Source organism: Rhamphochromis longiceps, linkage group LG3 (genome assembly GCF_057381845.1).
Source record: "Rhamphochromis longiceps isolate RC_006_pf linkage group LG3, R_longiceps_female_GT1.1, whole genome shotgun sequence".
Classification (NCBI taxonomy): domain Eukaryota; kingdom Metazoa; phylum Chordata; class Actinopteri; order Cichliformes; family Cichlidae; genus Rhamphochromis; species Rhamphochromis longiceps.
In genome coordinates, this window is record NC_140559.1 from 13,905,155 (window position 1) to 13,977,243 (window position 72,089).

A 72,089-nucleotide genomic window follows, 5' to 3' on the forward strand; every position below is an offset into this window, starting at 1 on the left:
CTAAATGACGACCTCGGAAAAAAGAGGAAATATGAGAACCATCTGGACTGAATCTACACATGTTCGCTCTTTTTATTCAAATCGCTTAGAAACACGCTATTTAACTTCATTAAAGTCCTGGTTAAGGTCAGGAATAAGGTTATGGTCAGGGCTAGGGATAAGGTTAGGTTTAGGGCTGGAATACAGGGCTGGAACGTCTACTCCCGCGGGAGCGTCATTGCACTGGATTCCAGCCATAACCCGCCGCGTACCATAAGAACGCCGAAGGTCTCCTTTCGCGTTCCTCAGGAACGCCGCGGGACGTGACAAAACGTCGACATGTTACGCCTCGGGAGTGAGAACGCTCTGGTCTTACAATATATCAGTCTGGACAGTCACTCCGAACAAAGCGTCTGACCTTCAAAAGACTGAGTGCCAACTCGAATGAGCACATTTGCAATGTGTGTATCAAAATAATTATAACTGCTTATTTTAGTAAGAGAAATCAAACATTTTCAATCCCAACACTCCCTCCTTTCACACGTTTTAACGTGTGTTTCGTTCAGCCTGCTGTCCCACAAGTTCCCCTCCAGTGTGACACTCAGCCTTTCAGCTTTTCCCTCTTAACTGGGGTGGGGTCTTTTAGTCGAGTCAGTGCTAAATCAGCTGTCGTCCCCATTCAGTTGGTCAGATACTGGGTCTTCCAGACCATCAGCCTGCCTCCTCATGGAAACGCACTGATTCATCACCAAGCCCAACCGACACTGGCATCTGATAGGGTGGCACTGCATGTTCTTCCCTTAGTGTCGCTGTTTTCAGTCTGTTAATTAGAGTTCTCAAACTTGGGATAGACAATATCCACACGAGTCAATACAGCTGTGAACATGGCCAATTATCAGTCAAGTACCAATTAATCATAAAATGATAACTTTTATTTTCTGAATGTTTCAGTCACCCAGAGGATCTTCAATCCCAGAAAATTCCTTCTCCTCATTTGATAATGTCTGTCGTCTTTCCATGCCCTGGTAACTGGCCCATCTGGAGCTGTATCACTTGAAATATACGTACAACAGCCAAACCACACCTTGGTCACACCAACCCCTTTTCCACCCTGAGGATGTCCAATGCTATCCTACTCTGGACTGTTAAAAGTGACTTTAACACCGACTGATCTGTCAGTAATGTTTATTGCATTCCCTGGTCAGGTTAGCCAATCTCTGCACATTGTAATGAACATAATCAACTTGGTCAACATTTTATTGGATGTTATTTCAAACACAACAACAATTAATGAATAACAGAAACTGATGGAGCTGAACATTTATTTATCTGAAATTAAGTCAATCTTGTGTACGGGTTGAATTAAAGTGTGACTCAAAATCTTGGGGTGTGATAAAAAGTGCCTTGAGGCGACTTTTGATGTGATTTGGCACTATATAAATAAAATTGAAGTGAATTGTTAATGACAATCAAGACGAACATCTTTTACTTGCTAGCAAGGGATGCCCGCTTGGTGTCTCAGGAAAGCACTCTGAATCCAACCACAGACGACCTCAACTCTGGCCTCCGCTTGCCGCCTTTCATTGAAAATAGTTACAACACACTTAAGCACCTCCCATTGTAAAACCCCCTATGGCTACAAAAGACAAGGCAATATGTGTGTATGTGTGTGCAGGTGTATGTATGTGCGACAATGTGTGTGTGTGGGTGTGTGCATGTATGAGTTTGAGTGTATGTTTGTTTTTGTGGGTGTGTTCCTGCCCACAAAAGGATCATAAAAGCAGGAAGTTTACTAAGCAACAAACAGAACCCTCACATAGATATCCCTAATAAAACACTGCAGCCTCCCCCACCAACAAACTGGCTGGAGAGGTGGTCAGAGACAAAGGAATGCCTTTGATCAGGCTGCTTGAACTAAGACTTACAAATTTAAGTAACACAATAACAACATTTAACAATTTGACTCCAACAGGAAACATATTCAAGAAACTTAGAGAAGTCCAGATGCTCTTCTTTCCAGGCTCCTTAGATGGAAGAAGAGTTTAAGAAAAATGAAATTGATTAATAAATCTTCTTAATAGAGTCTGTTTATTCTTTAGGCTGGAAGTGAGCGGCTGTGAAATTAGACAATCTAGCCTTCGTTATATCCTCGCCCTTACTTCTGCGTTTTTCTGGTCGCTAGCACCAGAGCATGATCCGCAATGAATCCTGGCATATGGTAGGCCACGAAGCATACACCCGACCCATCCTTCAAATCTAGGGAAAAGGAGGACGCATTTGTTGCCGCATTTGGAGGACTCTTCGATTATCTCAGGACAAATTTTGGATCACTCGTGTTTGAAGACAAATCCACATCATTATAGATTATTGATTGGCTGGAATCAAACAGACTGATGAACATTAATTTATGTGGCAGTTCCAACTGCTGCTCACAAATTTGATAACAAGGAGAAGTCAGTTCCACACTGACAGGCGAAGACGAGGAAGACACTCATCTTTGCACGTTGGCCTCGTCAGTTATGTGACCACATTTCTGTTTGGACTCAAACTGATACGAGCAGGGCAGGTGTCACACAGCATTATTGTTCAGGTGTGAGTCAGACTCTTTGTACTTGTGCAGTCCTATTTAATAATATGTTATTAGTGTTGATGATTCACAAAGAATAGGAACTCTGCTGCATGCAGTAACTGGTTTTTCTAGTTTGGTGGTTCCATGGATGATCATTAAAACCTCATTAAAAACACCTCTGATTTGCATGAACATTATGTGAAACAGAGCAGAGAGCTGATGCTGACTCTCTGCATAAAAGCACAAATATTCCTTCATGTCTGTGGGATTCATTTTATTCTGTAGTGTGAGAAACTTTGTGATGTCTGAATTATGCTCTGTCATTAAAGTCTAGACTATTCATTTTTAGAGGTAGGACTCACAAGACACCCCATAATACAGTAGCATCACTATTCCTCATTTATTGGATTTTTTTTTAACATTTTGCAGTTGAGTATTACAGTAATATGTTTTCATGTTTTTACAGTGCCATGATCTCTTCAATAAAATTGAAGTGAATTGATTTGAATTGGTAGTCTTTATGCAGCTCTGTTAAATAACATGTCGTTACTGTTGATGCTTCACAAAGAAGGAATGCTGCAAACTGAAACTGTGCTGCATGCAGTTACTAGTTGTTCGAGTTTGGTGATTGAAACGTCCATGGAAGATGTTTAACTGGCTGAAAACACCCAACATAATTAAAAACAGCTCTGATTCTCACACAGTAAACCAGAATATGTTGCCAAACCATAAAAAGAATTAAGGCTACCGATTGCTTCAAGTTTTTTTTAAACTGATGAACTTAAAAGTTGGAGCTCTTTAGAGGTCAGACACTTTGATTGCATTTGACATGTGGCTGAAATAAAAGTTAAAGGTTTAATAAATAAATTAAAAATGTTTAGCAACTAGCACATAGCCTCTGGGATCGCTGCGACACACAAACCCTTCCACCATGATATGGTAAGGATTTGCGCAGGAGACAAAACTTGACTTTTATTATTATTATTATTAATAATAATAATAATAATAATAATAATAATAATAACAATAAACAAATACAGTCAGTAAAGTGACAAGGATCAGGATCCATTAAAAATGTCATACTGATGTGATTTTGCTTCATGAATAATTTTTCTTTTTTATCTTTGATAAAATTGCTGTCATTGCATAGTCTGATTATGAAGTAATAAATATATTAATTAGATGATATTTTTAAGCAGCAGGTTGTAAATAAGTTAAAATGACAGCTGTTTGTCCATTCATTATGTGTGCATGACAAACTGTGGTCTGTAGTGAACATGGAAGTGTCAAGTCTGTAGTCATGAGGCAGAATGCAGTCGCATCTGAAAACAGAGGCACACATGGAGACATTAAATGCAAATTTAAAGCAATGAACCACGAAGAAAGGAGACAAATGTTCTAGTGTTCATTCAAATCACAGGTGCCGAACTCCAGGCCTTGAGGCCCGGTGTCCTGCAGGTGTCCTTAATCGAACACAGCTCATTTAAATGGCTAAATTACCTCCTTGACGTGTCTTTAAGTTCTCCAGAAGCCTGGTAATGAACTAATCATTTGATTCAGGTGTGTTGACCCAGGGTGATATTTAAAACCTGCAGGACACCGGGCCTCGAGCCTCTAGTTTGACACCCCTGAGTTAAATGAACTCGATTGTTCATGTCAAGCCCCTCCCACTCTGTAAAGCACTTTGTGATTTTATCTTGAAAGGTGCTATATGAATAAAATTTTACTTTTTACTTTACTTTACTCAGCGTCACCCTGAGCCAGTCCGAGCAGTCAGACAACATATTTTGAGCCCAGCACATGAAGGTGTGGCTCTCTCACACTTTTCAGGTAGAGTCCCGCCTCGTTCCAGGAAGCAGCTCACCTGTGCATCTATGTTTAGTATTCAGGTGTAGAGTGTAGCTTGTTGTTCGTGTCTGTGGTTGAAGAAAATGTAAGTTTGTTTTGTTTCATCCTTTAACAGTTTCTCTTTAGGAACTTTACTGTTTGTTCAGCTCATGTTTGATTTCTTCACATAACAAACTGTGTGTTATTATTTCCGGTCTCTCCATTAAACTCATTCTGTAATGTTTTCCTGGCTAACATCAGCTTTGTGCAGCTTAGTTCAGCATTAGTTCTTCACCTGTGATGCAGAAGTAGAGTAAGTTGATGGTCAGCAGCTGAACTCAGAGTCGTTGTTACTGTGGATCCACTTATTGATGACTGAAGGCAGCTTTTCCTGCCTCCATCAGTCTGTGGAGGAGGCTGAGAGGAGAGACTCAGAGCTCCGGGTCTTTATATTCATTTTTGTAGATTATACTTTGTCACAAACTGTTGGCTCTCCTCCAAGGATGTCATGATGTGACAGTGGAGAATCTTGTTACTCAGACTGTGCTGTTGCACAGCAGATCCAGTTTGACCAGTTTCAAAAGCTGAGAGTCTCACTTCATGTCTCTGTGTATAAAACAAATATAACTTGAATTTTTTTGGTGTTCAACTAAAATTACAAAACCTGCTTCTGGGTCTGATCAGAAATCAATAGCCTTTGCTGTAATAAAATCCTATAAAAGTTGATTTCAAATTTTTTCATGTAAGACTAATTAACAGGCACTTGATAGATTTTAAAAGAAAGAATCTGAAAACAAAACGTTTTAAAAGAGTATTGTGGGGTGTAGGTGGTCATTAAAATAGAAAAAACAACTGAACTATTTTCAATAACAAACCCTAGCATGCACTAATTTTACACATCTCACAACAACAATACATCTTTCAAAGATTTGATCAGTGTTTTGGTTGTTGTTGAGAATTTACATGTTGCTTTTAAAACCACATGAAGTGTGATTGGCTACTGTCCACTGAGACCAAGCATTCAAAGGAGCTTGCAAAGAAAAGCGTCTGGACTTCTTTAAGTTACTTGAAGACGTTTCACCTCTCATCCAAGAAGCTTCTTCAGTTCTAAGGTCAAATGGTGGAGAGTCCCAGATATAAACCTAGTGGGAGTAACCCCCCACAGAGGGACAAAAGGACCCCCTGATGATCCTCTAATCGCCTGAGACAAGGTGTGAAACTGGGTGTGGGCTCCAATCAGCCAGAGTTTCGGGTGGGTTCATTGTGAAACCTGGCCCCACCTTATCATGCGAATTCCTGAGATCAGATGGCCCAGGATGTGAGTGGGCGTTAAGGCGTCTGGGAAGGGATCTCAAAACTGGATTATAGATGGCAGAGAGTTGGTGTCGTAAACCCCCGCCTCTGTTCAAAGATGGTCGCTCACAGTGGACATAGATGGCTTCTTTCACTCCTCTTTCAAACCATCTGTCCTCTCTGTCCAAAATGTGAACATTGGCATCCTCGAAAGAGTGTCCTTTATCCTTAAGATGCAGATGGACTGCTGAGTCTTGTCCTGTGGAGGATGCTCTTCTGTGTTGTGCCATGCGCTTATGAAGTGGCTGTTTGGTCTCTCCGATGTAGAGGTCTGGGCATTCCTCGCTGCACTGTACAGCATACACCACATTGTTAAGTCTGTGTTTTGGCGTTTTGTCTTTCGGGTGAACCAGTTTCTGTCTGAGCGTGTTGCTGGGTCTGAAATGCACCGGGATGTCATGCTTGGAGAAAACTCTCCTGAGTTTTTCTGATACACCGGCTACATAGGGGATGACAATGTTGTTGCGTCTGTCCTTCTTATCCTCCCTCGCTGGTGTCTGGTCTTCTTTTCTGTGCATCTTTGCTGACTTTAAGAACGCCCATTTAGGATAGCCGCACGTTTTGAGTGCTTCCTTTACATGTGTGTGTTCCTTCTTTTTTCCTTCAGGTTGAGAGGGAACATGTTCTGCCCGGTGGTGTAGGGTCCTAATTACTCCAAGTTTGTGTTCCAGAGGGTGATGGGAGTCAAAGAGGAGGTACTGGTCCGTGTGTGTGGGCTTCCGGTAAACTTCGATGTTGAGTTTGCCGTTCTCTTCAATGTGCACAGCGCAGTCCAGGAAAGGCAAACAGTTGTCCTTTGTGTCTTCCCTGGTGAACTTGATGTTTTTATCCACAGCGTTAATGTGCGCAGTGAAGGATTCCACTTCTTGTGTCTTGATTTTGACCCAGGTGTCGTCCACATATCTGTACCAGTGGCTGGGTACTCTTCCTTTGAAAGAGCCAAGAGCCTTTCTTTCCACTTCCTCCATGTAAAGGTTGGCTACAATAGGTGACACGGGGGAGCCCATGGCACAGCCATGTTTTTGTCTGTAAAAGCCTTCGTTGTATTTGAAATATGTAGTGGTGAGGCAGAGGTCTAACAGGGTGCAAATCTGATCGGGTGTGAAGTTGGTCCTGTCCTCCAAGGAGCTGTCTTCTTGTAGTTGTTTTACACAGACGAGACCAAGCATTCTTCTTCTTGCCATCAAAATGGAAACAGCAGGAAGAGCACAAGTTACTTTGATCTTGTCACGATCTGGCTGGCAGACCGTGGGGATGTGGGGAAAGGAGGACCCAAAACGCAGACTCTGCGATGCAAACAGTGCTCTTTATTTACAGTGAAAAGCTGTAAAGACAATAACTCCCCGTTGCTCCCTTGAAACCCGTGTGCGTGCTTCCCTCCGACGTCTGTGCTCGTGCTCCCCGCTGTTGTGTTTCCGCACACCCCATGCGTGCTGCCTTTCTGGACCACTCTTCCTCCTGCAGGGAAACCATAGAAGTAGCCGTCAACACTAACCCTCGGGGGGCATATACAAACAGCACTGACATATACTGACACACACTAACTTGGTACGATAACTCAATGATCCCGCGCCGGTGGGAGCTCCAACACTCTCCTAAGTAGCTCCCCCGACGAGCCCTGATCACCAACAGGTGTGGCAGGAACTTCACGTGTGGCCAGTCCTCCCACAGGGCCACACCCATCAGGCCTGCAGCTGGCTGTGCTCGATCCTCCAGCCACACCCGCAGACATACACGAACATACCCACACCCTGCCTATACATACGAGTGGGACAAAGACTAACACAGCATTGTGCAGAAAAATATAAATAGAATGTGCATAGGTTCATTAACATATGATATCTTACCTAGGCGTTATTAAAACCTCAACTTTATTATTATTCCTCAACTTCAGGGTTTAAGTGTGTTAAATTCACGCTTTTTTTTTTTTTTTTTTTTTGTGTCCCGTTTGGATCTATAGCCATCAGAATTATTGTCTTGAGGCCAAGAAAGATGCCAACCGGATTTATTTTACCAAGTGGATCATCATGGCCTTGCCATATTGGTCCATTTGGTTGACCTTTATTATAATTATGAATTTATTTTATTTTCAGTTGCAAACGGGACAGACATAACTGTGGGATAGGACAGGGGGAAAGAATGAAAGAAAGAGAGGGAGAGAAAGAAAGAAAACCAAAGGGGAGAAGAGACGGTGAGAAGGGGGGGAAGAGAGAGAAAAAAAAAATTCACGCTATTTTAACACTGATGAAAAATAGCAAGCTGATTTTCATTGCGTGTGTGTGTGTGTTATTAGTAGGGATGGGTATCGTTTAGGTTTTATCCGATACCGGTGCCAAACCGGTACTTTTGAAACGGTGCCGGTGCTCAAACCGGTGCTTAAAGAATGGACAACACAAAATTGGTCCAAAAACCTCCCATGTTCAGCTGTTGTTTTTTTTTGTAAAAAGATAACAATGTTAGCCTTTTCTGCAGCTATGGGGCATATATGGTATCACTCTTGGCTGGAAGCAGTGCTTAAACAATGGAAAAAACACAAACTTTGTCCAAAAACCTCTCATGTTCAGCTGTTTTCCACTTTTTCTTTGGTCATTTTAGCCTTTTTGGCCAGGGTGAAGGGAGCATCTGCCATCAAACAAGAAGACAGCTGCATGTAGCTATGATGATGTTTGCTAGTTCACCTTACATGCATTAATGTAATAACGTGGTGAGCCTACTCAACGAAAATTACACACAGACAACATTAAGCTACTCACGCAGAGAAGAACGGCTGCTGCTGCCGTCATCATCCGTCATCATTTCTGCTACACTGGCAGGGCTATGGGCCAGGACTCCATTCTTCGGGTTTTGGGGGGATATTGCTCCGGGTCCGATAACGGGCAACCCACCCGCAGTAGATGTGCACGGTGTGAGGTCTCGCAGCAAGCTATCAAATACGGCGCATTTCTCGGCTTTAAAAAAACCCAAAAAAAAACCCCCGCTATGCGTCGCTAGGTGTTTCATCGGATTTGAGATGTTACCTCCTTTGACAGTATCACAGTATCAGCTTAAAGCACTTGTTGCAGGCTGCTGAGTTTGCATCTTTTGGACCTGGACCTGCCTACTATCCTCGGAAACGTAAAATGATTGGCTAGAATCTAAAGTGTATCACAGCTCAGGGAAAAAAAAAGCACCGAAATAAAGCACCGAAATGTGCACTGCTTTTCGGTCTGCTTACTACCGTTTATGTCAGAACCGGTACCATCATGGCACCGGACACCGGTACCCATCCCTAGTTATTAGTCAGGTTTAATCGATGTCTGTGCAGTGGAGCTGCAGATCCACCACGGCATGTTCTCAAAGCTGCCTTTCATGCACATTTCTCTGCTATAATTGGATCCTTTTTTTAACTACTTTGCTATGAGTCCACTGGTCTTTGTATCACTTTTCATCACAATAAGCAACTTGGACAAGATGATAAACAGACTCACATGCTCAAGATGTTGTCTAATCTTCATGAGCTCCCTTGTATTTATAAGTGTTAGTAAGGTTAATACAGTTTCTGTTTGTGTGTGTGGTTTTGCATATGTTTCTTTATTCAGTGTTTCAGACTCTTTCACAATTTTCACCCTTAAGCAGTCAGTTTTCTTTTTCCCAGGTTTGCTAACCCAAATTTAGATTTCCCACATTAAACAACAGCATTCCTCTGTGTTCTCACCTGCTCCTCTCACTCCGTTGACCTCTCCCACTTCAACAGTCCAATACCAGGCAGTTCTCTTTCCGCTTTGTCCTGCATTCTCTGTCTCTCTTTAACTGCCATGTTATTGCTTTTTGGAACTGCACTCTCTGTCTTCAGCCAGGAGTGAGAGCTCGTTTGTCAGGTTTAGTGACACATGGCGCTGTAAACAATTCAACCAGAAACTTGGCCTGAACGTTTCCAGTGATGTTAACCTATAACTTTCTTCCGACTGCTGCATGTGGAAAATTGATCCAGGTCTGCTTTGCGCCTAAAAATAACAAAACTAAGACATTTTCATTATTATCATCACCGCTTAAAACACACTTATCTCTCTCTGGCCAGAAGCACCAATTTATGTCATATATTCACATTCATAAGTGTAAGTGTTATGTCCCCTGGCTAGTCTAGGGGGTTGAAGGGACGAACATAAATGTGGATAGAGAAGGAGGAGCCAAGATGGTAATTTTAAAAGGTTTATTTAATACTGGTGATGGGATGTGGGTTCAGACCGAGGTGTAACGTCAGGGAGAGCCAAGGCCAACATAACAAACAAAACATCCCTGACGTAGAAATAAAAGAAACTTACCTAATTCCAAAGAAACAAAATATACAACCTATAACCATAACCTACCTAACAACACGTCTGTGAAGGTTCTCAGTCATCCAGGTCATCGTAGTCAAAGGAGCTTGCAAAGAAAAGCGTCTGGACTTCTTTAAGTTGCTTGAAAAGCAACTTAAAGAAGTCCAGACGCTTTTCAGACGGTTTAGAAAGGTCTGGAGCAACAAGAACAGGTGAACTCGACAGAAGACCTTTTGCACATTCAAAACCATATTGACACTCGGGACTCCAAATGAATGGTACCTTCGGGCTGCACAGGTTGGTCAGTGGTGTTACGACTTCAGAAAAATTCCTACAGAAACAGCTGTAGTAACCAACCATCCCCAGAAATCTGCACAGCTCACGGCGTGTTGTTGGCACAGGAAAGTTAAGAATGGCATTAACCTTTGCACTGATAGGGCGAACCTTGCCCTGCCCAACTTCCTTTCCAAGGTAGGTCACTGTAGCCTTACCAAACTCGCATTTAGCCAAGTTGAGGGTCAAGGAAGCATCAGCTAAACGCTTGAACAGAGTGGTTAAGGTGTCAACATGCTCTGACCAGCTGGAAGAATAGATGACCACATCATCAAGGTAAACATTACAGTTTGCCACACCAGATAATACAGTTGACATTAACCTCTGAAAGGTAGCAGGAGCATTTCTCATTCCAAATGCCATGACTGTATATTGTAAAAAGTGATCAGGTGTTACGAAAGCTGAGATTTCTGATGCTCTTTCTGTCAAAGGAACTTGCCAATAACCTTTAAGAAGGTCCAGCTTACTCACATAAGCAGCAGATCCGACGCTGTCAATACAGTCCTCAATACGGGGCAGTGGGAAGGAATCAGGTACTGTTACTGCATTTACCTTGCGGAAATCTGTGCAAAAGAGAGGTGTTCCATCTGATTTTGGCGTAACCAGGCACGGAGAACTCCATGGACTATAGCTTGGGATAGCCAATCCATGCTATAGAAGGTAGTCTACTTCTGTGTTCATCATTTCCCTTTTTGCCATAGTCACACGGTAAGCATGCTGCTTAATAGGCACGGCATTCCCAACATCAATGTCGTGCTCTATTACAGTAGTACGGGAAAGCATGTCCCCAAAGAGTGTTAAATGAATGGTGACGAGCCTTTCAATGTCCAACTGTTGCTCACGGGTCAAGTGAGACAGATATATAGACAACTGGGACAGTACCTCAGAATTAAGCATTCTGGCATTCTGGTAGCTGGCATCACAAAGTTTGAGCCTGTCTTCATCTAAGCTCGACCTCAATCCTGAGGGAGAGTTCAACAAGAGAGTTTCTGGAGATGAGATTGGCTCTGACGGAGATGCCACAGGCTTATCTGCGGTGCCACAGAAAGAGGCAGCTCTAGAATGAAAAGATTTGAGCATATTGAGATGGCACAAGCGTGTTTTACGCTTCCTATCTGGTGTTTTAATCACATAGTCAGTGTCATTTACTTTCTTATCCACCTGGTATGGTCCACAGAAGCGGGCAGACAATGCAGAGCTAGCAGTTGGTAGAAGAACCAAAACCTTGTCACCTGGATTGAAAGATCGAGGAACGGCTTTTTTATCATACCAACTCTTCATCTTCACCTGAGCAGAGGAGAGGGCTTCTGCAGCTGGCAACCTGGCCTTATGGAGGCGCTCTCTGAACTGTGAAACATAATCCAGAACATTAGTTTTCACAACATGGTCTGTTGACAAGAACTGTTCTTGCAACAACTTCAAAGGTCCCCGAACAGAATGACCAAACACTAGTTCATTTGGGCTAAACCCAAGGGACTCTGCATGACCTGCTTGAAAAGTTTAGACAGAAAGTTAGTTCCTTGGTCTGTCTGTGAAGAACTTTGTCAAAACTTTAATCACCAAAGGTGCAGTTATTCTTCTGAGTGGGACAGGTTCTGGAAAACGAGTCGAAGTACACATTGCAGTCAGTAAAAACTGATTACCATTCATTGTCTTGGGCAATGGACCAACACAGTCCACAATGACACATTCAAAAGGTTCACCAAGTACTGGTATAGGATGAAGAGGAGCTATAGGAACTGTCTGGTTTGGCTTTCCTGCAATCTGACATGTTTTACAAGTGCGGCAAAACTCAACTACATCAGCCTTCAATCCTGGCCAAAAGAAATGGTTGAGTATCTTGTTGTACGTTTTTGTAACTCCCAAATGACCAGACAGAGGGTGCTCATGTGCATGGGAGACTACGTAGTGACGATACTCAAGAGGCACAACAATCTGATAAGTAGTGCTCCAGTCACAGTCATCAGAACAGGTTCCCTTTACGTCCGCTGTTAGACTTGGGTGGGCAGTCCACTTGCGCATCAAGACCCCATCTTCCAAGAAATAAGAAGCCTTTTTATTTCCTGTTTCAGAAAGAGAAGTAAAGCATTTAGTCAATGAGGGATCAGACTTCTGAGCAGCAACAAGGCTTTCATGTGTGACTGGCAAGTCTAACTGTGGGAGATGTAGATCCTTCCACTTCTCAGCAGTATCCTTTGAGCCACTTTTAAGATCAACCAGGGTTTGCAAATCATCTGTAGCCAGAGCCTGAGCCAACGAAGAGTCTGACAAATCAATTTCTGCAGCTTTACGTCTTGCTTGAGCCCTGGTGAGAACACAAGCAGGAAAAACAGATGGGGAAACATGTTGCTAGGTCGTTGCTCTTCAAGTTTGATTCTGGATCAAACTGGTAAATCAGATAAAATCACAGATCGTGACCCTCCCGTATCTCTGAGTATTCAAATGGGTTTTTCATCCTCAGGCTTCCCAGTCAATGACACAATGCCATCTAAGAGGAAGGGTTTGAAGCAGGGATCAACTCCTTCACTTTGGTCCCTTCTCTCAGCACGGATGGTTTTAATGAAACCTACTCCTTTTGGTGACTGGTTCTTGCGCTTCAAAGCGGGACATTCAACAACAACATGACCAAGTTTATGACAATAGAAACATTCCCTTTCAGTCCTTGGAGCAAAAGTCTGTCGTGGGCTTCAAGGATCCTTTTGTGGGGGAGGTTCTCTGGTGGTAACTTCACGTTTCTGCACAAAAACAGTTTTATGAGTCAGCACAAATTCATCAGCTATCACAGCTGCTTCTTTCAAAGTGGAAACCTTCTGTTCATTAAGGTGTACAACAATGCATTCTGGCAGGCCATTTTTGAACTCTTCCAGCAGTATCAGTTCATGTAAGGAGTTGTAGTCAAGAACTTTACTTGCTGTTATCCATTTATCAAAAAGAGTAGCTTTTTCACGAGCAAACTCTACAAAAGTCTGATTTGCTGTTCTTTTGTGATTGCGAAAGCGTTGCCTATACGCTTCGGGAACAAGTTCATAATCAGCAAGGATAGCAGACTTCACTACATCATATTTCAAACTTTCTTCCAAAGACAAAGCAGAACAGACTTCTTGTGCTTTGCCTACCAATTTGCACTGAAGAAGCAATGGCCAAACTTCTCTCGGCCAGTGCAATGAGGCAGCAACACGTTCAAACACATTGAAATATGTATCAACTTCTGATTCACGAAATGGAGGTACCAACACAATGTTTTTACTCACATTGAAACCACATGGGTTTACATGGGAGGAGGTTGTTTCACCAACAGATGAATTTGCAGAACTAGGTTGAGTAGTAGTACTTCTTGAAGTCTGTGCCTGTAACTCCAACTGACGCAGTCTGACCTCCCTTTCAATCTGCAACTCCAGCTCCAACTTTTTCAGCTTTAACACCTTTTCTGTCTCTGCTTCCAACTCCAACCTGCGAAGTTCCAACTCTGCCTGACGAGCTTGGGCTTTATCCTGAGCCTCAAATTGTAATTTAGCCAAACGTACCTTGAGTAATACTTCTTGTCTTGAACGAGGAGAAGATGGAGCAGCAAAAGAAGGTGAGCCATTAGTGCTTAAATTTTCCACCGTTTGTTGCTCCACAGCAGCAGGGTTTTGCCCTTCTTCCTTTAACACAGCAGGCTTCACTCCTTCATTAGGGGTCCTGTCAAGAGGAACTGGCAAACGAGGTGATTTAGAAACAGGAAGCAGGCCTTCTTCCACAAGTTTGTTTGAAACAGCAGTTTTCAAGTCCTCTTTCACCATTTGCCTTGATACATTTAACTCAAAGTGGGTAAAGGCAGCCGGTGTGGTGTTAGCTTTAGCTTAGCCCGTAGCCCTCCGCGCCTACCTCACCTTTGTTTACGATCTCGGCGCCGTCTGCGTGCACTTCCGCCCGGCCGGGGAGAGTGGGCAGCCTCCGGTGTTCTGGAGATCTCTGGGATGAGTCGGAGATCGGCGATAAAACTGTTGGAGTTATGAGTCCAGATGTCCAGAAGCTCTTGTCTGCTGTAGGTCAGCAACGCACAGCAATTCTGGACGAATAATCCGGTTAAAAGTAGATAAAAAAACCGCTAAATAGCAGATTCTGGAGAGACACTGAGCCTAGCGTTGTTCACGCGCCGCCATCTTGGAATTACATAGATGTTCACTCCCGGCCATTTAGAGCCTCGCCTGTACTTGTATATGGTGAACCATTAAAGTTGAGCCATATACAGGGTGAGGGGAGATGACCCTTTGTGATCAGCAGGAAGACAGACACACACACACACACACACACACACACACACACACACACAGTTCCTTAGCTTTTTTGTCACACTATATGGGTTTTACATTATGTAACCAGTTTAAACCAGTTCGACTGTGTTTGTGTAAACCACGGTGGTCAATAAAAGAGCCTGCAATCAGAGTCAGTTTGAAGTTGGCTGGAAACAGGTGAATATGCTTTCAGCTCCAAGAGCCTGGTTCCAACCAGGCTTCCCTTGCGCTGCAAGTTAAAACCGGTTGTGTCAGGGCTCTGTGTGCGGGCAGGTGGAGATGTGGATCCAAGTGCAGGACTCTGAGACGGAAATATAACTGAAAACCACAGCTTTATTGCTGGCACCAACAAAACAGAAACCAAACATGAAAATACTAACTGGAACACACAGGCAGGATCTGAGGGTACGACGCAACACCGAGCACGGGCAAACACAGGGCTTATATACACAGGGTAATAATGAGGGAATGGACAACAGGAGGGAGACACAGCTGGGAGAGATCAGGGCTGACGAGACAGAGGGAACAAAGCTGCACACACTAACATAAGACAAAGACTTTCACAATAAAACAGGAAACATGAATCACTACTCAAAACCCAAGCAAATCATAATTCAGAGAAAAACCAAACATAAGAACTAATCTCTTAACAAGAATAACTGAAACATAGATTATAATAAGAATCAACAAAGCACCAGAGAAACATAAAGAACATCATTCATCAACAACATCCATCATTCAAAAAATAAACCAAAACATAATAAACTCAAAATGCTGGGTCGAATCGCCCCAGAACTGTGACAGGTTGAGCTGTTTGTTTTGCTTTCTTCATGGGAATAAGTCTTTGATCCAGCTGGGCCTGCAAGCGCAGACCCAACAGCTGCCTTTGCTGAATTGTAAAGAGTTTTAACCTATGATATGAATCGGGGCCAAAGCCAAATTTGCTCGAAGTATAGAAGAGGTAGTCCCACTCCATCTGGTCGAAGGCCTTCTCAGCATCAAGTGACAGTAGGGCTTCATGTGTATCGGTTGAGGGAGAGTCATGAATTATACTCAAGACATGTCTAACATTAAAGAAAGAGTATCTGCCTTTGATAAAGCCAGTTTGGCCCGTGGAAATGATTGTTGGTTACACAACCTCTAAGCACTGTGATGAAATTTTTGCAAGAATCTTCGCCTCATTGTTTAGCAGTGAAATCGGCTGGTGTGAGCTACATTGGGGAGGGTCTTTATTCTTTTTCAGAATGAGTGAAATAACCTCTTCCCACATAGTTGGAAGGAGAGTGCCAGATGAATAGGACTCTGAAAAGACTTGCAAATTCGTTAGAGAGCATTTTTAAAAATTCAAAAGAGGAAACCATGTAGTCCAGGGGACTTGCTGCTTTGCATTCCACCAATCGTCATCAAGACCTCCTGGATGGAGAGGTCACTTTCGAGTTCAGTGACCAGTTTAGGGTCAACTGTGGTTATATTGAGGTGACTAAAGAAGGTGTCCATAGCAGACTCATCTTGGCTTGACTCTGGGGTGTATAAAATCAAAGTAAAATTGTTGGAAACAGGAATTGATTTCTGCGTGGTCGGTAGGCCCTGTTCATCAGCTATTTCAGAGATGAACTGTTTGGATGACTTTTGATGTATTTGATTTGCTAAGACTGTGCCAATGTTTCTCCCTCCTCATTGAAAGTACATCTAGACTCTAGGATGAGTCACTCCACTTTCTGTGTAGAAATAAGATCAAATTGCCTTTTGAGGGCCTGACGTTCCTTAAGGATGCTTTCCAATGGTGGGTGACTGTAGTTCATATCTAGCTGCAAAATATCATCTAATACCTGTTTCCAGTGCTCAGTATCAGCTTTTTTTCTTGCTGCTGAGAAAAAGATCATTTGGCCCCGAGGACAGGCTTTCAGTGGCTCCCATATGACTGAAAAAGACATCCCAGGGGTTTGGTTTTGTTCAAGAAAGTCTCTAATCTCAGATTTAGTCAAATTCATTAATGTTTCATGCGAGAGAGTAAAAGAGGATTAATCCTCCTTTGGCCATATATGCGACTGGCACCAAAGATGCGCATTCTCATCACTAGGGTAGCGTGGTCCAAAATAACAATAGATTGATGATTGCAAGTTTAGTTTCTATCCAAGAGAACCTTTTGCGGACAGGAGATTAGTAGGCATGTGCCCTTGAAGAAGGATTATGAAAATGCAAAATGTCAACAACGGCGTAGGATTGGAGAAAGCATTCAACATTTTTTTTTTGCTGAGTTTGATATACAGGGAGTGCAGAATTATTAGGCAAGTTGTATTTTTGAGGAATAATTTTATTATTGAACAATAACCATGTTCTCAATGAACCCAAAAAACTCATTAATATCAAAGCTGAATGTTTTTGGAAGTAGTTTTTAGTTTGTTTTTAGTTTTAGCTATTTTAGGGGGATATCTGTGTGTGCAGGTGACTATTACTGTGCAGAATTATTAGGCAACTTAACAAAAAACAAATATATACCCATTTCAATTATTGATTTTTACCAGTGAAACCAATATAACATCTCCACATTCACAAATATACATTTCTGACTTTCAAAAACAAAACAGAAACAAACCAGTGACCAATATAGCCACCTTTCTTTGCAAGGACACTCAAAAGCCTGGCATCCATGGATTCTGTCAGTGTTTTGATCTGTTCACCATCAACATTGCATGCAGCAGCAACCACAGCCTCCCAGACACTGTTTTTTAGAAAGAAAGTGTACTTTATTGATCCCCGTGGGGAAAATCCCTCTCTGCATTTAACCCATTCACTCAGTGAAGCAGTGGGCAGCCACTGGGCGCCCGGGGAGCAGTGTGTAGGGACGATACCTTGCTCAGGGGTACCTCAGGGTAGCTGTTCAGGGGAATCGAACCCCCGACCTTCCGATCATGGGGCCACCACTCTACCTACTGAGCTATCCCTGCCCTGTTCAGAGAGGTGTACTGTTTTCCCTCCTTGTAAATCTCACATTTGATGATGGACCACAGGTTCTCAATGGGGTTCAGATCAGGTGAACAAGGTGGCCATGTCATTAGTTTTTCTTCTTTTATACCCTTTCTTGCCAGCCACGCTGTGGAGTACTTGGACGCGTGTGATGGAGCATTGTCCTGCATGAAAATCATGTTTTTCTTGAAGGATGCAGACTTCTTCCTGTACCACTGCTTGAAGAAGGTGTCTTCCAGAAACTGGCAGTAGGACTGGGAGTTGAGCTTGACTCCATCCTCAACCCGAAAAGGCCCCACAAGCTCATCTTTGGTGATACCAGCCCAAACCAGTACTCCACCTCCACCTTGCTGGCGTCTGAGTGGGACTGGAGCTCTCTGCCCTTTACCAATCCAGCCACGGGCCCATCCATCTGGCCCATCAAGACTCACTCTCGTTTCATCAGTCCATAAAACCTTAGAAAAACCAGTCTTGAGATATTTCTTGGCCCAGTCTTGACGTTTCAGTTTGTGTGTCTTGTTCAGTGGTGGTCGTCTTTCAGCCTTTCTTACCTTGGCCATGTCTCTGAGTATTGCACACCTTGTGCTTTTGGGCACTCCAGTGATGTTGCAGCTCTGAAATATGGCCAAACTGGTGGCAAGTGGCATCTTGGCAGCTGCACGCTTGACTTTTCTCAGTTCATGGGCAGTTATTTTGCACCTTGGTTTTTCCACACGCTTCTTGCGACCCTGTTGACTATTTTGAATGAAACGCTTGATTGTTCGATGATCACGCTTCAGAAGCTTTGCAGTTTTGAGACTGCTGCATCCCTCTGCAAGATATCTCACTATTTTTGACTTTTCTGAGCCTGTCAAGTCCTAATTTTGCCCCATTTTGTCACGGCGGGGTGCACCGTTGTGTTTTTTGAAACAGGACCCAAAAGTAGATGTGGACGAGGTGTTGCAAGTTTAAATAGAAAGCGATCCTTTATTTGGATGATTGCAGGGGGTTAACCAAGGAACCCTAAGCAAACTAAAAAAACACTAAGAAACAAATACTACGAAGTTCTATGACTAAGACTATAACTATAACTATGACTATGGTGGGGATAACAGACGACCCGACAATGACTTTCAGAAAACAGAGGACTTAAATACACACATGAGGTGATCAGGGGAAGTGGAGACACATGAGGAAACAGCTGACTAGGATAAACATAATTATGCACAGGCAAGAGTAAAACTAACCGCATGAACACAGAACACAAGACCCTTTTCAAAATAAAACAGGAAACATGCAGACTTAGACACGACAACACAACTTAACAGGCCTAACACGCATGACAGACTAGAAAAGGAACCAAACATAACCACACAGACATGACACATGAATCAGGGAAACTTAGTACAGGGGAGATGACATAACATGACATAAGATGACATAAGAAACAGGACTACACAGTAATCTAGAAATTAACTAGGTGCACTAATCTAAGGCACAAAATAAATACAAAAGATACATAAACTCAAACACTGGGTCTCTTGACCCAGGACCATGACACATTTTGCCAAAGGAAAGGAAGTTGCCTAATAATTATGCACACCTGATATAGGGTGTTGATGTCATTAGACCACGCCCCTTCTCATTACAGAGATGCACATCACCTAATATGCTTAATTGGTAGTAGGCTTTCAAGCCTATACAGCTTGGAGTAAGACAACATGCATGAAGAGGATGATGTGGACAAAATACTCATTTGCCTAATAATTCTGAGCTCCCTGTAGGAGTATCCTTATTACTACAATAGTTAGATACTAACCCCATGTTTGCTTACTGGTGGTGGTCAGAGGGCCTGGAGGCGCCAGTGTCCGGCAGCCTCGCCTCTGTCAGTGCGCCCCAGGGCAGCTGTGGCTACAATGTAGCTGCCATCACCTGTGTGTGAATGTGTGTGTGAATGGGTGAATGACTGAATGTAGTGTAAAGCGCTTTGGGGTCCTTAGGGACTGAGTAAAGCGCTATACAAATGCAGGCCATTTACCATTTATTAGAGCTTCTGTCTAGGTTAGAGAACACACAGTTTGTGTCTACATCTAAGATGAGATTATGTGTGGCCATATCTGGAATTTGTGAGAATAAATTGACAAAGAAGTTTTCATCATCGCAGTTGGGAGCATAAATGCTAGCTAAAATTAGTCTGAGTTGATAAAGATGGCAAACCACAATAATATAACGGCCCATAGGATCAGATAAAATGCTTGATACAGCAAAAGGGATGTGAAACATCCCTCGTCTTAGAGTTAAAGTTGAAGTGGAATAGTTGGCCTGCCCAACCAGTCCTCAATTTATGTTGGTCTGCTAACTGGTTATGTTAAGCACAAAAAGGTCCTTACACACCTGAAAGATCTCAAGGCTGATATCTCTGTTCTGCAGGAGACTCACCTTTGTATAGCTTCGACAGCAGCCATAGAGTTATCTAATCAAAAACCAACATTATGAATGTATTTGCACACCCAGACTCCAAGAAGGAGAAAAAAAAAGTAAATAAATTCTGGCAGTATCCCAAGCCAAGTCACCATGTAAAACCCGGTGACCCTGAAACCCCATCTGAACAAGACCACACATAGAAATGCTGGCATTGGGAAACACTAGGACCAAGAGAAAACAAAAAGCAAAACTGGCAGCCGCCTGGCTATAGCTCTGCGAGCGCACATCTCAGTTCTGACCTGATAATCGTGGAGATATTGTTTTTCAGAGAAGAAAGGATGTCCGATTTCAAACCTTCATACTTCATCACGGTGTCCGACTGCAAGCAACACGATGAACTCCCACTTACTTTCTTAGCATGTGCTGAGGATGTGCCTGGCCACTTCCCTGAGGAGCCAGTATATTTATATTTACGGAGTTTAGATGCCATTTCAGTTGTAACTACTGCTCCGTTTTTTTTCCCATTGGTTATTGTAAGACTCCTTGTGCTTGCCTCAAAAGGTTGTGCGTTAAAACTTTTCTTTTTGAATTTGAACATTTAGGTGCAATGGCCTCTCAAATAGCAAAGGTATTGTTGTCATTGGATGCTGAAGCAGTTGGCTCACTCAAAGAAGGAGTGAATTTCAAGAAAAGCACAGAGGATGGCAAGTGTTACATCATATTTAAGAGCAACAATGACTTTAAAGCATGCAAGAACCAGTGCAAGCATCAAGGGGGGCTGTTCATCAAAGACATTGAAGATCTGGATGGCATGTGAGAGCAGGAGCAGATATCAGTGATTATACATTGTCAATTTTTGATTATAGCTGACAGAATTGTCTGTTCCCTCAGGACTGTTAAATGTACCAAACACAACTGGAAATTAAATGTGTCAACAATGAAATATGTGAACCCACCTGACAGCTTCTTGCAGGATGAGCTTGGTAAGTTCTGTCTATAAAATGCCATTTACTGTATATTGATATTCCACTTCCTGCAATATGAGTGTTGGATGCTAAATCTGGAATATAAATATGTAAACTGTAAAGGTGCATTACGGGATGTGTGGGGACCTTATAGTTATAGCTCTTGCCACAGTAGGCTCTAACAATCAGAATAGCAATTACCTTCATTACTTTATTAAATTAAATGCTAAACTGGTAGAGGGCCTTTTCTAAAGAATAACATGACAATTTATGTCAATAATTGTAATCAAGAAATGTCAAACATATTCTTTCCAACAGACATTTTCCATGCTGCAAATGACTGGGATGTAAACTGTTTAATGCAATGTAATTCTCTCCTTGGTAATTTACATTTTTTCACTCATCCACGTGACGTCTTCAGTCTCAGCTGACTGCAGGTTTCTCCAACCTTATGAACAGTACATTTGCACAATGACTGAAACCAGCCCACTGAATGAACAATGGGCTGTGAGGTCAGTTCTTTGGTCATTAATATGGAAATGGTGCCAGTGCTGCTAGTTTCAGTCATTGTGCAAATGTACTACCTCCTAAGAACAATAATTAAACATTTGTGAAGAGCTCTGACCAGGAAAGCAAACCAAAACAAGAAACCAATGTCAAACATATCCTTCCAACTGACAATTTCCATGACTGGAACTGTTTAATGTAATTTATTCCTCTGAAAGTAATAACAATTATACATTTGTGCCAAAAAGCCCACTACAGTATAAATACATGTGAGTCAGTATGAATGACCATATTTAATGCATGGATAATAATATAATGAGAATAATATAAATACCATTTAAATACTACACCTGAGCTTCTTGTCGCACTTGCAGAGGTATCAATGTTGGATGATGGGGGGCTTCAGTTGGTGGAACTGAGCCCTGTTGATCCCTGGATGGCTGATCCTCGAGAACCTCTGGAGCTCCAGAAGGGAGAAGTGAAAGTACGTGTTGCTGTTACACTTTAAATAACAAATGTTTTACAGAGTTTTTCAGACACCGCTGTGCATTGTTTTACCCTTATTAGACTGTTATGCAAAATTATCTGTGTAATAAATTATATAAGTAATAATAAAAATCTTAATTATGTCAAAGTATCTCAATAATGAATGAAGAGGAAGGTCTGTGTATTCAGACTCACCTCTGGTGCAGGTGCCCACCTCTCAATTTTTAAATGCATGTAGACATTGTGTGTAAGCCGTGAGACCAGTTTTCCCGTGATTCACTCGCGTACGTCAGTTTGAAGAGGAAAAAGAACTCCACGGGACTCCGATGTGAAAAGATGTAACAAAAAATTTATTCCACGGTTTTGCATCTTACAGGAGTGGTCAGGTTTAACTTGTCCTCAACAAAATAACATACTACGGTAGGAAAACCGTGTGGCTCTGTTCTACCCTGCTGCCCCGTATATCTTATGCCGTGTTAACTCTTTTTCTCTCTCTCCCCCCTCCCGCACCGCATGCACTAATTGGCATACATCCGTGATGCCCGGATTTTACTATAAACACCAGTCTTTAAGGCACATGTATACATGGTACTACATAACCTAGTTCCACCATAAACATGCATCTATTTCCTAAAATTATTAATTACACAACAAGCTTAACAACAGCAAAATATAAATACTAAACATATGAACTATCTTAACTTGGCTCCTACATACCGGCCCCTAATTGTGACTCTATTACACAATTACCAATTTACACTTGTGGAGCCAAAGTACACAAACTTCAGTCTCTGCAGTTGACTACTTCAGTCCGATTCCTGCAGAAGGCAAATCTTCGTAATGGGCCTGTCCAGTACACTCGTCTTGGTTTTGATCCTAACCTGCCGCACCATTCCAGCCTTGTCTGAGATAGTATGGATTACTTTCCCTGTAATCCAAGAGTTGCGTGGGGCTGTATCGTCAACAATAAGCACAATGTCTCCAACCAAAAAGTTGCGAGATGGACGGGTCCACCTTTGCCTCTCTTGAAGTTGCGGCAAATATTCCCTTGCCCATCGTTTCCAGAATATTTCCGACATGTATTGCACTTGCTTCCATCTTCTTCTTGCGTAGAGATCTTGCCTGTCGAACAGTCCGGGAGGAAGAGATGGTTTGTTCCTGAGCAGCAACAGGTGATTGGGAGTGAGTACTTCCAGATCATTTAGATCACTGGACGCTTTGGTTATTGGCCGACTGTTAATAATGGCCTCCGCCTCACACAGAAGTGTATGCAGGCTCTCTTCATCCAGTGTCTGCAGCCTCAAGGTAACGTTTAGGATTTTCTTCACTGACTTGATCAATCTCTCCCAGACCCCTCCATGATGGGGTCCTGAGGGAGGGTTGAACGTCCACTGAATGCCTTGTTGTTTTAGGTGGTCTTCAATTTTGGACACATTCCATTCAGCAATGGCTCTTTTAAGTTCACGCTCTGCACCAATGAAGTTAGTTCCATTGTCAGAACGAAGGGTCTTTATCTGGCCTCGTCTGGCTATGAAGCGACGGAGAGCATGAATGAAGGAATCTGTGTCCAGCGAGGCTGCCATCTCCAAGTGTATTGCACGAGTAGTTAGGCAGGTGAAAATGACTCCATACCTCTTCACCGTACTTCGACCACGTTTGATCTCAAACGGACCAAAGTAGTCCACTCCGCAGTTTGTAAATGGAGGGTCATCTGGCAGAACTCTGTCTCGGGGTAGGTCGGCCATTTGCTGCTGTCCTGCAACTCCATGCTCACGCCGACAGGCAATACACCTAGCGAGTATTTTTCGTACTGCAGAGTTGGCACCGGGTACCCAAAACTTTGTTCTCAACTTGGAGATAACATGATTGCGACCACTATGAGCCAAGTTCTCATGTATTTCTCTGAGGATAAGCTTCGTGACGTGAAGATCCTTGCTCAGGATTGCTGGCCGCTTAGCCTCCTCGGGTAGTGCTGCTCTGCTGAGTCGCCCTCCGACCCTAAGGATGCCTTGTTCAAGTACTGGACTCAGTTTGAAAAGACTACTAGTCCTCTTCACCCCCTGACCTTTAGAAAGTGCGCTGATCTCCTTAGGAAATGTCTTCCTCTGACAGTAGCGAATGATTGCTTCTTCAGCCTTCGCAAGGTTCTCTACCGTTAGCTTGTTGGTGTCCCCTTGAAACAGGCTGTCCTTGAAACCTTCCATATCCCTCTCGACTTCAGGTTGTGTTTTAACAGCACACAACTCCTTCCCTTTGCGACACAATTGCAGCAGAATGCTCTTGACTTTAAGCATCCATGCCACTGCCCTTTTAAGTTTAAACCAGGATGAGAAGTACTGCAGGAACTCCAGCACTACATCTTCACATTCCTTGATTGTACTAGCACACACCAGGTTACCCTTTACCTCTGGGTCATCTGTAGTCAGGCCTTCAACTGGGTGCACCTCTTCTGGCCACTCTTCCATGGGTTTGGTGAGAAAGTCCGGCCCCTGTAACCATGTGTGGGACTGCAAGAAGCTCTCTGCTTGGAGCCCCCTTGATGCAAAGTCGGCAGGATTCAGTGAGGTGTTGATATACCTCCATTGCTCTGGACTGGAGCATTTCAAGATGGCATCCACACGGTTAGCAACAAAGGTACGGAATCTACTTGTTTGATTGCTGATATACTTGAGTACCGTGGTACTATCTGACCAAAATACAGATGGTTGGAGCGGAAGCTGCAATTCAGACGTCAGAACCCTGTCTATGCGTGCTGCCATGGTTGCTGCGGTAAGTTCCATGCGGGGAACTGTAATGGGCTTAAGTGGGGCCACTCTTGCCTTTCCCAACATGAATGCGCAGTGGACTTCGTTACGGCTGTTCCTCTGTAGCAAGTAGCTTACTGTACCGTAGCCCTCTTCACTGGCATCAGCAAAGTGTTGCAGCTGATTGTATACTGACTCTCCAAAGCCCACAGGTTTAAAACATCTTGGAACGCTTATGTTCCCTAGCTGGCGGAGCTGGGTCTTCCACTTGAGCCACTTGTGAGCTAGGTCTGCAGGTATGATGACATCCCAGCCAATCTTTCTCCTGCAAAGCTCTTGCAGAATCTTCTTTGCTTGAAGCGTGACTGGTGACAAGATACCCAGTGGGTCGTAGACAGAACTCACAGTGGACAGAAGGTTCCTCCGAGTGGGTGCCTTGTCCGGCATTACAATCTTGAACCTGAAGCTGTCAGATTGAATACACCATTGGACTCCCAGCGCTCTCTCAATGGGAAGTGTGTCCTGATCCAGATCGAGATCTTTAACCTCCGATGCCCTTTCTTCTTCTGGAATAGCAGACAGAACTGCTCTGCTATTGCTTATCCATTTTGTGAGCCTGAATCCACCCCTCTGACATACAGCTCTAAGAGTGTGGTATAACTGTATGGCTTCCTCTTCTGAGCTCACAGCCTTTAAACAGTCGTCCACATAGAAGTTGTGCAGGACTGCGTCAACCGCTTGGCTGTTGGCTGGATCTCGGTTGTCTTCAGCACATTTACGCAGAGCAAAGCTGGCGCAGCTTGGTGACGAAGTTGCACCAAAAATGTGAACCACCATCTTGTACTCCACCATATTCTGAGTAATGTCACCAGATGTCCACCACAGGAACCGAAGAAGGTCAGAATCCTCATCAGGCACCTTTACTTGGTGGAACATTGCTTCCACATCTGCCATGATGACCACTTCTTCTTGTCTGAACCGGATAATTACCCCCAGAAGGGTACTGGTAAGATTTGGTCCTTGTAACAGCTGATCATTTAAGGTGGTGCCTTTGTACGATGCTCCACAGTCAAAGACCACTCGAAGCTTGTGTTTCTTGGGATGGTAAACTCCGTGGTGCGGTAGGTACCAAACCCTTCCATCGTCACGATCAAGGTCCTGTTCTGGCACTTTCACTGCGTAACCGTTGGTTATGATGTTACTCATGAAAGCCGAGTATTCTGCGTGGAATGAAGTATTCCTCTCCAACTTCCGCTTTAGGTGTAAGGCACGTTGCTCAGCCACTTTGCGGTTGTTGGGCATCTTAATGCGCTTGTTCCGCAATGGCAGAGCGATGCTGTAGTGTCCGTCCACAATAGTAGCTGACTCTGTCGCTATCTCCAGAAACTGCAAATCCTCTCTTGACATTTCTTGTTTCTCGTTTCTTTCATGCTCAGGGAAGTCACTTTTAAACTGCTGGTCCCAGAGCTCATCCAGTTTGCTAACTGATATTCGGTTTGCTGCAACCTGAATCAGTCCGCATGATGCCCTTTGGGAACTGCTTCCTTGGAGGGGTTCGCTGATGGTCCAACCGAGCCTTGTCTTCACAGCATATGGACCACCATTCTCGCTGGCTATAACTTGCCAAGGTTCAACAGCTTTAGGTGCATTAGCCCCGATTAGCAGTCCAATCTTTGCTTCAATCCTAGGTATAGACACCTGCTGAAGGTAGGTCCACCTGTTCACGTAGTCTTGAGAAGGAGCATTGTCGGCAGAAGCAGGAATGTCACTGTGACTGTACATTTCTGGCAACTCAAAGAAGTCATTGCTGTCTAAGCTGCTTATTTCCAACCCAGACACAATGTGGCTACCGACGACCTTTTCCTCTCCCATTGTTTTCAGCAAAATGTTTGTCTTCCTGCCAGACAAGTTAAGCTCATGCATTAACTCTTCAGTACAAAAGCAGGCAGTACTGCCAGGGTCCAGAAAAGCATAAGTGTGTGTCACCTTTTGTCCTCTTTTAGGTTTCACTTGTACTGGAACTATTGCCAAAATGTGCTCTGTTTTCTCTGCAGCGTGAGCAGGTGCTTCCATTTCAACAAATCCATTCACGATTGACTCTGTTTGGTCTTCTCTTTCTAATGATTCCACTTCAGAAGCTACCCTTTTGCTTGTAGCACTGGGCTTAGTCTTCATGTGTAACACTGTGGGGTGCGGTTGTGGACAAACCTGACAACTTGCTTTTTCTTGGCACGAACCACTCATGTGTCCCTGCTTAAGACAGCTGAAGCATAGTCCTTTAGTTCGCATGAAGTCAATCTTTTCCTTATGAAGTGACTTCTTCATCCTCTTGCACTGTTCCATGGTGTGCTCTTCACCACGACAGAAAAGACAGGGTTTGGAAAATGCACACACCTGCTTCCCGCTGACCTTGTTCCTTTCTTTAGAGGGTACGTCCTGTGTAGTGGTGATAGTTGCAGCTGCAGTGAATCCTTTTCTGTTTCCACTTCTCCTTTGCAACCTCTCATCCACTTGCCCTCTAACTTGGACCTTTAAGGTGCTGTCCTTTATATCACCGAACAATGGATGCAAAACTTCTTTGGCCTGCTTATTGACAAACTCCGCCAGATCTGCAAACGTGACTCTGCGTTTTGCCTTGTCTAAGACCCCACAAGCATATGTTCTCCACCTTTCTCTCAGCTTGTACGGAAGCTTGGAAACGATAGCACGCATGTTGGCCGTGTTGTCCAACTCCTCCATGTACTCCACATCCATCATTGCATTACGACATCCAGTAAGATAGAGGCCGAAAGCATGCAGAGCCTCTCCATCATCTGACTTGATGGTTGGCCAGTTAAGAGCCTTGTGAATGTATGCCACTGATATCTTGTAGGCATTTCCAAAGTGCTCTTCCAACAGTCTCTTAGCCGTTTGATATCCATGTGTAGGTTCCATATGAAGACAACTCCGTATCAATTCTCGTGGTTGCCCACTTGTGTATTGTTCCATGTAGTACAATCGATCCTTGTCGCTCTCTGTTCTGTCCTCCACACCATGTTCAAAAGCTCGCATGAACAGCCGATACTCTAATGGGTCCCCTTTAAACACAGAAATGTTCTGCGGGGGCAACGTAGCTAACTTCTGTTGCTTAGTTAGCGCTTCGACCACATCCTGTAGAGCACTTGGTGTCTGCGATGGCTGGTAGGTAACAGTGTGTGTTTGCTGTGCGTTTTGGAGAATGTTCTTCTTCTGCGCTTGTCTTTCTCGCGTGGGGGATGGGCTATTTGACTGCTGTGAAGTAAATAAATCTCCAACCTTATGCGATGCCACGTAGGAGTTCATTCCATCCCGGGTGGATACGCGACTGGATGCCTTGGATGCACGACTTTCGTATTCTGATAAGATCTTGATCTTTGCCTCATTTGCTGCAAGAGCTGTTTGTATTTCTAGCTCCTCCTTTTCAGCTTGGAGCTTAGCCTCCCTTTCCTCCAGCAAGCGTTTCTGTCTTAAAGACGATGCCTTAATCAATAAGGTAGCTCGCTCCACCTCTGCCTTCATGCGTGTGGACGACACCGATGACGAAGCGCAGGAGCCGCGTTCTGAAAATGCCTTATCACTGCGTTTTGAGACAGATGCATTAGATACGCTGTCAGATGGATCCACATCTTCATTGCATTTTTCAGCCTCCACAGCACGCATGGCCATCTTGTCAATCCAAGCCGAAGCTGTCTCAGCAAAAGCCTTAAAGGAATCAGCCTTAGGTTCAAACCAATTTTCCTGGTCTTTAGTTAAATCCTCCTCCGGCATTTGCTGGAGCACCTCTTTAACATTTGTGTTCAAGAGGTGCCATCTTGTCAATCCAAGCCGAAGCTGTCTCAGCAAAAGCCTTAAAGGAATCAGCCTTAGGTTCAAACCAATTTTCCTGGTCTTTAGTTAAATCCTCCTCCGGCATTTGCTGGAGCACCTCTTTAACATTTGTGTTCAAACCACAAAACTCTCCAAACCGCTCATTAAAATCCTTCATTAACTGTGTTACTTCTGTTAGGCTGGTATCACATTCATTTTCCATCAGCTGGCGCACTTGTTTCACTGTGCCTGTTAATTTGGCTAGCTTGGCCTTCCGTAAATTGATAACACGTTGCAGCCTTTCCTCCATAGCTTTAGGTGTGATTTTCACCGCCCTAGCTTCCATTTCTGCTACTGTGTCTTCTTCTTCGTTGTTCATGCTATTAATTTCCCAAATAGCAACAACAAAATCCTTATTTTATCATCCAAAAATCATGCAGGTTGGCTACCACACAGCTCAGCATCCACCATGACTCAGCACTTTTTTTCCTCGTGAATTAGCTCCACTTACTCACGTTTGTTGTCGCTGCAGCAGCTCGGGTTTTTTCCTTCTTTAGTCGCGTCAATTACTCCACAACAAGCGGGTTTTCCTACAAAATGTGTAAGCCGTGAGACCAGTTTTCCCGTGATTCACTCGCATACGTCAGTTTGAAGAGGAAAAAGAACTCCACGGGACTCCGATGTGAAAAGATGTAACAAAAAATTTATTCCACGGTTTTGCATCTTACAGGAGTGGTCAGGTTTAACTTGTCCTCAACAAAATAACATACTACGGTAGGAAAACCGTGTGGCTCTGTTCTACCCTGCTGCCCCGTATATCTTATGCCGTGTTAACTCTTTTTCTCTCTCTCCCCCCTCCCGCACCGCATGCACTAATTGGCATATATCCGTGATGCCCGGATTTTACTATAAACACCAGTCTTTAAGGCACATGTATACATGGTACTACATAACCTAGTTCCACCATAAACATGCATCTATTTCCTAAAATTATTAATTACACAACAAGCTTAACAACAGCGAAATATAAATACTAAACATATGAACTATCTTAACTTGGCTCCTACACATTGAAGGTTGTCGGGAGGGGCCGTGCTGACACCTGCTAGCAGAAAGCATCATGCCCTTCCCGTCTTTTAAATGCACTTTAGAACAGCAAGCAGCAACAGTACATATGAGCAGGTGGAGAAAGGTATGGGGTCTTCACACACACCCGTTCTCTTTTTGCCATTGGGGGTGGGGGCTGGGAGGAGGAGTTGGCTGTCTGGTTGGGGTCTGGGATGCTCGGCCTCCCTGCTACTGCTTGTCTCCACACAAGGGAAAAGGGCAACATCTCCTGGGTCTAGGGGCAGATTGCCCCTCCTGGGGCGACGGTACCTGGACGTGGGGGTATAGAATATGTTTGGGGAGTGTGACTTTGTCTACAGTGTTCATTTCTGTTTGTCTCCACATTAGGCAAGGGCTGCGTATTTACATGAGGGTGGGAATGCACGCTTGTGCCTGTGTGTGCCTGTTTGTCTATGTCTGTGTGTTAGGTTACATCTTAGACTCCATCTCTCTGTGAACATCTCAGCCCCCCCAGGTGTAGGGGCCTATCACCCCCCACCACACTCCCTGCCGGTGGCCCTCAGCCATCGGTGCATTGGTGGTTCTTGGCATCCGGGGCTGGGCGCTCAGTTATATACCAATTCACTCCCAGTGGCTCTTGGCTGCTTGACAAGGCCTGGTTCCCCCTGTGGCTTCTGCTCCGTGGCTGCTGGGTGACCCCAAATCTGGGGCTCTCCTCAGCTCTTTCCAGGAGAGGGTGCGGCTGCCCCTCCGTTGGTCCTCCTTGGGCTCTCGTGCTCTGGGGGACCTCTGGATGTCTAGGGCCTGGATCTCCTCCATGCCTGCTTCATGCCCTGGGAGATGGGGCTATGGCTCCCCAAACCCTCTAGCAGATTGTTGCATTGACAAACCTTTTAAATACAAGCACTCTCATCCACACAGGTGTACACACAGGTGCTCATAGACACAAACTATACCTTTCTTGGCTATTACCTCAAAGCACATTGTGCGCTGTCAGTCTTATATGCTGCACAATAACATTCAATATTTAGTATTTACTGTTGCTTACACTTATCTAGGTTATTGCAATGGTGTTGTGTTTACTACACTGAACAAAAATATAAACGCAACACTTTTGTTTTTGCTCCCATTTTTCATGAGCTGAATTGAAAGATCTGAAACATTTTCTACATAAGACCCATTACTATCAAATATTGTTGACAAATCTGTCTAAATCTGCGTTAGTGAGAACTTCTCCTTTGCCGAGATAATCCACTTTTAGATAAGCCGCTTTTACAGCTGTGGCTCCAGCAAACATCAACTGATACTAGAAATTAAAATCGAATGAATTATAACAACAGCTGATCAAGCTTAAACGTGCTGCTGTTGTTTAGCGCGATAAACAAACAAGAGAGAAAAGCCGATCATTGATCAGTTTCATGATTGAAGTTGCAACAGGCGAGAGAATGACAGGGGAGGTTGCATATCGACAGAATAAATCCAGCTTTGTGTCTTCTTCCATTCTACCTGAAGTACGGGACAAACTGTGTTCCTTTTCGGCTCAATACGAAACGCATAATATTTTCTCTGAACGTGGGACGATTCCATTTGTACGGAACGGCTGGGAACTCTACGAACTAACCCTTATGAATAAAATAAAGTTCAACATCAGTAACTTAGCGCGCACACAGCTGTATAGAAACTCGTAACTCGTACTGCGTGCTGCTAGTACGCAGTACGAGTTATTGTAACTGATTGTAAAAAGTCAGCACAACGAAAATAAACTACACCTAAACTCGGTTTATATCTGACCCAAATGGAGTGCAGTTCATAACTTCTTACCTGAAATTCAGTTAACCTGACACAGCCGCCTTGGGTCTGCTTCTCCTGCCTTCAATTTCCTGATCCATGGCTGCCATCTGTTTGAGGCACCACAGGTCGATCGGCGGCTGCCTCGCCGCCTCGTGTGTGTCTTTTTCCCGCATGTGCTTTCTGTCATACACCGGTGGCTAGCTGCCCTTTGTTGGAGCGCCGCTTAGCCACCACGAGAAAACTCAGTTATTTTCCCACATTAACCAGCATCTGGACAACCACCTTTCACTGTTTATACCATTACTAAAATGAATAAATGAATCATCGGCCCATATAAACAAAAAATAAGTCCAGCTGAGACGAACACTATTTGTGAGCGATCGGGGGTGAAATGAGTGTGAGCAGCCTCACTGAAATCCAAGCCCGGGTGCTTTTGAGCGAAGCTAGCTAGTCGCGCTAGCTAGCTAGCAAGAACTGTTGCTAATATGGGATGTCTTGATAAAATGAGCAGATATTTGAAGTTTACACAGCTACATTCTCGCCTGAAAATATCTTAAAAGTTTATTTTGTGACCTAGAAACACGAATAAGAGGAATATAAAAATGAGGTGGCAGCTGCCATTGTTTCACTCGGTAGAGGCGTACTATTTGTGGGATATGGAGTTTTCCACCAAGCATACACGCTTTCGCTTACCGTATATATTCAATGGTTCGCGCAACCTTAAAACTTCCAATGGCTCCTGAAAGCAGCGATGCTGTGCGCACCGTTGATTTTGTCGTCATTACGGTAATCCAAATAAGGGTAGACAGGGTGTACCACTCCCAGCATACCACTAGAGAGAGCCAACACACCACAAATGAAGTCTGTTTCTATGGGGCCAAAAGATGAATCTTTCCCAATTTGCACTTAAATCTAAATATTTAAAAAACTATAAAAGTCATAAACACCAAAAGTCATAGCATACTAGTCCAGATCCAGCCGCACAAAATGATATAACATATGTAACCCTTGTCTCAAAACTGTGCAACAGATAAGCGTGGGAAAATTTGCAGTAAAATATTAATATTTAAAAAACTATAAAAGTCATAAACACCAAATGAACCTTGTCTCAAAACTGTGGGGCGAGTTACGCGTCAAAATTTTAGGCGGAGGATTGAGAATAAGAATAATAAATCCGACGAATAGTAATAAGTGTTCCTCTTGGCATAGGCGCACTTAATAATAATAATAATGAACTAAGAGTGAAAAGTACATCAAGTATAGTCTCCAAAACATAAATTTTCTTTTACTTTCCCCTCAGGTGACATACTTCACCCATGCCTGCATAGAGCTACAGCTTGGCAAGAGAAGGTTCATGTTCGACCCCTGGTTGAAGGGTCCTGCGTTTGCCAGGGGCTGGTGGCTTCTCCATGAGCCTCCAGCAGACGCCCTGGACAGGCTTTGTGGTGCAGATCTCATCTACATCAGCCATATGCACTCAGACCACCTCAGGCAAGCTCTGCTAATATTGTTAAATACATAAAAATATGCATTACATATTACTGCCATTTTTGTTTGAAGTAAATGATTCAGAGCAAACACAGTATAGTATCTACAAACAGTTTTTGCTTCAGCTGTTCTATTCATCTTGATTACACAGAATTTTATTGATTTCTTATGGCGCAATATTGTAATTTACATTACAATACTTGATCCATGACCAGCTGCAAGCAAAATCAAAAAGAGGAAAACAGCACCAGCTGCATACAGTCACAGTAAAGAGAAGGTATACTGTCCTTAAATTAAAGCATGTAAAAAGACTTTTACATCCTTTAATTAAAAAATAATTATAATTAATTACAAATTATTACAAAAGTAATGTAGAGCACTCTGCAATCTGGCCAGTCAGTACAGTGTACTTACTCTCAGAAACAAAATGATCAGTGTAAAATTACCAAAATTACCACTACTAAAATTACTTACTTAAACTTAAAATGTTTTACACAATATTTCAATTTACTTAAAGAATAATTATTTTTTGTTTCACGTAAATGTCTGACTTGGTATTATGTTAATCTAATGTAGCCAAATTTAAGTACTTCTATTCTCTGCTTTGAACAGCTCTTCAGAGCCCCTGAGAGAAATAAAAACATTTTTGGAACGTTAAATATTTTTATTCCTACTGGCTAGAACCTCAAATACAAAATCTACAAAGAGACCAACTTTCAGAAATGAAGGGTGTTTATATTTACAGTGCAGGGCACTGACTTTTTCTGTTTCCTTTATAGTTATCCCACACTGAAAGTGTTGGCAGAAAGAAGGCCGGACATACCGATATATGTCGGTGACACATCCAGACCAGTGTTTTGGTTAGTAATGAAGTGGAGCTGAATTGTCCCCATAAATTACAGAGGGAATAAATTATCCAATGTTGGTCTGTTATTCACATACGGGTATCTCCGCTGTGACAGGTATATAAAGGAAAGCCAAGTTAAGCTGACCAATATTAAAGTCCTTCCCTTTGGTGTTTGGCAAAATGTAAGTCACTGCCTCTATCATTTGTTTAAGAGGAATTACAAAAAAACATTTTGTATATTAAAATCATATGATTTCCATAAAGAAGTAAAAATGAATCTTGCTGTCTCACTCAGATTGATGATCACCTGAGATTTATGATCCTGATGGATGGGGTACATCCTGAAATGGACACCTGCATCATTGTTGACTACAAAGGTGTCATTTTGAATAATATAATTACTTGTGCTGTAAAAATAAGTCTGATTATAATATAAAATGTTGTTTTTATTGCAGGTCATATGATCCTCAACACTGTGGACTGCACCAGACCGAATGGAGGAAGGCTACCACAAAATGTGGACGTGATGATGTCTGACTTTGCTGGAGGAGCTTCTGGATTCCCCATGACCTTCTATGGAGGGAAATACAGCGGTGAGCCCGAGTTAGGTTTGCTTAGTTAGGTTTTACCTCCACCTACACACAACAGCATCTATGCTGGAATCTTTGATGGTTACATGTAGCTCTTTTAGCGATGTAAGAACGGACTTGTCAAACTGATATGTTGTGATTGTATTGTATTGTATCTTTATTTGTTTCAGACATATAAAACAAAAAAACAATATATACACACACTACATATATTTTCATTTACAGATACGAATATATATGTAGATATACACACACACGTATGTGTTCAGATAAACAAAAAAGTAAAATAATGAAATAAAACAAAATCAACAGTGATCAACAGTGTCAAAGTGCACCAAACTGCTGAGATGAAGCAAATGTTGTTGATGTGTTTCCAGATTCCTGGAAGGCAGAGTTTATCAAGAATGAGAGGAAGAAGCTGCTGAATTACAAAGCTACACTGGTGAAATCCCTGCAGCCGAGGATCTACTGCCCATTCGCTGGATACTTTGTGGAGGCTCATCCATCAGACAGGTAGAGTTTGTAATAAGGGTTTGCACAGCATCAGAGATGACTTAATAAAGTGCAGAGCTTTTTGGTTTTGAACTACTTTTATGTTCCCTGGCAGAAGAATCCTCACAACAAAGTTAGCTGATCTGATCTAAATTCCAAGGCCAAAGCTGATATGTAGTTCATCTGGACAAGTTAATATTTAAAACACAACTATGTACAATAACAAACAAAACAGGGTTTGGTCTATATATGGGCTCCTTTTTCTATCTATTCCCTGTTTAATTGTAGCTCTGTTTCAGCTGTCTATGAGCTGATATGCAGTTTATGTTGACAAGTCAATCTACAACCATGACTCCACTTTGATGAGCTGCTCCTTTTATACTGACCTGTGTTTATAACTGTCAGCAGCTTAGATTCATTTATCATTGATTTTAAGATTTTCTATCAGGTTTTTTTTTTAACGTTACAAAATTCTCCCAGTCTTGTTTTGCTGCTGCTTCGATGTTTGTGAAATGTATTGTTAGCATAAGACCTTTAAACTGAAGACTTTTTTTTTCTCTTTGATTCAATACATTTGTTATGTTATTAAATAAGGATGTGATTAACATTATTTACATCATACACAGCATTCATGTTTTCTGGAAACATGGTTGTACAACACAGTTGTGGCCTTATGTTTTGACAGTGACACTACTGCTAATGACTGTCAAGCTAAACACATGAGACCTAATTTGTGCTTTATGTGTCCCTTTACTTATGTGTCTGTTTGTACTGTGTGTTGGTTGGAAGATACATAAAGGATACGAATTTCAAAAACAGTGCAGAGGACCTCAATGCACTCATTAATAAGCTTGCACCGGCAATCAAAACTTGGACACCGCAGCCAGGTGCTGTGCTGGACCTCGGCCTCGCTCTGAGAGACCCCACCAACAGGTTGGAATAGCTCACATGTTTATCTATGTTTTCCATTCCTGGTCGATGTGGGAAAGAAAGAGACTGATATTCCATCTTTGTAATACAACTACATAAAACACAGAAATTTAAACAGTAATGTCAGTCTCTACAATGCCAGTGTATAAACAGATCATTTTGTTTCTGAGAGTCTGATGAGGAAAAAAATCTCACTGTCCAAATATTCATTGTCTGCACTGCAAATGTAAAAGTAAAATGTGTCACTTTTATTGATTTTTCTTTGAGCTGTAGCTTCAGCCCCGTCTTTTTCCCGTTTTGATGTAAGTGCCCAGTAAATGTATATGACTTTGATTCTTACTGACAAGCTACTGCTACTCAATTATTTCATGTAAAGGAGAAAATCCAAATCTGACTGCATTTGCCTATGTTGTGTGATAACATGATGGCATTATTTTTTTTAAAGAGTTATTATCATTATAAGGAGCACAGGCAGGATTAGTAACTTTCCAAATATACAACAGGGGTCTCAAACTTAAATGAGATGTGGGCCACTGCTGGCATTGTCATGTCATTGTATGCCAGTTTAGTGTTCAAGTAAAATGGTACTACAAAACAAACAAACAAACAAACAAGAAACAACGACTAATAATTGTGAAAATGTAGCCTTTTGTTTTGGTTTGTTTGGGGTTTTTGTTTTTTCAGATATTGTATAATAAGACAAAACTGCAAATGTGAATGCAGATTTTTTTTCCTCCCTCTTAACTAACTGAAGCCTTTCATTGAACTACCAAATAAACACACTGGTACTCTCTTTGTGGCAGCACTTCGGCTATCATTTTGTTCTTATTTAACAAAATAAAAATGCAGACATAAGTGTACACATTAGTTTTTGACTCTCACTGAACTAACACAGCCAGTCACTCAGTATGTTTGTACTCTCTGCTCATATTGCCTTCATATGGCTGCAAGTGGTCCCTGGGCTATGAGTTTGAGACCCCTGTAATACATCATGTAAACTGCACATGCAAGTGCTAAATGAAATATTTTCTTTGCAACTTTCTTTGCTATGACCAACCATAGGGAGGCCATCACCAATCCCCCAGCTAGTGCAAAAATCTACAAGGACAGCTGGGAGTTCGACTTGTATGTGAATGAGTTGAAGAGCGCCATCAAGTCTGACATATTTAAGCATCAAAACTGGATCCAGTTTTATTACACATGGGCTGGCTTTCAAAACTACAACCTGGTTGTGCGGGTAAATGGTTTTGACAGAAATGTTTTACTTTTCTTTGGCATTTAATTTGTTTTCATGATCTTTCCTACTTAAAAGCATTTCTCTGCTTACTGCTTCATAATAAATAAATAATAAAGAGGCCCCCAGAAAAGTTAAAATATATACACTTGTCCATTTTTGCAAGGTTGGAGGGGAATGCATAACCCCCCCTCCCAAAAAAAGGGGAAACCCCCCCCAAAACTATTGTATATTGTGGCCCTTTGATGGACTAGCAACCTGCTAAGGGTGTACCCCGCCTCCCACCCTGTCAAAACTTAGACTCCTTCCTCTGTGAACATGAGTTAGACAAGTGCTAAAAAAATAGATGGATGGGAGGAAATTCAATAAAGAGAACATTAGAAGGAACTAAACATGAATTATTCACTTACAGAATTCAATTAAGGTATTTGGGATTAGACTGTGATGACCAATCGCAGCAGAACAGAATCCCAGCAGTGATAGGGAAAGGGCAGGACCGCCCTCTGAATTTAGACTGTGAGTTGCACGATGGTGTCTGGAAGGGAAAACGACAGATGAGATTTAAAGTCGGCAGAGCAGAGGCTGATTGGCCTGAAAAATCTGTGGGACTACAGATCTTCCTTTTTGAATTTATGAATAAGCTTCATTTGGCTAATCCAATGAGCTAAGCTGTTAGCAAAGCTGTTATTCCTCATGAAAATGACAGTGACTGACATTTTTTAATGCACATAATAGTGATTTTGGTATTATTTTAGTTTCAGTTAACCTTGTAAGCCATAAAGTCCTATGGAATGATCTATAAAGTTTAACAAAATTAAAAGGAACTTCAATATTTTCAGTCTGACATTTCTTGTTTGATGAACATGCATGAACATTGGTGTACTTTTTTTTTTGTTATACCTGAGCAGAAATGTTCCTTGTCTTTATCTTTATATGTTTGTTTGTTTTTTTAAAATTCCGTCATGCCTCAGCAGCCTCTGCAGTACCTTAACAGAAACTAGAAATAGAGATGTAGTTCACATCCTGCAATGATGACATTTTAAAATGAAAGACAAAAAAGCAAAATAAAAACCCAGCTCTCTGCTCTGATTCCTCATCGTCACTTCCTTTCCTTCCAGCTGTTACGAATCACCTTGGCTCACTTCTTTTTCCATTACATTGCTATCTTACTCAGAGTGGATGCAAATCTGCTGAAATGCACATGTCTCTGTGTAGGTCATTGAAACAGATGACAAGTTTGAATGCATCACTGACGGTTATGACTATCTGGTGGACTTTCTGGATCTATCATTCCCCACAAAGAGACCAAACAGAGAGCACTCCTACTTGGAGGTGAGTCACTATAGAGCACTAAACACACAGACAGCAGCACAACAGAACCTGAATAATAGTAATTTGTCATGACTACCAAGATGATTTCATGATGAAATTATCATGTGTTCCATCTAACATATGGAACATGTTGTGTGTGTGTGTGTGTGTGTGTGTGTGTATATATATATATATATATATATATATATATATAAAACACCCAGCACGCCCCTGCGGGCGGTTTATCCTTCAAGCTCGGGTCCTCTACCAGAGGCCTGGGAGCTTGAGGGTCCTGCGCAGTATCTTAGCTGTTCCCAGGACTGCGCTCTTCTGGACAGAGATCTCCGATGTTATTCCCGGGATCTGCTGGAGCCACTCGCCTAGCTTGGGAGTCACCGCACCTAGTGCTCCGATTACCACGGGGACCACCATTACCTTCACCCTCCACATCCTCTCGAGCTCTTCTCTGAGCCCTTGGTATTTCTCCAGCTTCTCGTGCTCCTTCTTCCTGATATTGCTGTCATTCGGAACCGCTACATCGATCACTACGGCCGTCTTTTTCTGTTTGTCTACCACCACTATGTCCGGTTGGTTAGCCACCACCATTTTGTCTGGATATCCTCCTCTATCTGCCGGTGGTACATACCGTGCAGGGGCCTGTCCTTCCATGATGGTTCCATGATGAATAGGATGAATAGGATGACGGACCTATGGATTCTTCGAGATACTGTTACCACGACTATAGGTGTACTTCTGAAATAAAGGTGTCACAATCCTGGGTTGGTGACATAGTGTGTTGAGTTTTGTTCTATTTTTGATCTTTGATTTCATCATTGTTATCTCTATTAGTCTTTTGGTTTCTGTAACAGTATTTCTAGTAATTTAGTGCTGTGTTCTGTGATTTCTAGTTCTTCGATTTTGTTCCTGTGTCCTTTTTGTTCAATGTCAAGTCTGTGTCTGTCATGCACTACCTGTTTAATTTTGATAGTCCTTGTCCTTGTGCAGTGTGTTTAATTTTGCTTCTTCTTGTCTCCGGGACATGCTACAAGCTTGAGAGCTAGCAGACTTTGTCCGCTCACGGCCTTCCATGCCTGCAGTTCATCTGTCTGCTGTTCAGTCTCCTGCAGTTCAGTCGTCTGCTGTTCAGTCTTCAGCTCAATCTTCTGTTCAATATGCAGCTCAGTTACCTGCTCTGTCACCTGCTGTTCAGCCGTCAGTTCAGTTACCTGCTGTTCAGCCGTCTCCTCTTCAGTCGTGTGCTGTTCAGCCACCTGCTCAGTTGTCTGGAATTCAGTCATTGGCTCAACCGTCAACCCAGCCACCTCCATCCTCTGCTGGAAGCTCTGTAGAGCTTGTTCAACCAGCTAAGGACTTCATCTTGCTGGCCCTGCCAAGACAGACCGCCTGCACTGCACAGACCCAGCCGTTGCATTCTGAGCCAGCTTTGTTCCCTGTGCAGTTACAGTTAACTTCATTCCTGCCAAAAAACTCCGTGCCTGCTGGTTCTCTTTAGTCTCTGCCAGAGGTTTCTGGGCCTCGTTATTCTGTCTTATCACCGCCAGAGGTCTCTAGACCTGCTGGCCCTGCGTCTGTCCCTTCTAGAGGGTCCGAGGGACCCATTCAGCTGTCTTCTGTCTCCGCTGGAGGGTCCGAGGGGCCTGTTTCAGCTGTCTGTCTCCGCTGGAGGGTCCGAGGGGTCGCTTCAGCCATCCCCTGTTCCTGCTGGACGTCCCAAGGGGTCCCTTCAGCCATCTGTCTCCGTCGGACGCTCCAAGGAGCCGGTCCAACCATCAGTGCCACGAGCAGTGCCACCAGATCCATCATCTGCAGCAGCCATGTCACTGGCCATTCAGCCACCAGGGGTTGCCACACCATCGTTTGGTCCTTCCCTCATCTGGTCCTGCCTTGTCTGGTCCTGCAGCTGCCACACCACGTCCATGTCCAGCATGTCCACATCCGTGTCCAGTTCCAGCATCGTCTGCTCGTCCATGTCCTTGTCCACGTCCAGTTCCAGCACAGCCTGCTCCTCCGCATCAGTGTCCAGTTCTAGCACGGCATGCTTGTCTACATCCAGCTCGACGGCCACTTTCCAGGCGCCTCAGAGTGAGACCAGTAACCCTGGGGAAGCAATGGAGATTCAGTGCAGAAGCTGTTTGAGTAATAATCATGTGGAATGTGAAGTGTTTGGACAATAATAATGTGGAGTTTGGTGAATTAATTAAGACCAGAACACAGTGACTGTAGTTAGATGTAAATGTCTTTGTCAAAAAATACTCCAAGGTTCCTCACAGTGTTACTAGAGGCCAAGGTAATGCCATCCAGAGTAAGAATCTGGTTAGATACCATATATCTAGGATTTTCAAGGTCGAGTACAATAACCGCAGTTTTATCTGAATTAAGAAGCAGAACATTAGCGGTCATCCAGGTCTTTATGACTTTAAGATATTCCCGCAGTTCAAGTAATTGGTGTGTGTTATCTGGCTTCATGGACAGATAGAGCTGGGTGTCATCTGCATAGCAGTGAAAATGTATGCTATGTCTTCTGATGATACTGCCCAAGGGAAGCATGGATAATGTAAACAGAATTGGTCCTAGCACTGAACCCTGTGGAACACTATAATTGACCTTAGTGTGTCAAATCAATTAAATTCAATTTTATTTATATAGCGCCAAATCACAACAAAAGTCGCCTCAAGGCAAAGAGGACTCCCCATTTACATGCACAAACTGGAGTACGTTAGATAGATATGATACAAACCACTGCAGCACAGTACCTGTAATACCTCCAGCATGTTCTAAACGCTCTAATAGGATATTATGGTCAACAGTATCGAACGCTGCACTAAGGTGTAGCAGGACAAGCAGAGAGATGAGTCCACTGTCAGAGGCCATAAGAAGATAATCTGTAACCTTTACTAAAGGGATCGTAGGGCGATTGTGACTCAAGAGTTGGGAGGTCGCCTTGTAATCGGAAGGTTTCCGGTTCGAGCCCCAGCTTGGACCGTCTCGGTTCTTGTGTCCTTGTGCAAGACACTTCACCCGTTGCCTACTGGTGGTGGTCAGAGGGCCCGGTGGCGCCAGTGTCTGGCAGCCTCACCTCTGTCAGTGCGCCCCAGGGTGGCTGTGGCTACAATATAGCTGCCATCACCAGTGTGTGAATGTGTGTGAATGGGTGGATGACTGGATGTGTAAAGCGCTTTGGAGTCCTTAGGGACTAGTAGAGTGCTATACAAATACAGGCCATTTACCATTTTAAAGCTGTTTCTGTGCTGTGATGACCTCTGAAACCTGACTGAAACTCTTCAAATAAGTCATTCCTCTGCAGATGATCTGTTAGCTGTTTGACAACTATTCTTTCAAGGATTTTTGTTATGAGAGGAAGGTTGGAGATCGGCCAATATTAGCTAAGGCCACTGGGTCAACAGATGGCTTTTTAAGCAATGGTTTAACTACTGTTAGCTTGAAGGTCTGTGGTACATAGCCAATTATTAGAGATAGGTTGATCATATTTAAGATTGAAACATTAATTAAAGGCAGGACTTCTTTGAGCAGTCTTGTAGGAATGGGGTCTAAAAGACAAGCTGATGGTTTGGAGGAAGTAATTACTGAAGTTAACTCAGAAAGATCAATTGGAGAAAAAGAGTAAGTGAATATCAATGGTAATTAAAGTGACCATGATCATGAGTAATTTGTTTCTCTAATGGTTAAAATTTTATTTGTGAAGAAGTTCATGAAGTCAGTACTAGTTAATGTTAAAGGGATGGTTGGCTCAATAGAGATAGAGGTAAAATTATTAACAAGATAATCGATCTCTGTTGGAGTAGCGTTCAGGTAGCTGCTCTGCTCTATTTTGGTACCGGGCACTGAAGATGAAAACAGTGGGTGGATTATATAATAATGCAGCTGCATTATATAGCCACATTAACAGAGGTTATTTTTCAACACTGTTACAACTCTAGTGACATATTGCTACACTTGCATTTCCTGGACCAAGGAGCAATCAGAATTTTTGTGGTGCACAGGAATATTTAATCTGGCTCTGTTCTGATGAAAATGGAACTGCTGGACAGGGTCGCAGATGCCAACAGACTTAAACTGATCCGTAAGGCCAGCAATGTTGTGGGGATGGAGCTGGACTCCCTCAAGGTGGTGTCGGAGAGGCGGATGCTGTCCAAGATAAAGACAATGTTGGATAACACCTCCCACACACTCCATGACATGTTGGTCAGCCACAGGAGCACGTTCAGTGAGAGACTGAGATTACCGAAAAGCACCACTGAACGACACAGGAAATCATTCCTGCCTGTGGCCATCTCCCTGTACAACGCATCCACTTAACACACTGTTTGCTGCTACAGCTACACATGTTTCTTTTCCAACTATTTATTTATAAGTGACTTATGTATGTATGTATGTATATATATGTATATATTGTACTATTCTTAGTTAGTGTATTGTCTGTCTTGTCTTAATGTTGGTTTAAAATGGAGCACTGTAACAAAAAATAATTTCCCCCAGGGATCAATAAAGTATTCTGATTCTGATTCTGATAATTTTGTGATTGTGGCCCTGCAAGTAGCATTATTTACTTTTAACCCTTAATGCTCCAGTTGGAGTGTGCCCGCTCCGTTTTGCGTAACTATTTTTAAACCCCTGTAGAACTGCAGCCACGTAAGCTAGCGCAATAATTTTTTTTTTTTGAATATGAAACCGGAGGAGTTGTATCTTATGCCATCAGCTTGTCCTAGGTCACGGTTTCCTTCCACATATAGCTTTGCAAAAACTGCATAAAAAGCACTTGCAGCAACAAAAACATAATATTCCAGAAACACGCTTTGCCGATCCTATCAGCTGTTCATAACACTTCCTACGTTGGAATAGACGTGAGCGCGAACTATTGCATGTCCCCTATCACTTGCCCGAAATCGGAAGTGATGTCATTTTCGCGGAAATTACCTTCAGGGCCTTATAAGCCTATACTGGGTTTTTTTTAAATCATGTTTGACTTTATGACTTTCTGTATCGTTTCTGGGATGCTTAGAACTCAAATTGGACTGCTGGATATAGTTTATTTTGATGCATATGCTTCTTTTTTGCAAATTTGTATTATAATATTCATTTTAGTTTTTCCTGCAGTATATAAAAATTGGTGCATTTCAAAAATAAAACTATGAAGACACTCAAAATAAATTTCCTGTGGAGGGAAACTATTTTGTGCAACTCTTTTGTATTTACAGTTTTGAGGAATAAGACTCTTAAATTTCTCTAACTAGAAATATATGTTTAATTTTGTAGTTTTATTGCACTTTTTTGCAGTTTATGTAATTACTATGCACTTAATGCATACATATTATTAAACATTGGGCTATAATGGTTGTATTGATGTATTGCAACTTGAAATGCTCCTAAAAATGGCACTACAGCATGTAAAAATATAATATAAGCTCTGGCAAACTTGGTCCTCTTTTAGATCTTAAAGGGTTAATGTATTAAGTGCTTGTACAAGATGTAAAAGACTTGTAGTTTGAGGAATTCGCAAAATATTTCAAGAACATATTTGCTTGCACAGAGCAGTGACCCTTCTTGGTTTCCTTTTAGATTAAAAACAGGATTGGAGTGATGAGGTACGTGGTGCTTCATGGCTGTCTATGGGATGACCTGTACATTGGCTTTCAGAACCGCATCAGCCGAGACCCAGACATCTACCACCACAAGTACAGACATTTTATCTGATATGTTTGAGAATTCTTTCATGTTCTGTAAATCTGTTTTTCTGTTCTTTGCTCGTTGACAACTCCTCATCCAATTGACTTTAAACGCAGTGGGTGTATTGCTGGCTTTTCAGGGAGTTTTTAGGAATGCCATCCAGAGTAAGAATCTGGTTAGATACCATATTTCTAAGATTTTCAGGGCCGAGTAAAATAACCTCAGTTTTATCTGAATTAAGAAGCAGAAAGTTAGCGGCCATCCAGGTCTTTATGTCTTTAAGACATTCCTGCAGTTTAACTAATTGGTGTGTGTTATCTGGCTTCATAGACAGTTAGAGTTGGGTGTCATCTGCATAGCAGAGAAAATGTATGCTATGTCTTCTGATGATACTGCCTAGGGGAAGCATGGATAATGTAAACAGAATTGGTCCTAGCACTGAACCCTGTGGAACACCATAATTGACCTTAGTTTGTGAAGACGACTCTCCATTTACATGCACAAATTGGAGTGTGTTAGATAGATATGATACAAACCACTGCAGCGCCAAAAAAATTTGGCCAGATTTCTAGAAACCAGAGCTGCTCCATCCAAAATGGGATGGATGCCGTCTCTCCTAACTAGACCAGGTTTCCTCCAGAAAGTTTCCTAATCATCCAATTATCTATAAAGTCCACCTCGTGAGCTTTATAGACAATTATAAATTTTTATTTGTTTATCTTTATACATCTTTATATGTTTGGAGAGTTGTCTGAAGGACAACGATTTAGTAATCCTGGGCTCTGGCTGACAGGCTCAGTACATACTAACACGTGGAATATTACACAGTCTGAGGTGTGATGTTAGAGGGCTGGTCATGGTGGTTGTGCTGATGCAAGACATGCTCAGATAGATCTGAATTCAAATTTTCTTTTGTTTTTTTCAGTACCTGTCAAAAGCAGCTATTATTGTAAGAACAAAATACATCTTATCCATAACTAGGAACACCTGTGACTACTCCACTCATGATTCACCTAAAACAAACCTCTTATATCAGTCAAAGTAGTTCAAATTCTCATAAAGTTTACTTTATGAAACTTTTCTTATAATACATACAGGTGTATACTGAATTAGGTTTACATATGGTAAATACATTGCATTGGCACAACCATCACTACCAGTCAACTAATGTCACACTTGCAGACTGAGTAATGCTGGTGGTACATACTGAGCCTGAAAGAAAGCTGACCCCTGAGTTCACTTACACACAACTCTGCATACACTTTTGAGGATCTGACTCAGCAAAAATACAGCCAAGGTCACATGTAAAAGGACAGCCAATTCAAATGCTGGGTAAGTAAATAACTTACCTGCATTAGCAGTGCTTTGAGCAAAGCTTTAAGACTGTCATTGATACATATTTCTAAACACTTACAGATTCAGTTGCACATTAACACATCTGATTACAAAGACAGATCCACACAGATAAAAATACATACAGACCTGAAGTGAGATACAAAAAATACTTTTTGCTAAAATAACAGTATGGGCTCAAATTGTGGTCATAAATATTTTGTACTTGTAAATCAGAATGCGTAGCTGTCAGTTGTTACCTTGTAAACCAAAATATCTGAAAAGTTTATGTTTGTGCATCTATAGATGAGAATTTGTGTGTGTGTGTGTGTGTGTGTGTGTGTGTGTGTGTGTAAAAAAAAAAATTGTGTTCGTAAAAAAATATTTACACAAGTTACAATTTTTTTGTCTTAAGGTCAGGTTACAGATACAAAGCAAAAAACTACATGTAAAACTCTGCACTCAAGTTCCTGAGCTGTGTGTGAGTTTCAACTTACATGTACGAATTTCCCTTTTTTTCCCCTTTCACTTGATTGGTCAATGTCATGTCAATCACAAATTTAACAATCCAATCAGAGAACAGATGGGTTTGGCTGACAGAGGGGTGCTTTACTTAGAACTTAACACAAAAAACTTTTAACCTTCTGTTTAGATATTTTGGTTTACAAGGTTACAAAACTCAGTTCATAACTATGCATTCTGATTTAAAATTACAAAATATTTATGACCACAATTTGAGCCCATATAACAGCCCTATATATGCAACACTTACTCCTGTTCTCTGACAGAAACGGCTGTTCCATACTGTGTGTGGGGGGAAGCAAACAGACAGATACACTCCTATTTTTATGGCATGTTTATTTGTCTGTTTTGGAAAGGATATGAATTGCCATTTCCAAGCCTAATAGCTCTCAGTTTAACTATCACTACAATGAAATGGTTACTTTTGTGAGTAACTTTATGATTGCCGTCATGTTATGTTTAGAGGACATATGGAAATGATAACAAAAGAAAAATAACTTGGGCTACATGTAAATGGTCACTGTACTAGTCTACCATTTAATCACCTTCTTTTGGCCTCTAGGTTCTGGAAACACTTCCAAGCAGAGCTGCCGCTTTGCAAGCCCGACTGGGAACACTTCCAAAAGCAGGTCGTCCCCATCAGTGAGACCGGGATGGGAAATAACTGTGCCTTGTCATGAATTTGCATTCTGGATTTGTGAAGATCAAGTTACTGTTTTCTGATTTATATTGTGAAAACTCAAGACCTTCTTGCTGTAAGCACCACACCACCTTCTGCTGTGCCTCTTTTGTGGTGGAAGATTTCTTTTCTGATACACTGATCACTTTAGTAATAGTAATATCACTTTCTTACTAGCTGTATGCATGAACGTTATTACAAGTGGGCCTCGTGTTTATGGCACCTTCACAGAGGGCCCATTGTAAAGTCAGAAACATTCAGGTGTGTGTGTGTGGGGGGGGTACATAGATAGATAGATAGTGTGAAGCCCTTCTGCTCGTCTGTGGAAGTAGGGGAAGCAACAGTTAAGTGAAGAATATAGTCAGAGATCTCTCTCTTTGAAGGTATAGGCCTGTGAGGTGGGTGTGGGATGGAATAAAATGTCTTTTGTTATTATCTAGCCTGCAGTATATTGTATTAACAAATACAGCTTATAGCTTTCAGACTATATTGAGATGAGCAAACGTACTGGCAATCTTTGAACTCTTGTTATGGGAATGACTATAATCATTTTATAGTATTCTGTGCCTATAAAAGAGCTGTGGCTCAGTCCATTAATTGAAGGTCAAGAGCTTTGGCCAGCGATATGTCTGGCCAGTTGCAATACACGCTTACAAAACACTTATATCAGGTTATTCTTAATGATCTCTTATTTGTTTATATTCTTTTATTAAGTTTTAAGTAGTATCATTTGATTAAAACATTCACTCAATATATTACACATATAGTTTCAGTTGTGTACGTGCTGGCCTTCTGTCTGGTGGAAAGGTTACAAGGTTTAGCTGGTGAGGTGAGAGGTGAAACAAAGTGCATTTCAGGTTGACACATACACACACAGTAGATAGACTCATTTTGCTTGTGACAGCAAAATTGTGCCTGCAAAAGAGCAGTTTGTTGCAGAATGTGTGCCTGATGTTCCAGACGATAAGCGAGCGTCCGGCAGCGACAGGAAGACACCTGGGATGGAGACGAGGCGATGTTCTTTTCAAAATGTGTTAAAAGTCATTCTGGTTTTGATTTGATGTATGCATGTATTGTATCTGCTTAATGCATGAGGGGGCGTTATAAATTTCCCTGATGATATAAAATAACTGTTTGTGTATTGTTAAGGAGAGATCTACAGCTGATGTTTTGCAGTGTACATCTCCCACACGTGTGTTCATTAAAATCATCGTTTGACTCCACCCGGCCGGATCAGTGTTGTTATTTGGATTACCTCCTGTATCCCTCCTCGAATATTTTGAATCCGTAACATGGGGTAATATGTAAGAGTTGTGGAATGTCTTTGTCTGTGTGTGTGTATATAAGATGAGAGATCACCCTGGTGTTTGAACTCCAGACTTCAGACTTGTGAAGGAATGGTGGTAGGGGTACTGGCGACAGCCTGTATTGGTCCAGACCATTACCCTTGCCTGTTACTGGAAGGTTCTGACAAAGAAAGCAGCCAGTTCTTGTCAGCAGCTGGAACAAGATGTGAAGAATAGCAGGGTGCAGAAATTGTTGCTGCTTTCTGCAAAGTGTGTCTAAAGACCTGATGAAGAAAGAGAAGAAAACATCAAAGACTGAGCAGAAGAAACTGGCAGAGGCAGTTTTTCACATGTGCAGGAAACATAGCTGAAGATGGAGGAAGAAAGCAGTAATAATCCTAGTTGTCATTATTATTAAACAATATATTATACTTATTATTGTATTCATTTTTTCGCAAAATTTTTCCAGTCGGGCTACCAAAATCTATCTCTGCCCTGCCCGTCGGCCTATCGTAGGAAAGTAAAATATATGTCAATGATTTTGCATTCTTTCAGAAATGTAGCTGGGTAATTATGTCATTGGCATCGGTGAGCCACTGTCAATATGTGACATATTGAAATCGCGTTTGAATTTGCGCTTGTTTTTTTGCTTTCACTTTGCAATCGCACGAACTGTGTATAGAGAGCGACAGCACTGATTGGTGAGTGACGATAATTTGCGCACCAATTCCTCTGACATCGTCTTATCAATTGTTAGCTTACTATGCAAACATGACAAGTGAAATCTCCTGCAGCCAAAGAAAAGCTTACCACAAAACGGAAAGTTATGACAAATCAGACTATAAGGCAAAAAGAAAGTGCAGCTTTATGGTTTCATGGACAAAAGAATTTCTGTGGCTGCAATATGACGAGCTAAATAACCAGGGCTGCACATAAGTGGTCCGCAGGTGCGCATTCGCTGTCAAAATAAAAAACACGCACAAGATAAGAAGTTGCAACGCGTGTTTGCATACATAAGATTTTCTGGAGGAGGACAGACATTTGCTTAGAACTCTTAAAGATGTCGAAGATGTCATGGTCCTGAGTCTGAGGACTCAGTGTTTTGTGTTCCTTATGCTTTTGTTCATTCCGAGTGTGTATTCTGTTGTGATTTTGCCATTTGTTAGGTTTCTGTTCTTTGCCTGCCTGCTCCCACTTCTCTGTGTTCCCTCTGTCTGTCCATGGTGTTATTGTGTCTGCTCATGAGTCTGCCTGTCAAGTTCAGTGTCCTGTCTGGTTCTCTGTGTCTGTTAGTTTCCTGTTTTATTCTGAAAGTTCATGTCTCATGTCAGTGTGTTCAGTTTTACCTCTCCCCTGTCTCGTTAGCCTAATTGCTCCCAGCTGTGTCTCCCTCCTGTGGCCCATTCCATGATTACTCCCCGTGTATTTAAGCCCTGTGTTTTCCTGTGCTCTCTGTCGCGTCCTCTGTTTAATTCCATGTTAGTCTGCATTATTCTGTTACCCGGTATTCATTCTGTGTCTCTCTGCCATCTCTCTTTGTGCATTTTGCTCCTCCTCCTGTGAGTGTCTGGTTTAAGCTTTGTTCTTTAGTTTTCCCAGTTTAGGTTTGTTTACTCCCTGCTCTGCTCCTCCTGTTTTGTCACCTTCTCACCTCTGTAAATAAACACTCACTCGCACACCAGCCAATACCTGCATTTTGGATCCTTTTTTCAATACACCACACGACTGCCCCCAGCCGTGACAGAAGAAGCTCCTTTAAGCAATTACTTTGGTTTTCCTCCACCTCCAAAGAAATGTCAGAAGGAGTCCGAACCACAAAAGAAGCGCGTATTCTTGGAAAAGTGGTTGCAATGTTTGCAATGCAATGTTTTCTCAGTATAGAACCAGGAAGGAGCAGATACAAAGAAAAGAGGATGTGGTGAATTTTTGGATGATATGTATACCTGTATACACACACTTTATATCTCTTTTTGGTCAGATCTACTGTGGATTATCATCATTCATTTTCCTATAATACATGTAGAGCTGCAGACACATCACACCATCCAGTTCCAATAGAGGCAGCTTATGACTAAAGTAACAGACATACTCAAGCACAACATGAAGGTTGTTGTGATGACCCGAGCATGCTCTTGGAAATAATATAGTGTAGTTATAGTGTATAGAAGCACAACTGCAGCAGTGACTTCACAAATGTCGTGTTGACAGGACAGACACACACACACACACACACACACACACACACACACACACTGACTGGAATGTTGTAAGTTTTGTATGTAACACTTTATTTTCAGCCATTATTAAAATTTATCACAAATGAACATTTACTGTGAAAAATACAGGCTTCTGCAATCAGATAATTCTTTCTGATATATTCCTCAGAAACCCTCAGAGGTCTGCCTGATATCAAATTAATACTAAAAATTCTGCTTCTTACAAGTACAGAGGACTGCTGTGAGTGCTGCTCCAGCATGTGCATCTGTGGCACCTTCTGCAGCTGCAACACGAACACCATTTGCAGCTCAGAAGGCATGCTCGGTGGTGACGTAAGCAGTGATGTCATCGTAGTCTTCATCGAGTCCTTGACCTCTGTGATGCTGGGTCATCTCCATGGAGACGGCTGGCTTGTTCAGTGTCTTGCTGTAGATGGACAACAGCAGACCAGTGGAGATGCAGTATGGACAGAAGACCACTAGATGGCAGAGGAGTCTGAGCACAGACTCAGAAAGAAGAAGAGGAGGAGCATCTGAAGAAGGAGGAAGCAGAGAAGGTGTGTTGGTCAGTTAAACACAGCACAGAGGTGCACTAATCAGCTCTCTCTCCTCACAGCAGGAAGGCTGGAAGTGCTGATCCTGGATCAGCCCTGGAGGTGAGGCAGGTATGAGTGTGAGCTGTAGTTTAAACACTCTGAGCAGTCATTGAGACCAGAAAAGCTCTGAGAACTTTACACTGCATGAAACCCAAGAGGCTGCTCAGGACCAAACATGAGGAGGATATAAAAGGTGACCCTGACTGACAACATCTGCCCAGCTGCATCATGTCAGATCTCCTCTAAGCAGTGCAAAAGAAATGAAGGAGGACTCTGTCTGTGGCTCTTCCTCCACAGGAGGTCTTTCCTCCCTCCTCCTTCTTCATTTATTAGTGTTTGTTCCTCATCATCAACAGGAACAGCCAGCCCAGACAGCAGCAGCACACACACACCTGTAACAGGACAGAGGTCACTAAAGGTCACCAAAGGTCAGAGCTCATGATGAGGACAGACAGGTGTAGGAACATCAGCTCACCTGCAGCAGTCAGCAGAAACAGGCCTGAAACTGAAGAACCCACTGATCAGAGATCAAATGGTCACATGACCAAAGATAAGCATTCAGACTGCAGTGATTGGTTGCTGTTCCCACACATCAATAATCAACAGCGCCCTCCAGTGCCAGTGGTGGAAACACAGATAATACATGTGGAGAAACTCACAGAAGGAGACTCGTCCGCTCCATCTCAGATAGCCATCATCTCCACACTTCCACAGGTCTGATCCCCAACCCCCTACATCACACAGAGCACACATCAGCACAGGAGCAGCTCCAACGACAGTCACCTCAATGTGCTTCATATTGTAAGACCCCACAATAACACAAAGAAACAATCAGATGACCCTCTTTCAGCAATCACTTTCGCCACAGTGGGAAGGAAAAACTCACTTTAACAGGAAGAACCTTAACTTATTCATGCAAAAACATAAATAATCTCACGCGCAATCATGTACATTTCAACTGATTTGTGAAAACATACGTTCATTTCTATACTTTTAAATGTTAACACAGTTTAATTAACACAGTAGTAACACAGCCCCCGTTTAGACTCCCCCCTGCTTGCTGTTGGTGTTGCTTCCATGTAAAATAGGACGGCTGCTGTTAGCCTTCATTAAGCTGTGTGACTTAAACGTGTATCAGAGTGAGTTCAGCTTTCTCTGTGTAAACAGACGTTGGTGGAGCAGCTGCAGACTTTGTTGCTCAGCTGATCAGATGAATCCTGCAGCTTTGTCCCAGTAAAGCTTTTACAGGCGATCGCAGGAACATCGCTGTGTTCTTTCACTCCCCCTGAGCTCAGCGCCACGGTAACCTTAACCTTAATTGCTAAACTGTGACATCATTATCAATGCTGCTGTTGTGTTATCAGCAGTGTTGGTCAAGTTACTTGAAAAAAGTAGTCAGTAACTAATTACTGATTACTTCCCTCAAAAAAATAATCCCGTTACTTTACTGATTACTTATTTTCAAAATAAATAAATTACTTAGTTACTTTTTAAAAACACAACTTACAACCTGAATAGGTAATAAAGCGATAGATCTTTCAGCCCAATTCTACTTTTTCTACATTGTTATGACCCAGGTCATTGTTGCCGTGTGGTGCTGTTACTTGCCACACCATGCGGGGGCATTGTTTGTACTCTGTGATGTCTGTTTCCAGGTGGAGGCTAACCATTGGTGGAAGAGGGAATGAGGCCAGCTACAAATTGGGACCTGACTGGGCCGGCAGCCCCTCCTACTACTTCCTGTTTCCAGTGAGCTGCGCGTTTGGGGCCCGTCGTGGCGTGTGACAGAGCTGGGCTGCAGTAAAAACAGTTTAGAGAGTCGTATCTGGACATGGTAGCTGTAGGGGTGGGAAGCCGTTTCTTTTTCTCCTGTTTCGGGTAGGGAGACAGGTTAGAGGTTTGTATTTTCTTTTGGGGTGGATTCATAGGTAAGTTAGTTCTGATTCATTTCCAGTGTTTTGTTTGTTGTTTTGGCCATGCCCACCCTGGCGCTCGCTACCTGTCAAGTTAATAAAACGACTACTCATTGTAAAGCTGTGGCTGTGTGATTTACTACTTTTTATTATTTTTCTTGTGTTATTATTATTTCCCCCCCCCCCAGGCCGGCGTGTAACAGCATAATCCGTCATATAAAATGTAATCAAATGGAAAAGTCTCTTTTTAAAACTTGTTTTAACCTTTTAACTTTATGCATCAAGCAAAAATTTAATTATATGCAACATTCTCTGACTGGAAGAAATTAGTTTAACATTTAAACCTATTTTCTGCACATTCCAGCACATAAAATAAAATATTTTGTGTGTTTACACTCAGTCTTTCAAATAGATGCAAGTAAAACACAGCAGAAAATAAATAAAGTTAAAGACTCAGCGGTCCTGTTGCTCTATTTTCACCTGTAAAGCAGGAGTGGGGTAGTTGGAGGTTTACCCTGGTGCAGGTGTGCCGCGGTCAGTGGAAGAATCCGCGAGTTTCTCTGTGAGTTTCCCATTACATTGTTGCGCACTCGGTGCTTGCTTGGAAGTTTAGGGGCTTTTTTCGCTGTAAAAAGTTTTCCTCCCACGCACGATGGACACTAATGTTTTTGTCACTTTTTATGGAATCAAACTCAAAGTAAGGTCAGTACTTCCACGCTTTAAACGCTGCACGCTCATACTCTCTCCCACAATCGATATGTGATCCATTGTTGATCTGCACACAGCTGTTGCCATGAACGTCGCACTGGCTTACGTTATTGTCATGAGACACTCTCGCAAAAAAATCACGGTTTTAGTAAAGCAGTAACGCAGCGTTCCTACGGGAAAGTAACGGTAATCCAATTACCTTTTTTTGCGATAGTAATCCCTTACTTTACTCGTTACTTGAAAAAAGTAACCATCTCTGGTTATCAGTCTTTGTTTTTCAAACCGGGAGCTGTGTGGGCTTACTGCTGTCACACTCTTATTCATATGGTTGCACTGCAGGTCTGTTTTTAGTCACTAATGTGGCCTGTGTTTCCATGGTGACAGTGGAGCGCTACAGAGTCACGTGTCAAACGAATTATTGAATTTTTGCAATCCTAATCCAGATGTTGCAGACCTGTTGGAAACATCAACAGCTAGTTTCAGTGATATGTGAGGATTTGCTGGAGGATGGATTAATGCGTGGAGGTCAAAGGTCACAGACATCAGTCAGCGTGACGGTAGAGCTCGCTCTGTTACTAAGTCACACACACACACTCTTCACCTTCTCTGTTCCTCATCCATATGTAGCACACGTAGGCAGCAGCCAGAATGATCAGAGTACCCAGCAGCACAGCTGAGAGAACTGTGGGCCAGACTGGACGAGGAGGTTCTGTAACACAAAGACACGAGACATAAACATCATCAACATGTTTGTATGAATTCACATCAATCTGACCTCTGTCAACTGACCCGTGACCTTCAACTGCAGTCCAGCTCAGCTCTTCTTTGCTCTTGAGGGTGATGCAGGTGTAGGTTCCACTGTCAGAGACTGTAGGGTTTCTCAGAGTGAGGCTGAGGTCTCCAGTCTGCAGAGCGTCGGCTCTCATTGATGTTCGACCGACATAACGAACGTTTTGATCATGAAGATCGTCACCACTAAGCAAGCGCACGTGGACTCGCGGGTTCTTGAACTCATCACAGTGCCACAGCAGTTCTGTGGCGCTCCTGGAATCATCAGCTTGTATCCGACAGGGAAGCAGGACAGACTCCACCCCCTCATAAACCTCCACCCCTGAGGCATGCTGGGAAACTGAAGACAGAAACATGAAACAGATAGACGCTGTGACTCACAGTCACCTGACCTTTCACTTACACACACACACACTCGCACTGACACACACAGTGATATTCTCAGAGTGTCACAGAGACTAAGAGTTTGACAAACTACTTCCAGAGTTATTTAATTTTAAACCTTTTTGTTGTATGGACCCGCCCACCTGGCTGCATGAGCCAATCAGAGCTGTTCCCTGCACCACAAAGTCTCATGGACTGGTTTGCAGCACAGCGTAAAGGTGGAACCAACTCTACTGACTTTATTCTGTAAAGTTTTAGATGAACCTCTCATTTGTATTTTACTTTTTTTCTCAGAGCTGCTCTGAATTTAGGAGGAAGATGAGGACCAGTTTCATTTTGAAGCAAAGACGTGAACATTAGCAAGAAGAAAGCACAACAAGGATGTGACAGCAGAGCTCTGTTCACCTGATGGAGCAATAGAAACATTTTTGTCATTAAACTCAATCATCAAGATGTTTTTATTTTCCCACCTTTTCTCTGTATGTATATATATATACACTCACATACGCACACATATATATATATACACATACATATATGCGTGTCTTTGTGTGTGTATATATATATATATTTTTTATATATATATTTTTATATATATATATATATATATATATATATATATACATATATACATATATACATACATATAAGTGCAATAATGCAATAATCTTTTCTGGCATCGTTGTATTTTTACTCAGTTGTATATAGCATTCGTATTCTATTTTTATCTTATTGTATATTTTTATTCTATTTTATTCTACTGTATATAGTATATTATTTTATTCTATTCTGTACAGCTGTGTACTGTATTTATTCTTATTGTATTCTAATTTTTGCGTCATAACTTTTGCACTGTCCACTTCCTGCTGTGACAAAACAAATTTCCCACGTGTGGGACTAATAAAGGTTATCTTATCTTATCTTATGTTATTGTATTTTGCACACCTCTGTTGCTTGTGAAGCTTACACCCAAAATATCACTTGCATGTGCTGAACCAGTGTACCTGCACATGTGATGTGACAATAAAAGTGATTTGATTTACTGTATGTACTGATACTGCATGTAGTGCAGATATTGATATGTAGTACTGATACTGATTGTTGTACTGATACTGCATGTGGGTACTGATGCTTATATGTAGTACTGATATCTTAGGGTGTGGGTAAATGTTCCACTGTGGTCAAGCTGAAGTTACAGCACTGAACGACCACGCTCCCCACACGGCTTCTTTTTTCTCTCTCTGGCTCCTCCACCTGCTGGGGTGTGAGCTTAAATCTAAAAAAGGCTCAGTGGGCACTTCCTGTAGTACAGACTCCTCCCTGCACTCTAAGGTTAAACACGTCAGATCATCACATAGACCATGTAGAGACATGAACACAGCTCAGTGTTCAGCGGGTGGAGCAGGTCCATCTTGCATGGAGGCCATGGGAGTGAGCTTCATCACATGAACGAGCTTCATCACATAAAAGAGCTTAATCAGTGGACATGAGCAGTTAATAAATAATGTCAATGTGGAGGTTTTACTGAAGTGTTCCGCACTCACTGTGAACACCCAGCTTCACATTTGGCCACATGACCACAGGGTAGTTCAGTGTGGTCATATAAAAACATGCTTGACTGTAGAAATTCAGTTTGCACGAAGCACATTTACCTTAATGAATAAATAAACCTTTGTTTTAATGTAGTTCAGCTGCATTGAACTATTACTCCATGTTTCCTGATGGTTTAAGAATCATGTGTGTGTGTGTGCATGCATCCATGTGTGTGTTTGTTTGTGTGTGTGTGTGCCTGTTTATGCCCTGTCCTTATCTTCAACATCATGTTGCTCTCTTGGATCTTATTTGCCCCTCGGGGATGAATCAAGTCTTTCTGATTCTGATTCTGTCACCTTTGGTCTTTAAGCTGGACCAATGTACAGACAACAAGCTTTGATCGCAGAGATCTCTGTATGACTGAAGTAGTTCACTGATATAGGGAAGTATCTGAGGGCTCTGAAATTGATCACCAAAATGGTTCTCACATGGGACCTGTTAGAGAGCCTGGTGAGAACCCTCGCAGCAGCATTCTGAACCATCTGTAGGCGATGCAGGGATAATCTGCTCAAACAGGGGAATAATGCCCTAACGTTGCAGCTCAACGTGCATCAACGCTGCATCTTATATTCTTAATCTGCCTGTTCTGTCAGAAACCTGCATGCAGAAAATGAACCTAAAGTATGTAATGCAAGGATGTCATCACTTTAGAGATGGAGAAAGCATAAAGTGACAATTATGAATCACTTAACATGATAAGGAGATTCTGCAGGTCATTAATCAATGTATAAAACTAAAATAAAATGTATTTTTAGTGACACAGGATACAAACATGGAAGCAAGATGTATAATTAGGATTATTTAAAATAAACATTAATAAATTAGTGCAATTTCTTTAACCATAAAGAATAACTAAATCCTTCAGGACAATGCCACATCAATGCACTGAACTCACTATGTTATCCCTCTAACAGCCTCCACATGTTCTCACTGTAATTTCCCCTCATGAATGAATTTATGCTGCCCTAATGTGAATGATTGCAGGGAAATCAAACGCATTTCACTCGCAGTACTCGAGCAGTTGGTCTTCAAGGTTTCTACTCCACTCCAATGCACGCTATTTTCTGCAAGTACCGCTGCTTCGCCTCTGGACGCAATCGGTCTCTATACAGTCCATTCTCTTTTGAGCTGCTTTTAAGCATCTTGTAGTCGTCGTTCCAACACAGTGTGTTTGTTTTGATTCGTAGACCCCGAAAATGGTGCCGCGCTCCCACAATGCTTTGCGGCATGACGTCAACTCCAAAGCCCTATATGCCTGTATATATTGTACTATTCTTAGTTAGCGCATTGTCTGTCTTGTTAATGTTGGTTTATAATGGAGCACTGTAACAAAAAATAATTTCCCCCAGGGTGTCATGGTCCTGGGTCGTGCGACCCAGTGTTTTGTGTTTAGTCTATTTTGATGTTTATTGATTGTTTAGGTTCATTTAGTTATTCCAGCTCATTTGTAATTATATTACCCTTGTATATAGCCTCCCTTGCCCTTCATGTGTTTATGTCCGTGTGTCTTGTGTTGTCAAGTTCATGCTGTCGCTTCTGTCATCTTCCCCTGTACTGAGTCTCCCTGGTTCGTGCGTCTATCTGTCATGAGTCATGTCTGCATGGTTATGTTTGGTTCATGTCATGTCTAATCTCCATGTTTCCTGTTTTACTTTGAAAGTCTGTATTGAATGTCAGTGTATTCAGTTTCACTCCTCCTGTCCTGTCGTTAAGTTCATGTATATCAGCTGCGTTCCCATGTGTGGCCACTTCCCCTGATCATCCCTCATGTGTATTTAGTCTCTGTGTTTCTTACAGTCTGTGTCGCGTCGTCTGTGTTCCCACCCTCCGTGTTTCCATGCCCGGTCTGTTGTATTCTAAATCATAGCCTTACCTTAGTTCATTCCCCAGTTTAGGTTTCTGTTTAGTTATTGCTTTTGTGCTGCCCTTATTCTTGTTCGTTTCTCTTATGTTACCAGCCACAATAAAAGGCTCGCTTTTGTTTAAAGTTCACTCCCGAGTCACTTGTGTCTGCACCTGAGTCCTCCACGCACTCTCCACACGGACCGTGACACAGGGATCAATAAAGTATTCTGATTCTGATGAATTATAATAATTAAGGTGGGATAAATGAAAGCATGTGTAATCATTTCCATTTTACTTTGAGAGACAACATGACAGATTGTGGCAGCAAACACAGGCACAATCTTCCCTGGCCAAGTGAGCTCCAGTTAGCGCAATAAAAATAGGGTCTTAGAGCAGGCCTGCTCTGATTGATAGAAAGCCTCAGCAGAAGACACAGAGGGAAACTCAGAAATTACAGACACAGAGAGCTCTGAATTTACTTTCACTCAGGTAGTGAAAACGGGTCCTCTGTCTACACAGAGTTAGCAAAAAGTTCATTTTTACTGTTCATATGGATATAACTAATATAACTAACAGGAATTGACTCATTATGATCTGTGACAGGGACTGAAAACAAGGTCTTGGGGGAGGCAAGCACAGAATTACTAGAACCAGAGTGAGCCCAGGAGATAAACCCCTTTCAAACTGAGCTAATTGAGTTATATTGCTGATTGTTTCAGACTGAGCTGCTTCAGAAACTCTTTCTGACTGAGAAGCATGAAAATTAGTCTTTGACAGAGCACAAAAAGCCATCTTAGGAAACTCCGGCCATTAACCAGTCTTAGGAAGTTCTGGCTCATCGCCACAAATAGATGCAGGTTCATATACGAAATCTACACGCACAGTTTTATTTTCAGCCAGTTCAGGAGAACAAAAGGATATGTTATTTAGATTTACTGACTCAGCGCTGAGTTACGGGTTCAACACATTCAGACAGAGAAAAAGTCCAGAGGAAAAAAAAACAAAATTACTGTCATTGAGGTGTCAGATAGTCCAGGGTCACAATGTTCAAGGGGAGCTGCACAGTCAAGCTTTGGCTGTGCAGAGATCACAGCTTCAGCAGGCTGAGGCTGGGACAGGAAGCTGAACAAGGAGCGAGGAGGCTGGCTACAGGCACCCCTCAGCTGAGCCGGGTTGGATCCCGGTGGGAGAGTAAAAGGAGGAGCAGGATGTCTGCAGAGAGCCCAGAGAGCCAAGCAAGTTCGGAACGCAAGACTGTGAAAACTAGAACAGGAAACACTGAGATGCAGATGATCGTATTTCTGAGACTGTCCATTCAGTTTGGTACTTATATTATTTTTCAGTCACTTTCCATAAAATAGGACATTAGCAGACTGCCCAAAAATATGTTCAGATTATGTGAATTTTATAAGTTTGAGGTTTGTTCATCTTCAGAGTTTTGAATGCAGAGCTAAAACTTTGGCTCCGTCCTAAAACTCTCCACTAACTCTCCAGAGTCACACAAATTCCTGGTCCTCAGTAATGCTTCATCAGATTTCACTGAAAACAAAGCAGAACTGAACTGTCTTCAGTTCTGACTTCAGCTGTCTAACTGACCTGTTCTCACAGCATTTTAAAATAGAACCGAAAGTCCGGTTAAAATCAGCTCACATCTGTGCAGTCATGAGCAGAGCTGCTGCTATTTTCAGAGGTTTGTCACAGTTGCACAATAACTGCTTCTGTAGATGAAAGAAGTTCTCTCTTGATAAAGTTTGACTGGGGATGTATTGGCTGACTCACATTTAAGATCAAGATTTAATCTTGCATATTCCAAACGGGAGCTGATATCCTTCTACATCCAGCCAAGCTTTTTAGCCGCTCACAGTTACTTCACATCTGCACCTCTGCAGCTCCTCCTCATGCTGTTTCTGACTGCAGATGAAAGAGTACTGACTATATCAAGCTCAAGTTTTATTTTCATATACAGGTAATGTGGCACATTACTACCGGCAATTAAAATCTTAAGCTCAGAGCCCCACAATTTTTCACCAAGAAAAATTACACACAATAGATAAGAGATTGAACTGTACAAATAAATCAAAATTAATATTAATTAAAAGAAATTAGAATAAATAAATGCAGATTATTAAAACTACTGTATATACATATACAATGTGATTGCGCAAAATAAACTGTCCTATATTTCAGTATGGAGTAGAAACTGTCCCTGAATCTGCTGGTTTGGGTATAGATCTTGCTGTACCATGGGAAGGGTGTATGGGTGGGGTGGCTGGGATCAGTGAGGGTCTTCTGAGCCTTCCTCTTACAGCGCTGTGAGTGATGTTTTTAACGAACACCTTTTTATTTAGTGTAATGCACAAACACACCAACAGAGGGCAGTAATATCCCTTCAACATACATTGTAAAATTACTATTACAACAGTGAGTAGAGGTCCTAGATGGCTGGCAGTTCAGAGCTGCTGATACTCTGTGCTGATCTGACCACCCTCCATAGAACAGCTGCCATATCAGCTTATGATACAGCCAGACAGAATACTGTCGATGCTGCATTGATAGAATTTGGTGTGTATTTTGGGATGAATGGCAAACCTGATGTTAATCCACAGGAACCTGAAGCATCTGACATCTCTGTCCCCTCAATATAAATGGGGATTTGCCTCTGCCGTGCAGTCTGTTGTTATCCCGATACCATGATGTCAGGGTTCTTACCTCTGCTCTGTAAGCAGACTCACTGATGGTGGCTGATTTAATGATTTATAGTGTTGAAAGCAGACTACAGATAAAAACAGTGAGAAGCTGAAAATGTCTGTGAAAACAGATGCCAGTTAGTGAGCACATGCTTTGACAGTATGACCTGGGATGTTACCTGGTCCAGAAACCTTATATTCAATTCAATCTCATCAAGGCACTTTATAAGGTAGACCCTACAATAATACATACAGAGAAAACGAACAATCATATTACCCTCTATGAGGAACTGCTTTGGCAACAGTGGAACCCACCCATGTTTTAATTCATGTTGTGGTTGACCAGTAAATACATATTTACTGGTCTCTGGAATATGTGTCACTCTGTATATTATCCTCCACTTTGCTCAATGCAGTGAGAAACTGTTACTGCCCGGTGCAAGCGATAGAAAAGAATGAGTTTCAGAGTGCAGCACACACAACATCATTAGTGAACTTATTTCTGTTTAAAATGAGCTCATTAGTCAAGAGATAACACGGATCCACCACTCTGTGTGCCCACTACCCAAGGAGACACTCCTGACCCTGAGTGCTGCAGGAATGTGGAATATCACTCCTCTGGTGGTGAAGGAACTGGAGGTAGAGAAGGAAATGAACCAGTATATCACTGAAGCTATTTGGGAGCTTTCACCAGAGTCACAAGGTCACATTTGAAACTCTTAGAAATATGGTATCTAACAGATACTTACTCTGGATGGCAGGGTCTTGGCCTCCAGTAAGACTTGGAGAGTTGTTCCATGTGGATATTAAATAAATACGTAGGACTGATTTCTTCCTTTGGTGCACTAGTCTGCTGATTATCTCTTGATAATGTCACCCTTTCAAATACAAATCAGTCCCAATAGTGAATCCTATATTTATTAGCATAGAAAAGAGAAATTACAGAGTAATATTACAATCAAGAAACATGGAACCGATGTTTGATTATGTGCCTCCATAGGTTCCTTACCATGGTCCAGACATTTGCATGTTACCAATTCTAAATTGTCCATAGTCCTGAATGGTTGTATGTCTTTCTGGCAACCTGTCTATGGGGCTAGAACAATGCCGTCTTAAAATGAAACTGAAAAAAAAAATTACAGGTTCAAACAGTGATGTCTTTTTCTCAAGTGAAACTGAACTTGTCCAGTCTGGGAAAACACAGGTTACCCGTGGAATGTCCTTTTATCAAAAAACATTTGTTGACTTTTCACCACTATTTGTCCCGCTAGAAGCTAAACATGTACAGACATGTTTGGACATGAGCCCATTCATGCTCCCCTCCAGACCCGTCACGTTTGCTAGTTCCTTGTTAATGAAACTGAATATTTTGTGGTGCTTAAGGTTTGAGACAATAGTGATATATTGAGTTTGATGTAATCTTTAAAACATAGTTGTTTAATTAAGAGACAATTTATTATTTAATTCTGTTTTATCATGTGTGACAATTATTTTGGTCTTCAGTGTGAGTTTATACAAAGTGGAAATATTTTGTTAAAGATGATCTGGATGGATGATATTTAATGTTGCTTTATCCTGGCACTATAGAAAATAAAGCCTTATGGGAGTATAACTATTTAAGTTAGACAATGTTGCTGTTGTGGAGTGGAAGACCTATGCAGTGGAGTTTTTCTGTTTGTATGGAAAAAAGGAGACGAGGACACTTGGAATGTATCCTTTACCAAAATAAAAATCTTATGGCCACCATTTCTTCTGTGAAAAGCTCGACATGCACGGACATTAATATATACACTCCCCTCAGAACTGGCATGTTTGCTCGTTCGTGTCCTTGATAACTAAACTCAGAATTTTATGAATCTAAATGTTTAGAGACACTGGTGAGGTACTGACCTATGTGTTTCTTTGAAATGTAGACGTTTAATTCTAGGCTACATCTCCTATTGAGTCTGTTTGTCATATGAATAAGAATCAGAATACTTTATTGATCCCTAGGGGAAATTATGTTGGTTACGGTGCTCCAGTATAAACAGTAAAAAAGAAAGTAAGAAAAAGTAAGTAGGGCTGGGCAATATGGCCTAAAATCCATATTGCCGTATAATTTGAAGCATGTGCGGTAACAATATATATCGCGATATATTATTTTCTTCTGTATACCGTATTTTCTGCACTATAAAGCGCACTTAAAATCCTTTAATTTTCTCAAAAATCGTCAGTACGCCTTATAATCCGGCGCACCTTATGTATGAATTCTGGTTGTGCTTACTAACCTCAAACAGATTTTATGTGGTACACGGCGCTCAAAAATCTGTCAAAAATGTTTTAGTATGACTTTGGTAAGCTACCAAGCCGCACTACTTGATGGACTGTCAGAGCGTTATAACTATCGTAGTCAGGAGCCTCGCAGAGTAACCTGGGTACAAAACTCCGTCCCTTCAGGTCCCAAAGTCAAACGAACACTGCGACACACTGAGAGTTAAAAACTGTCTAAATTCTTTCATGTTTAATAACATTGCTGCTTTACCAGGTGTAACAATTAAGTTTGCCATCCAGGCATCAATGAAAACACAATTTATTACATTTAACAGAGTTAAACTTGTACCATATAAGGAGTTGTTTATATCGAAACTGTGTGACGTGTGAAGTACCAAAATAACACCATATCAGACACATATTGAGCTTCTAATGTTAAAGTTTCTGCAACTGGCTTTGGGCTGTGCAGGGCTCTCTCTTCCGGAAGATGATTGAATAAAAAATTATAAATGTTTTGACCACTCCTGGATCAGGCAACACTATAGATCAACTTACCTCAGAATATATAAAGCATATAAACAGTTACAGCAATATGATGCAACAAACACAGCAGGTACTGATCCAAAATACTCAAAGCTTCATAGAACTGAAACAAACATTTATTTTTAGCTCCATTCTGCTGCTGATACAGACTTTAGGTTTCTGAACATTACACTTGTTGCTGCCTTTCATAGTGTGTAACTTGAAGGCCCTGAGTACTTTCTCCCACACTGAAAACACTGGAATGATCACATTATTTGAACATTAGCTAATAAGACTGATTCAGGACAGACAGTTATGTTAAACTTTCCTAGCAGTCCTTCACAAACAGGGAACAGTCTGTCTATTCTCTCCATCTGTCAGCTGCTGCTGGCTCTTCCTCCTCCTCTTCCTCACACACTGCTGAGTTTGTCCTGGTGGATCATCAGGGGTGCAAAGCCTCACAGATGATGTGCAGCAGTGGCTCCCTCAGTCTGTCCTCACTCTGGACACTTGCAGTCGTCACACATGGAAATCAAATGTGTGATAAGCTGCAGGATTCAAACACAAGTGTAATTTATAAACACATGTTCATACTTTTATTCCACAATCAGAGAGAAAGAAACAGAGAGAGAGTGCAGGACAGACAGACAGGTGGCAGTCTCAGGTGTACACACTGCTACACAACAGCACCAGAGAAGCAGGATTTAGTGTTTGTGTTATTACGAAACAAGAAGAGTTCCAGATGGTGCAGTGGACACATGTGTGACTGCTGTGATTAAAGCATCTTTCTTTCAGCTTAACGAGTGAACCGTCAGCTCGTTCAAACACACGTTAAAGTCCGTTTGGCTCGACAACACCGAACAGAGGCAGCAATATAACACAGCTAACATTAACAGTGCAGTGAATCCTGCTTGTGCCGTGATATTCAGGACTGCAAACCGAGCAGCATCACTGACTTTCAGCTTGTTGTGTTTGTGGATATATGACTGACTTATCCATAAAATCCATAAAATTATTATCCATAAAATCATCACAATCTCTGTAAGATTAAGGTCGACTACATATATATATTTTGAAGTAGAGGCTTTAAAACCAAGTTAACGCTGAAAGTACAAACATCACTAATGTCACATAACTTTGCCGACATGTGGCCAACAGTAATGATTTAATGTTCTTCGTTATTAAACATTCGCACATAAATAAGTGACATCATATTCAGTACTTACTTTTGACAGTTCACTCTTCGGCCGCTCCCTTCTGCCTTCTGCCGTATTTTGCGGCAAAATTATCCACACCCACCGCCGCGGTATGAATTGTGGGATATATGGGACCACGAAGCGTGCACCGGACCACGCTTGATATTTGGGGAAATCAACGGCGCATTTGGAGTATGCATTTGAAGTACACTTCGAATTGGGACTGCCCTTGTTGCGTGGCGGTGACGTAATCGCACTCAAAATGCGTACTTCAAGCGTGCGGTCTCTTAATTGGGACACAGCCTGAGAGACAGCTTTATCCATCAGGTGTCAGGATGCTGAATATATGCTCCCTCTCGGCGGTGTCATCAGGAGGCATGGAGTGAACTTCCACAGTTACGCTGATGACACGCAGCTGTACATCTCCGTGTCTCCTGATGACACCAGACCAATGGATGCCCTCTTTAACTGTATCTTGGATATACGATCTTGGATGGCAGAAAACTTTACAGCTTAACCAGGACAAAACTGAAGTTTTAATCGTCGGTCCCGAGGCTCAGAGAGAGAAACTCTTGTCTAAATTAGAGGCATTTTCACTATGTCCTTCGCTACAAGTGAAAAACCTGGGTGTTATTTTTGACTCTGAGCTTGGTTTTATCCCACATATTAAACATGTAACCAAAATTGGATTTTATCATCCAAAAAATATAGCCAGAGTCCGCCCTATTCTCTCTCGGGCCAACACGGAGATGCTGATGCATGCTTTTATTACCAGTCGTATTGATTACTGTAATGCCCTGCTCTCTGGTCTTCCTAAAAAGAATATTTCACCTTTACAACTCTTGCAAAACTCGGCAGCTCGTGTGCTGACGAAGACCAGAGGGCGGGCCCACATTACACCGGTTTTAGAAGCGCTGCACTGGCTCCCCGTGTGTTTCAGGATCGATTTTAAAGTTCTTTTATTGGTTTTTAAATGTGTTAATGGTCTTGGGCCTTCTTATCTCTCAGATCTGCTTTTACCATATGAACCCTCGCAGACCCTGAGGTCCTCTGGTACTGACCTTTTGATCGTTCCTAAAGTCAGGACACATACTCACGGAGAGGCAGCTTTTCAGTGGTATGGTCCTCGTCTGTGGAACAGCCTGCCGGAGGAGCTCAGGGCCGCAGAGAACGTACATGTTTTTAAGAACAGGCTCAAGACCCACCTTTTTAATTTAGCTTTCACCTAACGTTTATTTATTTTATGCTTATTTATTATATCTTGTTATTCTATTTACATTATTAATTTAGGTTTTACCTAATATTTATTGATTTTTTTCTTATTCTTTTTTTTTTTAACTTCTTACGCTATTTATATTTATATTTATATTGCATCCCATTCTTATTTATTTTATCTTTTTATCCTGTATATATTCTTATTGCATCATATGTCCAGTGTTTCCTAGGAGGGGGCTCTCTGCCTCCCTCCTGCTGTGTGCCCAGCCTGGAGGCTGCGGTCTGTGACCGGCTCCCGGTGCAGACAGCTCCCTGTGATAGTGTTTCCTCACCTGGCTCATGTGTGCCCAGTCCAATTTTACTCTTTAAGTGTGTGTACCATGCACTTTGTGCTACATTTTTGTATGAAAAGTGTTTTATGAATAAAGATTGATTGATTGATTGATTGATTGGAGCCTATCCCAGCTGTCTTAGGGCGAGAGGCGGGGTACACCCTGGACAGGTCGCCAATCTGTCGCAGGGCCAACACACAGGGACAGACAACCATTCGCACTCACATTCACTCGCGCATTCACACCTATGGGCAATTTGGATTAACCAATTAACCTATCCCCACAAGCTGTTGTGTATATAAGATTTTTAATTTTAATTTTATTCTTTCTTTCTTTTCTTTCCTGTTTACAATCTGTGCATATGGTTTAGAACAAGGTTTCATGTCTTCACATATCAACATTTGAACTTTACTTCTTCCCGAGCCAGTCTGAGCAGTCAAACTGCATAATTTTAAACCAGCACATGAAGGTGTGGCCCTCTCACACTCTTCAGGTAGAGTCCCTCCTCGTTCCAGGAAGCAGCTCACCTGTGTGTCTGTGATTAGTGTCCTGGTGTGGAGTGGAGCTTGTTGTTGTGTCTCCGTTTAAAGAAACTGTAAGTTTGCTTTGTTTCCTCCTTTAACAGTTTGTCTTTCGGAACTTTACTGTTTGTGTCTGCTCTGTGATGTTTGGACCAGATGTTCATCTCTTATTTCAGGAAATACTATGATCACTCTCGTGTTTGAAGAAAATTCCACATGATTATAGATTATTGATTGTGCAACTCTGCACTGAAATATTTGTTACTCTGATGAACAGTTTTAACTGATCTCCTGAGCCCCAATGCACCCAGTACCGGGGGCAAATGGGGTGAACTGCCATTTAACTCTCCACAACGTCAAGTCTTTTATGCAAATATTGACATGTGTGGTATCCACAGAAACCTCAGAATCTTAGCATAAAGCTCATAAAAACAATTTCTACAAGCGAAAACAAGCAACAATTAAAAGAGGAGTCATGCAATTGCGCAAAAGTTCTCTAAACACAAATGGAGCAACAAACTAACCCGCCCTCATGTAAACAGGTAAACAATGCCCGGTTAGCAAGCAGAGCTGTAATTTTCAACAGACTCAGATCAATATTCACTGAATGTTTAGAACCACTACCATCAAGAATTACCATTTTAAGACCAGTGACAGACATGTGACTGGATTACGCAGCATTGTAAATTTAGGGTCTAGTAAAATTTTCTTTTTGCAACTTCTGATTGGTTGAACTTAGGCTAACGCAGCATTCTTACCATGGTTATATTGGCTCATATGATCAAAAAGAGGTGTCAATCATGTAAATCAGCCAATAGAAGCTGAAGTTACAGCCCTCAAAGTTTAAAGCACCAGGATCTATTTAAACTGGCTAAAATGCAGGGCAAAATAGCTTGGATGTGATTGTGTGTGTAATTCTTTCAAAATATATATATTTTTAAAACCCAACATTTTTAGGAATGTAAATGAATTTAAATAAATTATGCTGTTTAATACCCAAGACATCTCAAGTCCAATTGGTGTCCAAAGTGTGCTAAAAATGGATAAAATAAACGATGCCTGGATATTTATTTAATAAAAGTGCTTTAATTTTTCACAGTTTCACTTCAGAAGCATAGATCTTTGCATATACGATGTTCTTGTGTTGATTACTGCTTTTCTAGACTTAAATGCGAACTAAATCCTACTTTCAAAGTTGGATAGTGTAGTGGTAAGACTAAACATCTTTGGAGAAGGAGTTGCAAGTTTGATTTCCACCCAGTATCCAGTATGGGTCCTGGCTAGACCACACACGATAACCCCCCCCCCCCCCCCCCCCCCCCAAAAAAAAAAAATGCCCTAGAGTGGCATGGTGAGCAGCATTTTACGTCTCTATCGTAGCTAAATGAGCCCTCATTCATTTGACCATATTTGATTCATGTCCTGGGATTCATCTACTCCCAGGTTAGATGACAGTGTGCAGGAATTGCATGACTTTGGGTAACTTGCATGAAACACAAAAAATGCTTTGAAGCAGTCATCAACAGACCTTAGACTTCTGCAAAAAGCAGAAACAAATCTACCTTCTAGTACCAGGTAAGATGGACATTTCCTTGGGGTTCCGTTGGTGCTGAATTCTGCTTCCTGATAAAAAGAAGCCTTTTCCTGACATTGCGTAGACACTCCTCCAGAAATTCATTTGCTGGCCTATGAGTTCTGCAAGGGCTGAACCCCACATCCTGTAATTTTTAAACAAATGAAAGAGGTCAGTAAAGTAAGATTTTCAGGGTTTTTATCGGTTTTCAGCGTTATTTTGTTATCGTTTTGATCGTTAACTCTGTTTTCCTGGGTCTTTTCACGTGTGTTATGTGTAGAGGCTAAGCCTACGCTTGAAGCCACTGAGGTGGTCGTTAACGGGGGTGACGCGATGTCACTGGTATGCAGGAATTAAGTTAACAGTCCAATAAATCCAGCAGTATGTATCTTGTCCTTTTTTGGTCTTTATTCTGTATCGACTTAGCATAACAGCGCAACGGTCACAAACTGTTTGCCTTCTTAATGACACACCTGACGCCGATTACGTGCGTCTACCTTAAATACCTTTACATTACATAATCAAAACAGAAAAAGGTGACCTCTAGTGACCACATAAGGTATTAACCCAAGAATGGCTCCTACATTATGAATAAATCTTCTTTTTTTTTGGTACCGGTACTAGTTTTATTTTGTTGTATTTATCCGCGACACATTAAAGGCCGGTCTGTCAAAATATTGTCGGGCATAAACCGGTCCGTGGCGCAAAAAAGGTTGGAGACCGCTGACTTAGATGACTGACATAATGTGTATACATCTTTTAAAATTATGGAAATTGAGGACATACAAACTGTATATTTATTTTTATAATCACAATGACATTCAGTATACTGATTGAAAAACTGACCAGCATTCAGGTTTAATTGAAGTGTAGATATTTACATATCCTGTACCATGGCAGTCCTTTAAACATAGACACTGATCTACTATTGATGATGCCAAAACTTTATTCTTGACTCTTATTGGCTTTATTCCTAAAGTTGGGCTGCAAGCAAAAACAGTTGAATCCAATAAAATTGGACAAACAAAAACTTTACTTTTCTATAGATTTCTTGTAAAATAAACAAATACAAAGACCAGAAGCTTTGAAAAAAAAATAAACCAAACATCTTTGACTGGCCCCGTTTGTTTACATCACCCCAGTGCACACACTTTAGGAGCTGCCAATGGAGTTATTTTACTTGGGCCAGCACAGCGCAATGTCCCTGACGTTCTGACCAAGAAGCCCAAATGTCTCACATACACACACACACACACACACACACACACACACACACACACACACACACACACACACACACACACACACCACCACCACTAACAACAACAAAAAAACCCCTTATAACCAGTGTTGGGTAAGTTACTTTAAAATAGTAACCTAGTTACATTACTAGTTACTTCTCTCAAAAGTAACTCAGTTACTTCAAGTTACTCGTTACTTTCAAAGTAACTAGTTACTAGGGAAAGTAACTTTGGTTTTACTCAGAATTCTCTTGTTAATGTGTTTCTTCCATAACTTTGCCAGTCTTCTAGCTTGCTTACTTGCCACAAGTGCACTGTGCCACCTACCAATAGAAAGGAAAAGATAAAGTGCATATTTCCACGAGAGAAATCCCACGTCTGGACCGTCATTGACTGCTGCCATGATTCTAGCCTACGTCACAGCGTCATGTGCGCCTTTTACATCCAACACAAAAACTGCAGTCGTGGTGCTTTCGATTGTACTCAGAACTCGGAAATTCTGCCTTCTGAATAGGAAGATGTTGGTAACACCAGACTGCAGATGAGCTGCATACAGGGCTGGACTGGGACAGAAAATTGGCCCGGGCATTTTGACTAGAGACTGGCCCACCATTATAGGAAAAATCATAAAGCCTTTGAATGAAAATAAACGCTGTTGTGACAGTGATGTACACTGTTCTGATGGTATATATGTATCAATCTATCAATCGTTTGTTGTAAGATTCAGATAATTATTTTTTAAAAGCGAGACATTTTAAATGAGAATAAGAAAGAAAAGTATTTCTTTGTGCCCCCCTCTCCCTGTTAATGCCCTACCTGCCCCCCTGGCAACACTTTGCTAGATCCGCACCTGCACAGTTACCAGCTGTCAGCTACTTAGAAAAGGATCCTGGTGTTATTTGTCTCTCAGAAGCAGTTCATAACTTCAACTCATTCATGTCACCTAAAAGGTAAACCTGTTTCTCTATCACAGCTCTGATGATTCAGTAAGGACATCTCCTGGTTTCATCTTCATGTTTCCCTCTCACCAGATAACCAAACCGACATCATGACCAGCAGCTTTTTTGCAGCTGTGGCTCCAGCAAACATCAGCTGATACTAGAAATTAATATTAAATAAATTCTAACAACAGCTGATCAAGCTTAAAACGTGCTGCTGTTGTTTAGCGCGACATCCGCTGGTTTCCTCTTTCGGCGCAAAGTGGGCGATAAACAAACAAGAGAGCCGATCAGCTGATCATTGATCAGTTTTCATGATTGAAGTAGAAACGGGAGAGGGAGGGGAGAGAATGAAAGAAGAAGAGGCAGCTGTGCAGCAAAGACACAGAATAACTCCAGCTTTGTGTCTTTTTCATTGTAGCTGAAGTCCGGGACAAACTGTTCCTTTTCACCTCAATAAGAAACGCGTAATATTTTCTCTGAATACCAGACGGGACGGTTGGCAACTCTAATAACTTATGAACAAAATAAAGTTCAACATCATTAACTTCATAGCACCCACCCAGCTGTATAGAAACTCCGTCATGCTAGCTAGCACGCAGTACGGAAAAAGTCAGCATAACGAAAATAAACTCCACCTAAGCTTGGTTTATATCTGACCCAGAGAGACTGCAGGTCATAACTTCTTACCTGAAGTTCAGTTCACACTTGGACCGGCGGCCGCCTCGGGTCTCTTTTCCTTCTGCGTCCCTTTTCCTTCATCCACCTGCTGGCCTCCACCACTTGCTAATGTTACTGAATCTGTGGAAGCTCCGCGATAGCCACCACACGAAGTAACGAGTAACGACCCTATCTAAATCCCAGTAACGATTAACGCGTTCCTGATTTTGGCATAATAACTAGTTACCGTGCTCGTTACCACAATAATAACGTAGTTACTGTAACGCGTTACTTAATAACGTGTTAGTCCCAACACTGCTTATAACTGATTCAGTTTATGTACAAGAAATACTCACTTTTCTCTATAGCGCTCCATTAAGTGTAAAATAAGTATCCAGATCCTCCATCTTTCATTTATGGATAAGTGCTGGTGTTCTTCAAGACTGGCAACCAAAGATATCCCCCTCAGGTGAACCTCATGGATGTTCTAAAGTTAAATAATTAAATTGAAAACATTTTTAATGTTAATTTTAGAATAATTGCACCTACTTGTGTTGGCTGCAGTTCCAGCCACACAGTGCTAATATCTACGAAACATCAGTGTTACAATAGAGGCTTAACCATAACTCTAAACTTACATTTTACTTTCTTTAAATATAAATTTAATTTACAGGCTAATAAAAAAACTGGTTTTGGTTTAGTATTAATATACTCATACAATCACATAATACTCTATCCTGAAATAAGTGCACACATTTTAGTTTACACTGTTATGTATGTATGATTTAATCTTTCTTTGTTTTCCGTGTTACTTCAGTGGCAGCTGCTCCCAGTCCCTTGGTCGATTAGCCAAGCGGTAGAAAATGGGTGGAGAAAGCCTATATGGAGACCTGCAAATTGGGTCATACGACAATTCTGGATCATGGGGGGAATGGAATTTGTTATGTTAGTTTTAGTTGGTTTTTGTGTGTTCTACACCTTTCTGTATTTTGTTTTTGTTTTTGTTGGCTGGTCAGCTAAATTTCCCTTTTTTTTTCATTTAGGTAGGTTAGTTTGTTTAAGTTGGTAGTATTGTTTCTTGCCAGCTTTTCTAGCAACAAAGAG

General features: G+C 41.9%; 3 protein-coding genes and 1 long non-coding RNA gene across 5 annotated transcripts in view; 2 read left to right on the top strand and 2 right to left on the bottom strand.

Moving 5' to 3' along the window:
- Positions 1 to 4,380: 4,380 nt before the first annotated feature.
- Positions 4,381 to 47,390, top strand: LOC146673012 (cytidine monophosphate-N-acetylneuraminic acid hydroxylase-like). Of its 2 annotated transcripts, XM_085401484.1 has the most exons (15): positions 4,381 to 4,481; positions 20,606 to 20,816; positions 20,895 to 20,986; positions 21,850 to 21,959; positions 32,690 to 32,880; positions 33,657 to 33,737; positions 33,840 to 33,906; positions 34,020 to 34,101; positions 34,180 to 34,317; positions 34,692 to 34,827; positions 35,596 to 35,739; positions 36,799 to 36,973; positions 38,186 to 38,302; positions 43,880 to 43,995; positions 46,404 to 47,390. In XM_085401484.1, the coding sequence occupies exons 2-15, from the start codon at positions 20,611 to 20,613 to the stop codon at positions 46,519 to 46,521; spliced, it is 1,773 nt and encodes a 590-aa protein (XP_085257610.1). In that variant the 5' UTR covers positions 4,381 to 4,481; positions 20,606 to 20,610; the 3' UTR covers positions 46,522 to 47,390. The 2 variants fall into 2 exon arrangements, with proteins under 2 accessions (XP_085257610.1, XP_085257611.1); XM_085401485.1 differs by lacking the exons at positions 32,690 to 32,880; positions 33,657 to 33,737; positions 33,840 to 33,906.
- Positions 47,391 to 50,160: 2,770 nt separating this feature from the next.
- On the bottom strand, positions 50,161 to 54,460 carry LOC146673013 (uncharacterized). The gene is made up of 4 exons (XM_085400921.1): positions 54,029 to 54,460; positions 53,841 to 53,948; positions 51,325 to 51,349; positions 50,161 to 50,592 (listed from the first exon to the last, which is right to left on the bottom strand). Exons 1-4 carry the CDS (start codon positions 54,382 to 54,384, stop codon positions 50,332 to 50,334), a joined length of 750 nt encoding a protein of 249 aa, XP_085257047.1. The 5' UTR covers positions 54,385 to 54,460; the 3' UTR covers positions 50,161 to 50,331.
- A 10,610-nt stretch (positions 54,461 to 65,070) lies between these two features.
- Positions 65,071 to 72,089, top strand: part of LOC146673014 (protein NLRC3-like) — a 22,996-nt gene continuing 15,977 nt past the window's right edge. Inside the window, exon 1 of the mRNA XM_085401417.1 lies at positions 65,071 to 66,647. The gene's annotated coding sequence lies outside the window, so the exon portion shown is untranslated. The remainder of the gene's footprint in view (positions 66,648 to 72,089) is intronic.
- The window catches only part of LOC146673015 (uncharacterized), a 17,633-nt gene continuing 13,458 nt past the window's right edge, over positions 67,915 to 72,089 (bottom strand). Inside the window, exons 4-5 of the long non-coding RNA XR_014910413.1 lie at positions 71,342 to 71,472; positions 67,915 to 68,291 (exon numbers count right to left, since the gene is read on the bottom strand). This is a non-coding gene — a long non-coding RNA (uncharacterized LOC146673015). The remainder of the gene's footprint in view (positions 68,292 to 71,341; positions 71,473 to 72,089) is intronic.

Coding starts and splice junctions, on each gene's coding strand:
- LOC146673013 (XM_085400921.1), bottom strand. CDS start 54,384: ATGTTTCTGTCTTCAGTTTCCCAGCATGCCTCAGGGGTGGAGGTTTAT. Junction 53,949..54,028: donor ACTGCAGTTGAAGGTCACGG/GTCAGTTGACAG, acceptor TTTGTGTTACAG/AACCTCCTCGTCCAGTCTGG. Junction 50,593..51,324: donor TGGGGATCAGACCTGTGGAA/GTGTGGAGATGA, acceptor TGCTGTGTTTAA/CTGACCAACACACCTTCTCT.
- LOC146673012 (XM_085401484.1), top strand. CDS start 20,611: ATGGCCTCTCAAATAGCAAAGGTATTGTTGTCATTGGATGCTGAAGCA. Junction 34,102..34,179: donor CATCATTGTTGACTACAAAG/GTGTCATTTTGA, acceptor TTTTTATTGCAG/GTCATATGATCCTCAACACT. Junction 38,303..43,879: donor GAGAGCACTCCTACTTGGAG/GTGAGTCACTAT, acceptor GTTTCCTTTTAG/ATTAAAAACAGGATTGGAGT.